Below are 71,760 nucleotides of genomic sequence, written 5' to 3'. Positions count from 1 at the left end.
CTGTGGTTCCTCACCTTGTCTTTTCAGACAAAATCCTTCACAGAACACAGTACTGGAAAGTGACTAGATGGGCTGCTTGTTTCTGCCCTCCATCCCTAGGGTTACACGTGAATGTGACCATATGTGGCTTTTCTGCAGCTGCTGGGGATCAGAATTCAAGTCTGTATACTCACATGACGACAGGCATTTATTTTACCAACCAGAATTCAAGTCTGCATACTCATATGACAGGCATTTTACCAATGGAGCCCTCCTTCCAGACCCTCAGCTGAATGCTTGTGTAAAAGAAAGAAAATCACATCTCTAAAAATGAAAGTGCTCTGGCAGGAGAGAAGGCGTCAGGGGAGCTGGGTTCAGTTCCGAGTACCCACAGGGTAGCTCACAACTGTCTGTGCCTACTGTTTCAGAGGTGTCTGATGCCCTCTTCTGGCATCTGCAGGAACCGGGTATACACGTGGTGCATAAACATACAGAAAGACAGAAAAAAATACACAAAATGTAAATTTTTTTAAAAAAATAATAAAGTGCCGAAAGAATCAAAGCTAAACAGTCTGGCGTGGGAAATTAAGCCTTGAGCGCCCTCTACTGACTCAAAGAAAAAAATCCCAGAAAAAAATAAAACTCAAACCTCAAATTTGTAACACTTGTCCAACATAGATCTTAAAGTTATCTGAGTTGGCATAGTGGTTCAGCACTGAGGAAGCTGAGGCAGAAGGATTGCCTTAAGTGTAAGGACAGTTAGAAAGGGAAAAAAGCTCAACCTCTCTGTAGCCATGCCCTGTATCTCTAGGTGAGAATCGTCTGGATTACAGCTCACTGCAGCTGGAGCACCCGTGGCCACGGAAGGTGACATATACCCACATGTTGTAGGAACACCACACCTGCATTATCCGTGAGACATTGCCCTTCCCTCCAGTGTATGTTTAAAATATAGAATGTTTTCTTTGTAGACCAGGCAGGCCTCGAACTCAAGATTTGCCTGCTTCTCCCTCCCCAGTGCTGGGATTAAAAGTGTGTGCCACCACACCCGCTATAAAATGTTTTCAGTCTACGGTTAGGCATAGAATTCATATAGCCAAGAATAAGGTTTAGTTCGCTCTGTAGTTTTGGATTTGAAGAAAAGAAAAAACAAAGCAATATTACTCATGACAAGTTGAACATGTACTTTTAATCGGTGTGAATTGACATTTAGAGTTAAACATTTTTGTTTCCAAATTAGAGTGCTTATCTAGCCTGCATGTATTTTCTCAATATGTTAATGAAGTCTTTCTTTTAACGTACTTTCAAAGGTGTGTGATTGTTGACATACACCATAATTTCATTCATTCTAAGTCAACAATATTCATGGGGCAGGCCGACTTGGCGCTACGGCAATAAATAATAGCAGCAACCAAAAGGGTCTGTCTGTGCCGTCTAGTCTCTGACAGAGTGACACACTTTATTTATTTAAAAATTTTGTGAAAAGCAATGGGGTAACTGAAGATTGTATTTCATTGCCTGGGCGGGCGCCAGTGCTGCTTTTTTTTTTTTTTTAATTTTTCTTATCAATGACTTGCTTACACAAAAATACATTGCCAAAGCCAAGTGTTGATTTTGAAGATTCGGTTAATGTCTGATGAGTCAGGAGCCTCTCACACTCTGAGGACACCGCCACTCTTACCGCTCTCTGAAGCAGGTGTTATTTTTACAACCGCTCCAGAGACTGCTCAGTGTATAATGTAGGCAGAATGCTCGAATCAGTGCCTGGGGAGGTACGTACGCAATAGAAAGCAGCTGCCGCTACGATGTCTTTGTGATTCGAGTGTTCACGTGACCGTGTTAGCTCACCAGATCTTTACTGGTGACTGAAATGAGAGCAGGAAAACAAGAACTAGGTATTAAAGCCTGTTTGTAAAGGGGGCTGTGCTGGGGTCCTACATCCCAGGGGCAGAAAACTGTCCCCTTGTCCTCATCACAGGGAAAGATGGAGCAAACTGGACTTTAAAAACTTCTCCTAGACTAGAGAACAGAGTAGTCACTTTTTAGGATCCCTGGCTACCCCAAAAGTGGCAGAAAGAAAAGAATGCAGAGAATCCTGGTCCAAAAAAACAATGCCTCAACTGGAGAGCTGGGGCTGGTGGGAAACTAAGCTGCGCTCGTGAACTGCTGGCAGTCCAGAGGGGAAAATTTGGGGGGTTGTAAACTTTACCTCTGGCAGGGGAAGCATTTCCTCAAGTTATGAATCATGAATTAATCCAGCCATAAGATCAGATCTCTCATGAGTCCTGTCAATGCACCATCTCTGAATACCGGGTACCAAGCTTTCTATACATGGGTCTTTCAGGAGGAAACTTCAAATCTAATTCATAAGACTTACCTAGTAAGAAATGTTTCATAGATAGGTAGATGATAGGTAGATAGATATAATTAACTAACAGTGATTTACATACAATGGAGTACTATAAATGGAATGAATGAAAATGTTTTATTTTTCCACTCTTGGTTTAAGGATGATAAATGCTAGCAGAAATGTACTTGCCGATCATGTCTTGTGGATGAGGAAGTAAATGGCAGCAGGGTTGTGAGCAGTGGGAAGGAGGAACTGTTGACTCTCCAGTATCAAGACTGATATTATCTGCAAAGGGGTATGATACCAGATGACAGTGTTTTTGGGTTAGTAATAGCTCTTCATTGCTAACTCTAGGTCAATCACTAAAATTGTTTTATGTAAGGGTATAATTGGTATGTCAAGAGGTGGGAGAGATGGAACCAAATATATGTTCAGCTAAAATCACAAAAGAAAACAGTGGAAGACAATAAGTAAGCAAAAACTGAGACTGCATGAAGCTAGACCAGAGCCAGGACAGGTTTCTAATGACCCCAGCCAGGGACCAGGCCTCAATTTCAGTTTACTGGAACAAGCAATCAGTTCTTGGGAGAGCTGCAACCCAGGGGAAACCAATCAGAAGGTGCCCTTCAGCCTTATTCAAGCTTAAGAGAACTAAAGTTAGTTTCTCTCACCCTGCAGGTGAAAAGCTCCTAACCACTAAGCCACCAACCAATCCTATAGTAACCTGTAAACTTTTTTTTAAAGCCACCGATCAGCACCCAGACTAACCTCCCCTCCCTGTAATTCCCCTGAACTTGCTTAAAAGGAGTCTCTGACTTCTCTCATTGTTGCCGTGCGCCACCCCAACATGTTGGATTAATAAAGTGCTCTTGCTTGTTGCATACATGACTGGTGGTCTTTTATGGGACTTCGAATTAGTGTTTAAAGGCATCATGAAATTTGTCCTAGAATACAGTGAATCTACTGATAAATGCATGTGTTCTGACTATTTCACCAGCTGGTCATTCCACCTTATTCTCCAGCCCTTATGTTCATAGAAACATTGAACTTATGTCTTTTAGTGGCAGCAGCATCTAAGTGTTCAGGTATTTAATTACAAAGATAGAAATGATTAAACTTTGCCCACTGGGCCTCCCACATTAAACAGCCAATTATGCAAAGGGAAAGTTCTGGATGGAAATCAGTTATTACAGTAAGCACAAATGAAACAGCCTCGTTGCTAATTTGAAGAAAGCTTTATAGTCTGGATAGAACAAACTGGCTACAGTAGTCTGTGGGCATGGGGAGTCCTGACTGAATGTGTGTTGTTGACATGAGCCCCAATGCCTCTGATGTATGACAAGACAGTTCCTGAAGAGATGCAATACATCTATTCACTCCTGTAGGAAGCTCACAACAGAACAAAGTGTGGACACCATCAAGGTCCAACTTGGTGAATCAGTAAGTCCTATAGCGGTTACTTACAAGAATATAGGTGAGGGGTGGCTTCCAGAAGCAGAAATGGCTCAAAGATAGCTGCATCACCAAAGCCCACCACAGCTTGGATGACAGCTCACAAAAGCTGGCGGCCTGGAGCCCAGTACACAGTCTAAAGGCTGCTCTAGCTGGCGAATGCCATTTCCAAGTGACTCATCTGCCTCTCGAAGGCAGCTCTGCTGGTTTCTGTTTCTCCCAGGCAGTTGGTCTGGTTTCAGAGTCTTCTTGATAGCTTGGCTTATCTGACAGTGACTCTCCACAGTTTGGCTTGTTTATGCTTGAGAAAAACAAACAAAAACAAACAGTAAGAGTCAAGTGAATCTGATCAGTTTTAGGAACTTCCTGAAGTTGTTCATCTTCCGCCTAACAGAGCTTCCCTGCAGGATGGAGTGTTTCAATGTTGGGGGAACAGATATATAACAGCCTCAAACGCATGACAATGGCAAAGGCTTCCTCAGGCCCAAGAAGGAATGTTTACTAATGATTAAGGAAGGTGTTGCAAAAACTTTGTTAGGATTTCTATTACAGTGATAAAAACACTGTGGCAAAAAGCAGCTTGGGGAAGAAACAGTTTATTCACTCACAGTTCCACAGAACAGTTCACCATCAAAAGCAGTGAGCATCAGAACTCAAGTAGGGCAGGGACCAGGAGGCAGGAGCTGATGCAGAGGGGTGTGGCTCTGCTTGCTCAGCCTGCTTACTTACAAAACCCAGGACAGCTAGCCTAGGAATGACACCACCCACAATGACCAATCACTAATTAAGAAAATGTCCTATAGTCCCATCTTATGGAGGCATTTTCTTAATCAAGGTTCCCTTTCCTCCCATAACTTTTGCTTGTGTCACATTGACATAAAATTATCCAACACACTCCAGTTTGTGAGGCTCTGTAAGAAAGAAGTATCAGGCTGTAAACAGCTGGGAGAAAGAGGATAAAAGCAATCCACAATCTTACTCAGGTATGTTTAAGTGGCAAGAATGCTATAGGAGTGAAAAACTAGTTGCCTATTGTATTTAGGACATTCAACCAGAACTCACTCCTGACACTATTATCAGGGACAGTAACTGTTGAGGAGTATTGTTTTATAAAGTGTGTTGCATTTTTTTCCTACTGCTTTTGTTAGCAATTTAAAGATGTGCTTAATTAAATAAAATCAACCGGCTCCCTGGAGGCTGAGTCAGCAAGTAGAAACAGGTGGAAACACGGGTAGTGCAGGGTTTTTAACTGGGGGCAGAGAGAAGGATGCTGCTGGCTTGTTTGGTTGAAGCCAGCAAAGGGAGGTTAGCTACTTGCTATTCAGCCTAGCTGTGTGAGCAGAATTCCACGTCAAACCTTGACTTGTGAGTTCTCTAGCTTTAGATAAAGTTTCCCTTAGTAGCTTTGACAAAGTCAGTGCCTGAGGGAACAGAATCCCCTCAGGCTGTGGTTTTTGCTCTGAAGCCCTTGCTTAAGGCAGTCACTGTAGATAATAAAAAGCTTATAACCACAAATAACCTATGGATAGGTAGGTCATGGACCCCATTTGACTTTTCCTCTGATAAATATATCCAAACTAACTCCTAATGACTTATGTCCACAGATTAGTGTGTCTCTTACCCTTTATTAGAGAAGCGTCATTTTGCAATACATGGTGACTGTTTTGAAACATAGACCCATAACTGGTCAAGGTGTAGAGAATAAGAGACTGCAGACTGCTCAGCCCTAAATGGGGCATCTGTATCACAGTCCCCCTGCAAGTGCTCATGAATCACCCCAAACAAGAGGCAGAAAGATTATAAGATCCGGAGGTGGAAGACGGCTACAATGGAATGGGAGTTTTAGGACAAAACAAAGCAGTTGTTCATAGGAAGCCACAGCAATTATGAGCTGCAGGAGAACCGCACATGTGTAAGCCAGACAAAGATCTCAACACGGGGTTGGGAGGTGGTAATGAAGTCCCACCCTCAGCCGAGGAGCTATTGGAAATGGACGATTGATGGAATAGAAAGAGGGAGAGCAAGTTTTCTTCAGTGAGGCTGCTCCTGAGAGGCCATCGATGATACACAAACAGGCAGCTCCGAGAGGACTCAGTGGTAATAAAAGGAAATGTGAAGTGAGAAGAGAATAATCTGAAGGATGGGAGAGGAACAGAGTGGAGGGAACGGAAGCTGGACTAGATCAAAACAGATTGTGAGCATGAACTGAAGTCTCAGACAATAGCACAATGATTTAAAGGAGAGAGTACAGAGCAGAGCGGTAAGTGACAAAAATAGCATAAAATATCACATGTGGTAGAAGAGCATAGGATGCTCCTTCAGATCTTAGTGTCCTGGCGCTAGACTAGAAAGCATATTCAAAGCCTGTGCTTCTGTGACATCTAGGAACTTTTTTTCTTTTTGGCTTTTCGAGACAGGGTTTCAGGGTTTCTCTGTAGCTTTGGAGCCTGTCCTGGAACTAGCTCTTGTAGACCAGACTGGCCTCAAACTCACAGAGATCCGCCTGCCTCTGCCTCTGCCTCTACGACCCTAGTGCTGGGATTACAGGTGTGTGCCACCACCGCCCAGCGACATCTAGGAACTCTCTAGGGGACGTAGATGTTCCAATAGACAGTCCCTCACTCTCTGTACTTCGTCTTCATCAGGAAACAGCCAGTAATGAGAATGATTTAAAAATCAAAACGGAGGTTGGCACCAGCTCCCCAGATTTGGCTCTCTTAGACTAGGAATTGTTCAACCCCTTCTACTTCGGGAGAGACTCGTCTACCTGAAATAGATATCAACATAGAACTCAAACAGGACTCCGAGGAGAGATTCTTCACAGACAGAGCAGGGGAAACACCTGGAGTCCCCATGCGGGGCTCTGTTCATATCACCATGGCCACCTGGAAGGAATTTGAAGAAATGGCAGAGAACTAGAGCCCCACGTGGGTGAGCCAAAATAGATGGGAGATACTCTCGGCTGAACTGCAGACTTCCGGCCGGATTGCTCATGAAGAGGGTGGAGGTGTACAACAGTGGCGTGAGGAGCAAGATGAACTACCAGGTTGTAGCAAACCAAGAAAACCAGATTTTAGCAAATCAGGGTGACTCCATGCGTTTAGTCAGTGTTGCTGTTGAGAATTTAGAGGCTGCTTCTATGTCCATGACACGGACACGAGCATCTCAATTTGCTGTAACCCCAATGAGGACAGGAGCTGCGAAGCACAAGATTTCATACCAAAAGCTTCATTAGATCAGTATTTGTCGATGACTGATCCCTTTGGAGTACAGTTTACACGGAGATCACCAAGTGCTGGGCATACAGCCTGCCAGGTGTGGCTCTGACATTCAGCAGGCAGAACTGGCACTGGTTTGTGAATCTCTGGCATCAGACATGCAGTAGTGAGTGCCAAGAACTTTAGCATTCTCCAGCCACAAGCTTTCGGTTATCTTTTGAGACCAGCTGACAGCTGCAGGCTTGGTTCCAGTTTTTAATGGGTTTTAAAAAGACCTCAGTGACATTAGGCAAGGTATTCTTAAACCCGTGTGTGCTTTTCTGAAGAGTCTTCATATTGACAAAAGGAGAGAGTGTCTGTGTTAACTTCAGGAGGTTTGAGTGACAGATTATGGTAGAGCTTAGTGCTTTTGTGTGGAATTAGCTAAATATCTAGATATTTTACTTTGGGAATTGTATAGTTCCAAAGGCATTTATCTTTACATCTCACTGTTTTGAACCTGTGTGCAAAGTTTCTTCTGTTCGTTGGATTTCCTATAAGTAGGACAACAAAGTGTCTCAGAAGCTCTGCATGATGACACCCCCAATCTTCAGAGTAGATCTTGTCAATGAGCTGGTAGAAAGTTTGGGCAAGTGTCTGAAATGGTCTGATCTGCAAGCCTTTGTCTTTGTCTTCCAGGTGAGAAAGGCCTGGGCATACCTACTCATGGAGCTTCTTGTAATCCCATTTCTCCCAAAGCCTCTTATTATGAGGAACAGAAGTAACTATTCATCTGTCCATGAGATCATGTGCTCCTCAAGGCGAGGCATCTGTCTGGCTCACCATCTCAGCCGGCTGAGCATGTATGTCAAGCTGACATACTCAAGACATATGCACACACCTGCGTGTGCCACGCCAAGTACCCACTATACGCAGACACCACGGTGCCCACCAGGATACGGGTTGGAAATGAAGGTATAGATTGGCTGCCGTGGGCTTCTGCGCAGAAGTTTAAAACTGCGCTGGAAGCCAAGCACGGTGGTACACACCTATAATCTCAGCAAGTATGAGGAGGCTCGTGAGTTCAAGACCAGTTCTAATTAGCTTAAATGACCTAAACAGAATGGGGGCAAGTAGTCAACTAGCAAGCTAAGCCCTACATAACACAAAGAAGATTACGGCTGTTTTTTCCAACATTGCCAAACTATAAAAACAAATAAACAAAAACCTACAAACATTTTGAGTAGACATAAAACCTATTTACCTTGATTGGAGCATTATATATGTCTACCTGTTATACTGAAGCATCACGTGGTACTTTAAGTAACATATACAATATACAAGTGCTTTTGGTTTGGTTTGGTTTGGGTATTATTTTTGCTTGTGTTTCCACATACCTGCAATTCTGGTTTAAATGTATAAAATCCCATGCCTCCTAAGTTGTTGCTCAGATTCTATCCTCTGTATGATAACTTGGGCATTGGCCTGACAGAGCCGCAGCGCTTGTTTCTTTCCTCCCGGACTGTCACTGTCACTGAAGATGCTGCTGCTCCATGGACCAGTGTGTTTCGCACCTGACACCACATTTGCTTAACTTGGCAAACGACGGGGTTCCAAATGTCAGAGCGCTCCTCACAAAACCACTAGGACAGATGCTGCAGAGAGAGGCTAAATCCTGGCCTCCAGATGGATTGACAGTGACGTCAAGTTCTTGGCAAGCATCCACCCTTCCAGCACCAAAGCCTCTGAAGATGCAATGAGTCCTACTTCCTTAACCTACTAGAAACCATAAACCATGGCATCCTTCCTGCTGCCACAAGAGCATGGTTCAACTGCCCTGAACCAGTCTGGGACAGGTGGGGGGGGGTCCTTCCTCCTGCTGGCTTAGTTGCAAGTGCTAGTTGATACCCCAGGTTCAAGGGTTTGAAGAGTTGGGAGAAAGTCCAGTAACCACTATTACTTTATCTTGGCATAAGAGAAAGTCATTTTTCAGAGGACTGTAATTGTCACCAGAGCCTTAACTCTTTACTTCCTCTTCCTGACTAAAAGAAGCCGGAGTTGGCAGAGCATTTCCCTTTGGAAAGAATGAGGTTCCCAGAGACCTGCCTTGCTTCCTCCTGGTTTTTTCCAATGATTGATACATGGCGTTTTTATGGCTGGAAGGCACATTAGATGGGAAAGACCTTCAGTATGAGCCTCAGCGTTCCTTCCCTCCACCATAGCTGCCCATCCCAGCGCCATGTGTAAATAGTTCTTGGTGTGCAAATAAATGGCAGAAGAGGTTTCGTTTTACTTTTAATTTCTTTTACGGGCTGGATGTTAACAATAAAATAGATTATGATTTTGAATCCTAATACAGTGCTTTGTTGCACACAATTACACAGTATTTGCTGACTCTCTCTTTACTAATTTTTTTTCATGTTGGCCGTAACCTGAAGCAAATTTCTTATCATCAATAAGTGCATTTTAACTTGATCACGGTCATCTCTGAGTAGTAACTTTGTCTCCCTGTGCTTCTCAGGTGCCATTCTGGACTGGGCAGTCTTCACGGTGCTGTTAGAACTGTCATGGTCCACACACCTGAAGATAGAACTCAGTTGCTGAAGCTGAGGAAAAACGTTCAGCGTTCGAAGAGATGAGTCTCACTGATGAACAAAGAAAGTAGACACTTGAAATATGCTCTTCGAGGAGATGCTGTGAGCATTATTCAAATGGCAACAAAGGCCGTAGACAACTGCATAAGCTTAGTTGATAAAGGAGCGGCAGGGGTGAGAGGATGGGCTCCAGTTTTACAGACGCTCAACTGTGAGTGAAGTGATACTAAGAAGCTTGGAGTTACAGAGACATCTGTTATAAAAAGGAGAATCAACTAACGAAGCAAACGTCATTGTGCTTGTCCATTGTTTTGAATACAGTTCTATCGCGTGTTGTATGCATCACTTTTATGTGTGATGGGAAACAGAGAAATTCATATTGTTTGCTCTATTGTGGCATTCAATTTTTTAAAGTGTTCCGCAAATGACCCTCCAATATCTTTAAGGTACGCCTGTAACAGGGTGAAGAAATATACAGCATGCTAACATAATCACAAGATATTGGGAGTACCTATATTAATGTCATACAAAGGAAAATTAGGACCTAGGGAAGTTATCAGTTTGGGATATTACAAAATCGTACAGGAATTGTGTATGCAAAATGATACAGCAGCCCCGAATGTGTATGAGCCAACAGCCCATCATCAAAGCACATGAGCCTGAATCAAATAGTACTTCAGAGAGAAAGAAATGAACCCATCGTTCTAATGAGAGAGTTCACTGTTCCTCTCTCTAGACAAGTGAGAATCATTAACGACACAGTTGAACTGAAGAAGCAGCATCAGTCAACCGAATCTAATTGACATTTAAAGAATGTTTCAATGAGCAGAACAGAGAACAGTTGCCAAAATAAAGCATATTGTGGGCCATACACAGCACCTTAGCAAACTTTCAGAAAAGGAAATCTTACAAAGCAAACTGTTGGGACTAGAGAGATGTCTGGCTCAGCGGTTAAGAGCACTTGTCCAGGTCTCGGTACTCACGTGTGTGTGTGGGGGGGGGGGGAGATCACAGCTGTTTGTGTCTAGGAGATCTGATGCCCTCTTTGGCCTCTACCTGCATACACACAGCTCACACACACTCTCCCTTACACACAGACACATAAATAAATATAAATGTCTTTAAAAAGTATCATCTTGCCGGGCGGTGGTGGCGCACGCCTTTAATCCCAGCACTTGGGAGGCAGAGGCAGGTGGATCTCTGTGAGTTCGAGACCAGCCTGGTCTACAAGAGCTAGTTCCAGGACAGGCTCCAAAACCACAGAGAAACCCTGTCTCGAAAAACCAAAAAATAAATAAATAAATAAATAAATAAATAAAATAAAAAGTATCATCTTATACCATAATGGAATTGAGCTGGATACCAATAGCAAAAAAATACCAAGAAAATTTAAAAATGTTTGTCATGAAATAGCACACTTCTAAGTAATGGAAAGACCATAGAAGTTCAAGGGATATAAAATATCTTAACGAAATGAAAGTAATTGGGAAATAAAACTTGTCAAAACATGTGGGCATTGGCAAAGGCTTTGATTCAGGAGAAATTTATAGCTTTGTATATGTATATGGGAAGGCTGCTCCAAAAAAAATCAATAGCCTAAGTTTCTATTTTAAGAAAATAGAAAAAGAAGAGCAAATTAATTTAAAGTAGAAAGAGAAATACTGAAAACCAAAAGCCAGTGAAATTTAAAATAGCAATAAAGAAAATCAGTACATCTGAACATCAGTTCTTTGAGAATATCAATAGTGATAAATATCTGCTTAAGATACTAAGAATGAAAGGTACCAGCTAATAACATCACAAATGGGGGGAGAGCATCACTCCTTGTTTCATGGTTACTAACAAGTGACCAAAGGAACCTTGGAAACAATTCTGCACTCACAAGTCTCCTATCTTAGACGATAAGAGACAACACATGGAAAGCCATGGAGTCCTATCAGAGCAAGAGGGATCGGAGAGCATCACTTTCAACGCAACACAGAAGTCCCTATGTATCCTTTTTAACCCTTAACATCTATTAACAGCCTCCACTCTTGCTGTGACTCTCAGGATGGTTTTGCTTTTGTTTGCATACTGGTCCATTAGGGTCTAGATTGTGGTGCAGGTTCATTCTCCCCGTCTACAGCCCCCACCCCAAGCATTCTCTTTTAGACTCTTCAGCCACATCTCATCCACTTCCTACATCTTTTCTTCTTCATTGTACGTTATCCCCTCTTCTTTTTTACTTCTTAAATATAATTTTCCATAGCGTCAACACTAGAATCTGTGGATCCTAACACTATCTCACCTTTCCCCTCCTACCTCCCTAGTTACATCCTCATTTTGATTTTGTTTTGTTTTCAAATTCAGTCCGATATTCCTTATCCTTAGCCATCTTACTTCTTCTCCGCCCCACCCACTGAGACTGGGTCTCACTGTGTCTCACAGGGGGCTTGCCTGGGGTTCACAAAGATCTCCCTGCCTCCCCAGTTCTAAGATTAAAGGTTCTTGAAACATGCCACCCCACCCCTAATCTTATTGACTGTAACTTATCCTCCAACCGTCCTTGAAGTCAAAGTAGACACCATATCAATACATCTTCTGCCCGTCCCCAGGCTCAGGAAACATCAAGAAGATGAGATGGAAAGAATAGACGAGATAGAGGGTGGGAAAGAGTGCTATGTTGTGCTGTGCCTTCTCACACCCTGTCCACTGCATACATGAACTCACTGCCACTGTTGGTTACCTGCTGCCAGAGAAGATATACAGGTGGCATATATACCTATTATATGATGTCCAACACCAAATGTTATTAGAGATTTGAAAATTAAAACACTATGTTAGTCAAGCCCACAATAGCGAAACACCAGATGCTGATGAGGGTGGAGAAGAATAGAGGTCTTTGGACAAAGCCAGAGGGAAGGCGAGATGTCTCGGCCACTTCGGTCAATACTTGACGAGGAGGTCTTTTTTTAAATAAAACTAAATGTGCTTTTACCTTCCTCTGTGAGTTGTTAAAAGAAATTTCTTTGTTGAGGGGTGAGAGCTATTCTTATCTTTAAGTATAAAGATTATACTTTAGTTAGGTATTGAGCTGGTTTAGTAAAGTGACTTTCAGGTTAGGTTCAGCTCAAATCCTATGAGTCCTGTGTCTTAAGTGGGTGGTGTCTTCAGCAATTGAAAAGGGAAAGGAATTATTTTGTGCTATTGCTGGCCTTGCCTCTAGCATAGAGCTTTACTCAATAAAGATTGGTTGTGTGAATATTTTGAAATATTTCCAGTAACTGTGGCATCTAAAACTTAACCCGTGCACAAGCTGCTCATCTATGAGGGCAAATTATGTAAGGAATCTTAACTTACATCACAGATCACATTCCTGAGACCAACTTTAACAGCTTCACACTAAGTGTCAAGAATTGTATGTATATGAAGAAAATGAGGCGCTACACTATCTTTGAGATCATGGTTTTGATTAATCACAGTTGTGAGCCTTTGGAAAGAATGAGAAGAGCCCCCGGCACCAGCAGCTGCAGGATTGATGCAGTTTCCTAACCCCTGAGGTGCTCAGGCTCACTCCTTAAACAAAGACTGTGTGTTACAGGGGACTAACTTTAGGAACAAAATGGCGGGGGGGGGGGAGAGGGGGGGGACAAAACAAAGAAAGGTGCTCATGAAGTTTGTTTTCATAATGTAAAAGACAGCAAACAAATAGTTCTGTTGTCGTATCAGGAGGAGCTGGGTATTCAGAGAAAGTTACTCTAGGACAGGAGGAGACAGTCAGCATCCAGAAGAGGGGCAAAGGGCCTTACTAGAGTTAGATTTTTACTTCAGTGTGTACTCTGGACAGCTTCCAGGGGCACTGACTGCAGTAGGAGTCTAAACACAATTCCTAAATGAGTAGGGACTACAGGCATGTAGACCCAATGGTAAGACAATGTGAAAAGGTTGGAATGGTGGAAGAAAACTCTGAGCTGTGCCTTGAAAGTTTAGAGTTTCCTGTTAGCAGAAGACAGAAAGGGACAGGCACATTTTGGATGAAGGGACTCAGAGTAGGTCAGACACGTGGCTTCAGGCTCAGGTGGAACGGGTTCTTGGAGCTGTTTCCTGAGATGAGGAAGATGGGGCAGGCTACAGCACAAGAGAAAGGTCTGGGAAGCAAGGTGAGACTGGGTCTTTACATTTTTTCCACATGGAAAAAAAGGGTCTTTTAGGGTTTGGATCCATAATGTCTGTCAATGGTTGTGTGCCAAAGGTGAGTATGGTTTTCAGCTGTTGTATTACTGGGAGGTGGGACAATTTGTTAGAGAGGAGAGGCTTTGGAAGAATTAAGACAGGGCAAGGGACCTCTGGATGGGATATTAAAGCCTACCTACCACCACCACCCCACTCCCCTACTGCTCTTTTTGCTATTCTGAGTTGAGAATCTTTATTCGCCCCCGTCCCAGGCCCAGGAGCAAGGGAATGATGTGACCATTAATTGCCCTCTCTGAAACCATGCACCCAAATAAATCTTTTCCTCTTTATGTTTGTTTTCTTGGTTATTTTCTGACAGCCACAGCGAACGTAGGATCACAGAGTTTTTATAAATATGCTTTCTATAAAGAAAAATGATTTTGTCTCCTGAGGCAATAGAATGAAACCGTGATGATGATGGCCCTTTGTGCAGGGGAACAGACAGGTGTTGACACTTTCTCAGCATAGCTCAACTGCGCAGAACACAGAACATTTTACAGCTAAAATAATACAACTTACTGGTGAGGCTGGGGCATAACTCAGTCTGTAAAATGCTTGCCTTGCAACCACAAATACATAGTTTGATCTCTAAAACCCATGTTAAAAAAAAAAAACCAACCAAACAAACAAATAAAAAAAACGCCAGGCAGTGGTGGGGCACACTTTTAATCCCAGCACTCAGGAGGCAGAGGCAGGCAGATCTTTGTGAGTTTGAGGCCAACCTGTTCTACAAGAGCGAGTTCTAGGACAACATCAAAGCTACAGAGGGAAAAAACAACAAAAACAAAAAACAAAAGCAAAAACAAAAACATCCTGGTATAGTAAGATACAGCAGTCATCCTGATGCTGAGGGGGAGGAGCTAGTGGATACCCAGGCTTGCAGCTGGGCCCTAACAACCTCCTGGGGGAGGGGGTGAAAAGACACAACATCAGTGGACACAGACACTGGGAAAATTCGGTGAAAGGGATGCAGCAGACTTGTTTATTTAACAAAGGGGGGAAACTTATATTCTCTCCCAATACCCAGGCATCCTGATCTGTTGACATAGCATGGTTGCCCCTCATTGGCTAGGCACGATCAGGACCTTTGGCAGCACCATGCAGACTCCAGGTTGTCTCCTCTTGTCCTGGTAGGCCTTAATTTCCTACCTATCCACCCTTTTTCATTTATTATATGGGTGATCAGCGGGAGCCAGCGTTCTCTGCTCAGGCCCTGTTGACCCTGCCTCAGGAGGACTCAGCAACTGGACTGTGCCTCTCCTAGATTGGCCTGCTGGCTGAACAAGCTCTTTCCTGTCATTGACTACCAGCCCTCAAAGTGCATTCACTTCTGGAGAGCTGCCAGGGTTGGGGGACTAGGCAGCCTTCTGAATTACAGAAAACCAGTCATGTATAACCTCCTATGGAGAGCTGAGAGAAGGGTGCTTAAGAGCCGCTAACCCCTGAAGAGTTGCCTTAGCTGCTGCCTGCTGGTGTCAGATCTGCTGTAGGAGACATTTAAAAAGAATATGGATTAACAATTCCACCCCACCAATTAATGCATATGTGAGCATCCAGGAAGGATCAAACAACCCTTTCAAAAATGAAGTCAAAGGCTATATAACTTCTGCCCTTAATAAATTAATTTGTTTGGGGGTGGGGGAAATGAAAGCAAGAAAGGGGAGTATATACATTGCCTATGTCTTTGTGCAGAGAGAAAGGAAGATTCTACTATGGAATGATGGTGCTTATAGCTCACACACTCCAATAGTATTAGAGATTTCTGAGAGAAACTGTGGAGTTATCCTTAACTTCAAAAGGATGTCATTAACTTAAAACAAACCTTGAGTCTTCCTCGTATGCTTCACTTCTGATGGGATAAAGTGCTGACCAAGAGCAATGTGGAGAGGAAAGGGTTTATTTCAACCTCCAGGCTATTGCTCATTTTATTCTTTTATTTCCATTGAGGAAAACAAGGCTAAAACACAAGGCTGGAACCCGGAGGTGGGAACCAGAGCAGAGACCACTGAAGAATTCTGCTTCCGGACTTGTTCAGTTTGCCTTCTTGTATTTTGGTTGTGATCCTAGCCTTTAAGAGCTGAGCCTTCTCTCCAGGCCCAGTTTGCTTTCCTAGACAACACAGGACTACCAGCCCAGGGGTGACCCTATCTATAATGGGCTAGCCCTACTGCATCAATGGTTAGCCAATAAAATGTCCCACAGACATGACCACAGGCCAGTCTGATGGAGGCAATTCTTAACTGAGGTTTCCTCTTCTCAGCTGACCCTAGACTGTGTGGTTGACAAAGACTAACCTGCAGATCGGTATTTTGTTTTGTCCTTAAGTTGCAACTGTCTACGGATCATCCTCATTGTCTGCACATCTAAGAACTCATTTTATGTCCTCACTACAAAAAAAAAAAAAGTAAGCAAGCAGTTGGGATATCATCTATGAAAGCTGGGTTTCAATTCCAGTTCTACTCGCGATCCTGAAAGCCTTCGTTTTTATATTTATAATTCTAGAATAATGATATCTGCCATACAAACTTCTCAAGAAGCTCGAATATGAAGTGGTAAGAAAAGCATACCGTATGCTGTGGTTGGGATGTGAAATGCCCCTCATAGGTTTATAAGTGTGGACACAGGCTTCTAGCTAGGAACAGAGCTCGAGGTGGTGCCCAGCTAGAGGAAGCAGGTCACTGGGGAGGACCTAGAGGTTTCTTAGCATAGTCCCACTGCCTGTCTTTTCTTAGATTCCTGGTTGGGGCATATTCTCCCATGACATGCACTGTCTGATGAGATGGTCTACACACTTAAACTACAAAACAAAATGAATCCTTTTTCCCTTAAATGGATTCTTGTCAGTGATTTATGGTCATAGTCACCAAAAAAGTAATGGATACATATGTTATAAATGTTGTGAATGACAAGTTCAAAATCTATCTTATAATTATAGGTTTTTCATTCATTCCTGTATCTTTGTCTATACAGCCAGTTGAATAGTGAGCCCACCCCAAAAGATATGTATATCTGTGACCTTATTTGTAAGTTCTCTGTAAGACTTCCAAGTTTCTTCAGACTTAGACCCTCAATGCAATGACAGATATACTTAGGGAGAAGTAAAGAGAAATTGAGCCACAGTGCATGGGAAGAGGGGCGGCCAGATACACACAGGGACAAAGACTGGAGATAGTTGGGACAAGTTAAGAAACACGTGGTGCCACCAAAGTTGGAAGGGACATAAAGGATTCTCCCCTAAGTTTTAGAGAGTGGCCCTGTTGATCCGTTCTTCTTGGACTGCTGCTGGCCTCTGCAAATGTGACAGAATAAAATCTGTTGTTTTGAGCCACCGGCCATGGCTATAAACAATGAAGAAGGCCTAAAGCTAAGCCATCAGTTAACTAAAACAGCTCACCTTGTAAGACATGTCTAGCCTCCACACCTTCACCCATCAGTCTAAGCCATGGCGGTCCCTCTGATGGTCATCTTTTCACCCTTCCATGTGCTACAGGCACACTGTGATATGGTATGATTCAAAGCTGAAATATAACCTCGTCAGTTCTCGGCTCCTTCCCATCCACGTGGCATCCATTTCATTCTGATTTGATCCACACCATAGACTTTGCCGTGGCCTGTCGGCTGTGTTTGACCTCACTTTCTGCTTTCGCTGCCCCCATTTCTTACTGGTCTCTGGCTTCCTTTGTGACAAAGCACACACACACACACACACACACAGCCCGGCCCACCACTCCCTATATGCTCTTCTTTTTGCCTAGAAAACCACAGCCTGCTTTGGGCTATGTTTCTGCTCAAATCTCATTTCTTACACAAAGCCTTTTCATCCCACACCCCTAAGTGGTGAGCCTAAATTATGGTCCAAGTCATGTTACCCTTGTGTTGTCTTGTTGATTTTCTAGCTCATGGACTTTTTTCCTATTCAAAGGAAAGGTGGTGCACTGAGACCTTGCCTGTCTTGATCATGGCAGCACTGCAGCCATCAATTAATCTCTGCTAAATGAATGAAGAAATCAGCACACCTTATAACTATCGAGGGTGTGAGCCAAAGGGATGGAGATGGTATCTGCTTTGAGCACCGCCCTAAACAAAGCTGTTTAAAGAGTAACCCAGTCAGCCACCTACACACATTCTGAGTGGATAAGGTAAGGAAGGGAACAACCCACGGTAGCTGCGGAGTCGAATATACAGTCGGGGAGCTGCTAAATAGTACTGGTTTTCAGCAAAGCATTGTAGAGTATTTAAAGCTGCCGAGTTCAAGAGCTGCATCGACGTCATACGTATGACTCAGTCCCTGACGGAAATTCCCAACTAAAACGAAAGCTGTAATTCTTCGTATATTGACCACTAGGCAGCTTGAAAGGCCCTTTCACTCATCTTGTTTTATTTGACTTTGTTACCAACCTGAATGAGTGCTGGAAAATATTATTCCCATTTTATAGATGGAAAGAAGAATAGTAGTTCATACAAGGGGATGCTGCAGAGCAAAGGGTCTTTAGATCCAAATTAGGATGTCTGACTGCGAAATTCTTTCTTTTCTTTTCCTTTCTTTTTCTTCTTTTTTTCTTTCTTCCTTTTACACTTTTTTCATTCATTGGTTTCTTTAACATACGTCGTGGGAACTGTTTCAGGTGCCTATAAAATAAGGAAGTGGCTCCCAGATCTAGTTTTTTTTTTTTTTAATAATAATATGCATTACTTAAAAAGAAAATCGGCAAGTAACTTGCCACCAGTACCTCTCTCGGGAGGGCAACCTCTGCGACGTGGAAAGCTTCGCTCCCTGCCTTGCCGGGAGGTGGGGCCGAACGCGGGCGGCCGTGCACCCGGGCCGGTTCTGGGTGGGTGTGCGGCGGCGCGGCGGAGGCCGGCCGAGGGGCGTGGCGGGGCGTGGCGGCGACGTGGCAGCGGGGCGGCGCGGAGGCCATCTTGGCGCGGGACGCGCGCTCCCCTGGTCGTCCTCGTCCTCGCTGAGCCGGATCCCCGCGCCGGACACCCGGATCCCGACCCCGATCCGCGTGTGCAGCTTCCGCATAGGCGCTCGCTCGGAGCCAGGTGAGCGCGGGCCTGGCGGTGACCCGCGCGGAGCGGAGCGGCGGCCACAGACCGCGGGCGAGTCCCAGGTGGGCGGGCCGGCCGGCGGCGGAGTGCGGGGGGCTCCGGGCGGCGGGGACAGGCATCGGGCGAGCCGGGTCCATCCCCCCCGTGTTGCTCCGGCCCCCGATCCCGGTTCCCGGGCCTGCACCTTCGCCCTCGTGCATGGGTGGCCAGGCCCGCGGACCTTCGCCCGGCCAGCCCGGCCTGCAGACGTGGCACAGGCTGCCCACACTGCCCAGGCCACTGGCCCCGGTGGGATGCAGCGTCTGCTCCTGGGATCCCCGCGAGTGTCCAGCGCCGTCCTGCAGGGCCCCTCATCCCGGACCCGCTTCAGCTAGCTTTGCAGGATTGCTTACTTCCTAAATGGCAGGATCTCCCGTCCAAGAGTTGTTGTCACAGTAGTTTATTTGGGAGGCAGCTTTGACGCGATCCTGACACTTTTTGGCACTCCAGTGCTGTGTGAGCACTGCTTGAATCAGTGAGTGTTTAGGGAAGTTTATTTTTGGGCTCCACACAGAGTGACAGACTGCTGACCTCCGGCTGGTGGTATTCGAGGCAAACCCAGGGCATCAATAAGATCAATAGGAATAGCTTCGAATGCTCTGAATCTATCAAAAGTCCACACTCTCTTATATCCTAGCAGTAATCGTGTATTTTCTAAAAGCAGACCTGAGTAGGTGCAAGCAGATTCGAAGAGCAGTTTGATCGATTATAGCCTGAGGACAAATCTTCTAAGCTCTTTCTTTCCATCTCTTTTCCCATAACGTTGATGCATTTGGACTACTTTTGTTCCTCAAAAGCTCTGTCGACTTTTGATGTTTCTGTGTTTTTTATCCTAGCAGGCTTCTTCTTTTTTTTTCTTTATTTAAGAGGATATGTTCATGTTTATGAAGTTTATTTTAGTATCGCATTCAATCATTTCTCTAACAGTAAAGCTTTTAAGGGCCGAAAGAAATTGATCATGTATCTCAGGTGAACTCTTTTGCCCATGCAATTGCTGAGAGATCGGGGTCATCTTTAAATAGGACCTGACTGTGGTAGGGGGTAGATAGCTCCTGCCACAAGAATATGAGTGACAAATTAAGGGATGAAGGAATGGTGGTAGAAAGTGATGCAGTTGGTGAAGGAGCCTTTCTCTCAGGTTATCTGACTTTGTCCAGGTAGGGAATATGTCTAGAGTTAGCCTCTTGGATGCCTTGTTCTTCCTCTCAGCCAGACTTTGCTGGGCAGGTTCTTGTTTGTTCCCACTCCTCCTCAGTTTGATCCTAGCCATCCCCTAGTCTCCCACCTTTGGGGAAAGCTCTGAGAACATCCGCAGTTTAAGCAAACCCAGGGAATCGTCCACAGCATCCCTCCTGGCTCCTCTGCAGTAGTTAGTGCTGTCATCCTGTCCTGCTTCGAAATGCTGGCCCCTGGGTGCCATGGTGTCCTCCCTTCTCCCTGTCATTCTGCTGGTTTTATTTTCTGCACGTTGGCCACATGACTGGAAGAAGGTTTGGTGGTAAGTAGTCGTCGTCCCTTTATCTTGGTATGCCCTTCTTGGGAAAGATAGAGCAGAGCACCGTCTCAGAAACTGTTGGTACATTGATAACACTTGTGGTTTGTGAACTCCAGACCTAGTTGGTGTCTCTACTCAGGTGTTTCAAGGAACTTGACCCTGCTGAGTTAGAGGGGAAGGAAGCACTTTATGATTCCACCCCAAGACACCGTAAATGTCCTTAGCCTCTTGCAGAGCTCTCTGTCCTACCTGTTGACCCCGCCATCTGTCTGATGGATTGTGTAACCCATGCCTCTCCACGCTTCCTTTATGGGTACTCACTGAGTCTTACCCCCTAAGTGTTTCTCAAGTCTGGCTCCTTTCTTATCCCCATCATCACCTTAGTTTAGGCTACAGAGTCTCAGCCTGGCACTATGGATGTCTGGGGACATACGATTCTTATGGGTTGCGAGATGTGCGTTATGGGAATTTGAGCCACCACTTAATATGAGCAGTACCCTGTGACAACCAGAAGTTGTCATGAAAACCCTAGGGAATATGAGATTATGATTATCTGTAGTATAGGATATTGACAGACTTATTTGAACTTTTCTGTACCTCTGAGTGCTCTCTCTGCCCAGTGGTCCAGTATACATATTTCAGCCAAAGGAATCCTTTTTTTAAATTTTTTATCCCCCCCCCCCATGGTATTGGAGGTTGAATTCAGGGCCCTTGCGTTTGCTAGGCAAGCATTTCACCACTGAGCTGTGACCCCGGCCCAAAGGACTGTTCAGGACACAAATAGGGATTGTCAGTGACTGGGATCAGCCTGAGTTTTCCAGTGGGTGGTAGATGGGCTGACATCTGTGAGGTGGAAATGTCATTCATCAAGAATGGAAGTGGACCAGCGTCAACGAATCTCAGGCACTTTTTCTGTGTGCAGAGTGTAAAAAAGGCAAATATTAGGAGTTGCTTGGGGGGTATAATTTTGTTATTTTACCTTTATGAAGGGAGGAAAATGAGAGAACAAGGGAGTGTTTTGTTGCTGGCTCTATGTTTTGAGGAAGGATGTGACGTTTGCAGTGATGATGTGGTTCTGTGTCCTAACTGTGGCGATGACGGGTGTCTGCACATGATTCAGTTTCACAGAACTGTGCACACTTCGTACACACACAGGTAACTAACAGTAGCTGGAGTCCAGGGAAGATGTGCAGAGTGGTTCCTGTGGATTTCTGCACATGGTTGTGACTGAATGCATAGAATACTCTACTATGTTTTTGTCTTTTGGATTCAAAATCTCAGAAGAGTTGGAATAAAAAGACAGATACTTCCTCCAGCTCAAGTGCCTTTCTGTTCATCGGAGGGCCAGCTCCTTACCTCTGTCAGGAAGGCCAGGCGTCTGGGCCCCTGGCTGCCCCTCAGTCTTGTTCTGCCATTTGGGTTTTTGTGACCGTCTTACTCCCTTTTGCCGCACGTAGCGTTTATACCTGCAGTGTGCTCACTCTTCTTCTGGAAGCTTCCCCTTCCTTGTTTAAGTTCTCTCTTTTCTTGGCGTATGGAAGTTTGGTTTATCCTTCAGAACTGAGCTCATCTCTGAGTTGGGATCCTTCTCTAGACTTGCACTAGGAGTCTTTTTTCTGCCCAACACGACTGTGTTCTTGGCGTCAGAGAATCCAGCTTTGGATATAAAATCCAGCCTCGGGGTGTATTGCTGTTGCTGTATTGAATTCATCGTTGGATATTGGTGCTTTTATTTGGTTGTGGCTTGTACGAGTCTCTAAGTTGACCGGATTTCGCTTAACACTATCTTCCCAGAGGCTGCTTCAGCGCTTGGGAAACAACAAACTTTTGCTGAACATCTGTAAAATGAGGAAAAGCATCAAGAGCTGATTTGGCGTTGGTTGTGTACTGTCTGGGTTTCTTTTCCTGTTGTATAAAACACTCTAACAGACAGTGAAAGCCACTTCAGAGAGAAGAGGGCTCATCCGCTTCATAGTTCAAGGGCATAGCCCACCATGGTGAAGACTTCCAGGCGGGAGCTCAAAGGTCACATGACATCCAGAATCAGGATGCCAGGGAGATTGATGAATGAATGCTTACAGCTGCTTGGTAGCATGGTCACACCAGTTGAGAAAAGTTTCTGTTTTGGTTAAGTGATGGCATTCTCCTCCAACTACAGTGACCAGCATTTTAGACTTGTTTTCCTCCTGTGTTCCCTCCCCCGCTTCAGGCCCTTGACAATGGCTGGTCAGAGTGATAGTTAGGACCAGCCTTAGTCCAGTCTCTCACTCACCAGTCTTGGACCATCCCTGGCAGCGGATGCTTTTGATCCCTGCTCTCAGTGAACAGTGAGCGGTCTGTTTTCCTAATCCAGAGACCTCCCTTCCGTGGATTTTCTCAGATTAAATCTGTTCTGCTCTAGATGGTGCCCCCCTGTCCCCCACCCCTAGCAATTCCAACAGGGACCTTATCCATTGACTTCTCATCGGCCAGTGGCTGATTTATCTTTGGGTGAGTTGTGTAGAATTTTCCCATTGGAGACTCCTCCTTTCTGATCCTCAGCCAGATGGACTCTCAGAAATTCCAGCTCAGTGGAGTTTTCCCTCAGATCATATTGTTGGTTCTTCTCCAGAGGATCTGAAGAGATGCCCCAGTCCTCTTGAAGGCGCTCCATTATTAAGTAGGACCCCCCAGGGAAAGGGGTGGTCCTCCTTTTGAAGCCTGCTGATTGTTTGGGAAGATGTCTTGATTCATCTCTCCTTATGACCATGGGCCGGCACTGTTCTAAACCGCCTAGAGGCCTAGAACACTGGTTCTCAACCTGGGGGCCAAACAACCCTCCCTTCTGCAAAGGTCTCCTAAGACCATTGGGTGTATGAGATATTTACACTACTATTCCTAACAGTAGCAAAATTACAGTTACATAGCAACAAAATTTTATGGTTGGGGGTCACCACAGCAAGAGGAACTGTATTAAAGGATTGCAGCATTAGGAAGGTTGAAAACTACTGGCCTAGAGGGTCTGCTATCTCCTAAAAATGTGTGCCTTTTGTTTAGAAAGATGACTCAGTGGTTAAGAGTTCTCACTGCTCTTCCAGAAGATCTAGGTTCGATTCCCAATACCCCTCTGGTGGCTAACAACTGACTGTAATTCCAATTCCAGGGGATCTGATACCCTCTTTCTGGCTTATGTGGGTACCAGCCACCCACATGGTACACAGATATGCAGGCAAACCATTTATAAACATAAAATTAGAGCACAGTGATCTGCCCTGGGACTAAACACTTCTGCTAAACCTACACGTCTTAGCATTTTCTGCAGCATGGCCTGACTGCACTGCCCTTTGACAGCGGCTGCTCCTGGACTGAGTACAACACATTGCACTACCAGATCCAGAGAGACTTAAACCGATGGATTATAGTCCAAAGTTTCCTACATTCCAGCCCTTTATCTTCTTGGCCTCTGCCCTGCTCCCTGCTTATTCCACTCTGCCTCTCAGGTTCTCCTGCATAGACATCATCTGTGGGGCTCACCAAATGAACGCTGAGCGAGAAGGAAAGACAGGCCAGGGGATGAGACTTAGGAAAGTGCAGCCCGTCCTTATTCAGGGAGAAAAGCCTGCAGAGGGGTCTCTGCACGAATCAGAGACCACCACCAGCTTACTCGCTGGGGTAGTTAGAAGGAAGGAGATGGGGTAGGGAGTTGCAAAGCTTCTGACTAAGAATGGTGAGCAGTGATGGAAAGAATGTCAGGTGATCAGTAAATGTCTTTCCTGGGGTCAGCAGGGCAGAGTAGCCAATATTCTATAGAGCAAGTTAATTTACTTCTAGAAATCAAATTACTGTGGTTGCTGGAATTGTTTCCAATCAACCAAGATGAAGTTCACAAATGAGATGACCCTGGGGTTGCTAAACCTCCATTTTCCATTTTTACAGTAGAAGCCCGACCAGCAATGCCACTTACCTGGGCATCTTCCCACTTCAGCAGACACAATCAAGATAATGCCCACAGCCGTACTTAGTGGCTGTAACCCAGGTGATTCAGTGTCTGTCAGGTTGACTAAGGTTTACACTATCATACACTTAAGATGAATCTTAAGATTAGTAACTTTTTTATAGAATCATATCCACCCCAGCCACACACACCTCCTCCAGATAGTGCTGTTCCCCCCCCCCTCCCCTCGTGTGTGTAGGTATGAGATCTACTGCAGGACATAGCCCTGCAGAAAACAAACTCTTCCCCTCACCGCCATCAACTCTCTCAGCCCCTGAGCTCCTCTTCCATCAGTGCTGGGAATTTGACTGGCTTGATTTTGTGCAGGTCTTATGGCCCTGTCCTGTCTATAAGACACCGCTTCATAGCAGCTCAAGCGCTGGCACTTACAATCTTCCCGAGCCTCGGTGGGAGGGGTGTTACTTACCTGGTCCTTTTGGGGCAGAGCACTCCCTTAACTTATTGTGATTTCAGTACTTCTGAGTCTCTCTGTTAACTGCCATCCATTGCAAAAAGACCTTCTCTGATGAGGGCTGAGAGCCGCACAGATTATAGGTATATAACTGAGTGCTTAGGAAGCAATTTGATTTGTGAGATGTTTTCTTATAGTTGGTGTGCATCATCATCTTTTAAGGCATTGCTTTCTTGTGGCTTGTTTTCTACAGTCAGCTTCTAACCCCTGAGCCACACCATCGCATTTCATAAAGCTGCTGTGGACCAGGAGTCTGGAAGCTAACATGTTTATAAAGCTGAACACTTCCTGATTTTTAAAAACATGTTAATAGGCATAGACAACATGGAATGTATTGAGGGAAGAGAGTGCATTTGTAAAGTCAAGCAAATTTAACATTTAAAAAGAAATGTCAGTAGAGTAGGCCGGCCACGTAGAATGTTTGGTGAGGGAAGATGTGGAGTTTCAAAGTTAAATTAGATGTTTGCATTTTAAGCAATTTGATTGAAACTGGCATGTGACTCTTAATGGGACTCAAGTGGCCACACCAGCTTGGCACTTTAGTATTTGAAATATATAGCTTCATTAATGAAATGGCTACCGTAAAATTATTTCCAAGCTGTAAAATATGTGTATGGACTTGTCACAGGATATTTGTGCATTAGTTTCATGCAGTGTTTTTTTAAATTTATTTAAACTTTGTTATAAAAATGGTTGCAAAATAAATTACACACAAAAATGAACAAGACCCAAAGACTATACTAAAGCCTTAATTAATTATTCTTTTATTTTTGATTTTCGAGACGGGGTTTCTCTATAGCTTTTTTGGTTCCTGTCCTGAAACTAGCTCTTCCAGACCAGGCTGGCCTCGAACTCACAGAGATCCGCCTGCCTCTGCCTCCTGAGTGCTGGGGTTAAAGGCGTGCGCCACCACCACCCGGCTTAATTAATTATTCTTTATCAGTAAAAAAATCGGGAGTCAGATATTGGGGTAAGAACTTGAAAGATCTGAGAAGCAGGGGAACAGCCACTAGTCACCTATCTCTTCCCTTCCTTCCTCCAGAAGGGGCCAGAGATCCTCTCTTAGCTCCACTTTACTATGTCCTATCTCCTTATTTGTCTAGTCCTCCAAATCTCAATGGTTAATTTTGGTCACCTAGTGGCTGGCTCCTCCCTCTAACTACAAGCAAGCTTTATTTGTTAGAACACAATCAAAATATCACACAGCACTAAAGAGTCTTTTTTCAGATACCAAAGAACCTATTTTTAAATATTGTATGTACGCACATGTGTGTGTGTGATATGTGTATGGGTACCTTTGGAAGCTAGAAGAGAGGGTCAGATACCCTGAAACTGCCGCACAGGTAGTTGTGAGCTGGCTGATTGGGCACTGGGATCTGAACTCGGGTCCCCTGCAGGAGCACAAGTGTTGTCACCTGATGGGTCCTCTCTCCAGCTCTGAGGAGCTGTGACAAACCCTTCGTCTAGATATTGCTGTATTATAAGGATTACAGACAGATTGCTTCTTTCTGATCATCCTTAATTGTTCTCTAACTACGTGAGCTGCCACCCCTGTGCAAGCTTATCATGTTTTTCTGTCTTTGCAGGCCACAGTAACTGAGGGAAGATGATGGAAGAAAGTGGAATAGAGACCACTCCACCTGGAACCCCTCCCCTGAACCCTGCAGTCCTGGCTGCCACCATGCCCTCCACTGAGGTTCACTTAGGTGGGTGTTGTGCCTAACCTCTGCTGGGTTGGAGAAGCTGGGAAAGACTCTGGTCTCTCTGAATCAGTTAGAAGACTGTTTGTTCCTGCTTCGCTAGTCTTGTCTGTGTTCAAAGAAGTAGCTCTTTAAACTTAAGCACAGCACAGCAATTGTCTTGAACAAGCAAGGAGGCTGACGCTTGCTGCTAGCAGGCTTGCTCTCTGCTCAGTCACTGCAGACCTAGCGGCCTTCAGAGTTCTCGTCTCTGATGTCCTAGGACTTTGTGGGGATTAATCTTTTCGAGGTGTTAATGTCTAGGTTTTTATGTTCAAATCGGGGCTGAAAACTGACCTTCTTGTCTAAGAAACAAAAATGAAAAGGAAGGTCTGCTCTTGGACAGTGCCATCCTTGAGTTACGCTGTTTATCCAGTGGATAAGTGCGGGGCCTGCACTCAGGTACAAGCGTTATGCATTGGAAATTACACCTTTAAAATTAATTATTAAGATTTGGCTTACCACATTAGGAATTTCCCAAGCAGTGAAAGTTTGAAAATGAGATGAAAAGCTTTTTCAGCCTTGTGTGTTTATCCTCTCTGTCTGCTTTTTTTTTTTTTTTTCTAGCTACAACCAGTTCCTTCTCATCTCCCAATGTGTCTGGGATGGAGTCCCTGACACCACATGCCTATTCCACGCCTCAGCCATCCCTGCCCCCTGTGCAGCCATCAGCACCCCCTCCTTTTGTGCCGCTGTCTACAGCTCCGTCGGCTCCCCTGAGTGGCACTTCGGTGCTGCCCTCCGTGTCTCCGTCCCCTGCCATGGCCTTCAGCAGCCCGCCTTTATCCTCCTTCCCACCTGCGACTTCTGCCTCCGGTGTGCTTTTATCTGCTCCACCTTCGGGTCCTCCTATATCAGGATTTTCTGTCGGTACCGCTTACGACATCACAAGGGGCCATGCCGGGAGAGCGCCCCAGACACCGCTGATGCCATCCTTCTCCGCGCCCCCAGTCACAGGTGATCTCTTACTTTCCTCAGTACACAGCTGCCTTTGGTGCTTTATTGTCGTGTGCCAGCTTTGAGTTGTACTGTGCTGTGCTTTGTTTACTAGACAGTGATTGAGGTGCATGGTATAGTACTATTTTAGTTTCTGGGTAGATTTGGGCACCTGCTGCTCTTGGGGCTTTGCTTTCTCGACATTCATGATCTAGGCTCACTCTGACTTCCAGAGTTTCCCAAGCTCATCTTTTTGCCACTTAAATTATTAACAGTAAAAATAGTATAACTTACTGTGTGATTTTTGTGTGGTATAAAAATTGATATATGATTGACATTTGAGGTGTGAGAAAGACTTCTCATATTCCATGCTAATATTTGTTACTTACTGATAGGCTGCAGGTTGTAATCCAAGAGAACCAACTTCCCTAGGGAGTACATTTTATGTAGCCAGTCCCATGTGCCAGAAGTGGTGATACTAGGCCATTTCTTTTCCTAGGCCAACTACATTCCCTCAGTCCCCTTCTTTAGTATGGTTATGGAAACAAATTATCAAGACCTGAAGTAATAAGGGCAGCGGGGCTGCATTCTCAGCACCCCCGGCCGCCTGCCCGGCTAGCTTATGCCCAAAATAATTACACGGACACTGTATTCTTTTAATCACTGCTTGGCCCTTTAGCCCTAGCCCTTACTGGCTAATTCTCACATCCCGATCAACCCATCTCTAATAATCTGTGAGAACCGGTCTTACCGGGAAGATTCTAGCCTAGTCCATCCTGGGTCGGAGCTTCATCCCGGGAGCAGGGCATGGCATCTCTCTCTGAGGCGTCTGCTCCCGAGCGGAGAGCAGTTGAGTCTCTGACCTCACTTCCTCTTCCTCCCAGCATTTTGTTCTGTTTACTCCACCCACAGGGCCAAGCAGTTTCTTTATTGGCCAATGACCTTCCTCCATCATTTCCCCTTTTTCGGTTTAAACAAAAAAAAGGCTTTAACTTTAACATAGCAAAATTACATATAACAAAACAGTTATCAAGTAAAAGTTACAATAATCTTTATCATAACTAAGGAAAACTATAACTATAACTAACTATTCTTAACTCCATCAAAGACTCCAGAAAGATATAATATTACCTAAGTAAACAAGAACTAAGAAACTTCAAACTCTAGAAATGACAGAGACATCTCGCTGCCTGGACAGTCACCCAAAGTTCCTCTGTACTGTTGGGGCATCCATCTTCAGCCTTCAGGCCCATGGTATCCAGCAGACATTTCCATAAAGCAGGAAAATTTAAAGTCAGTTCAGTCACTATCTGTTTTGTCCTGCAGAATGTCTCGCAGACTCTTTCAAAATGAATCAGGAACCCCGAAAGATCATCTCACCTTAGGCAAGTTCAGTAGTCCTCTCTCTGCAGGTTCTCTGTGTCCAGTTTATGCAATAGTCCAGGCAAGAGCAGTTTCTTGCCCAAATGGCTATCAAACTCCATAAGGTGCCTCTTCGATGCCCATCTTCCTCTTGAAGTACATTGGTGCTGCCAGGAGCAGAGTGTCTCATTGTCATGAAAAGTCCTCAGTTATTAAAACATTAAATGTCCTATTCTGTAATCTTTGAAAGACATGAAGAATGTCTATCTAAAATATATCTCTATATATCTAGAAAATCTAACTAACATGACTACAAGCTTTACTATTATCAATGATTATCCATTAACAACCTATATTTCTTAATTATACAGTACATATTTAAATGAACTACACAATCACAATACCTTAATCAAAATCAGAAACACTTATACATATAACAAAATTGACCTTAAATCTCTATCAATAAAGCAAAATCTATACTAATGCAAATTATTCATACCTATATCATATCCCCCTTTAAATGTAAAAGAACATTTATAAACATTTTTTGGGAATATGGGCGCAGTTATTTCTCTCCAAACTGCTTCCTGCTGAATGGGGGCGTCGTTAATTAGGTCTTTCATGGTATAACCTGTGTGCTAGTTCCATCTCAGTTGGCAGTTGAGCGAAGCAATTTTTTGAAGGCGTTCACACCAACCCTTCAGGAGGGCGTGGTCCATCATACCAAATCGGAATAGAAGAAATGAACAGTGTCTCATCCTCTGTGAAAACAAAATAAGAAACTCCTTTCCAAAGTATCATATCCTTAGATCCAAATTGAAAATATCTATGTTGGATTAGTTCAGCAGTATTTATAAATAAATATCTTTTAGCAGCTGTTGCTCCTTCCTCAGCATTCAAATAATTCAAAGAGAGCATAATAGCATACAGTATCAAGATTCTCTGTGTATTTTCCATCTTTGTTCGTTTTATTTTAACCTCTATTTTATTTTTACTTTTAACTCTTTGCTTTTTGAGACAGGTTCTCTGTATCTTTGACCTGAAGTAACTCTGTAGACCAGGCTGTCTTTGAACTCTCAGAGATCCGCCTGTCTCTGCCTCCCAGGCATTTGGGATTAAAGGTGTACACTACTACACCTTGAACTCACAGAGATCTGTTTGTCTCTGCCTTCTAGGCAGTGGGATTAAAGGCGTGTGCTATCACACACAACAACTCTCTTCCTTTTTTTTTTTTTTGTTACTATAAGAACTTTAAATTTTAGTCTGCATATATTTTTAACACACTTCAAACCATTCAGAAATTTTCTCTGTCTTTGAATCTCTCTATACTGTATATCTCTCTTTTTTTGACCACATGAGTCTTTAATTTACCAAGCAATGTCAGTAGGATTAAAGGCGTGGCTTTGCCAGCTAGATCCAGTCCATTCCTTAGCTTTCCAGCCTCATGGCTGAGGTACTGGCTGTAGCCATGTTTACTGGATGGCATTTCAAGGTCCCTGCCAGCAAGTGAGCTACAACAGACAACACTCAAGTCCTCTCTCGGTAGCCGGCCCTCCTGCCTCAAACAGTCAGAGTTTGCCCTGGCAGGATGGCCCAGAAAGCCGGCATTTTTAAACGGCGCAGCTTTTTTCCTGCTACGGCTGAAAACCGAAAAGCATGTGTTCAGCTTTTCGTCAACACCGTTTAAGTGTTTCGTGGCAGGACCTCTTAATGAGCTGCAGGCTTTGCAGCTAAAGCTGAGTCAGGAAGCCTCTCTTAGATGAAAGCGCATGCTTGCCTCTAACAAGCAGAGCAGGCCCGAGAACACAGCGAGTCTAGTTGCCATCAAACAAATCTTAGCACTTTACTCCAAATGCTCTATTCAAAAGCTCTGTCTCCTGCAGGAGCCAGACAGAGATCACAATGGCGGCACAGCCCCAGGAAGTCGCGCTTTAAAATGACACAGCCTTTTTTCTGCTACTGTTGCTGAATCAGGAAATCTCTCTACAGCATGCCACCAACAAACAGCAAAAATCTGTGTTAAACTCTCCTTCCCTTATTTTTAAGCCTTCTCAGGTTTTTTAAGTGGGTTTAGTTGTTCACACATCTGGACGCCAAATGTAGCACGTTGGGCGCCATATGAAGTAATAAGGGCAGCGGGGCTGCATTCTCAGCACCCCCGGCCGCCTGCCCGGCTAGCTTATGCCCAAAATAATTACACGGACACTGTATTCTTTTAATCACTGCTTGGCCCTTTAGCCCTAGCCCTTACTGGCTAATTCTCACATCCCGATCAACCCATCTCTAATAATCTGTGAGAACCGGTCTTACCGGGAAGATTCTAGCCTAGTCCATCCTGGGTCGGAGCTTCATCCCGGGAGCAGGGCATGGCATCTCTCTCTGAGGCGTCTGCTCCCGAGCGGAGAGCAGTTGAGTCTCTGACCTCACTTCCTCTTCCTCCCAGCATTTTGTTCTGTTTACTCCACCCACAGGGCCAAGCAGTTTCTTTATTGGCCAATGACCTTCCTCCATCAAAGACCCAATCTTTGTTGTCTCCTGTTCATGATTTTAGGGTAAGGAGCACTTTAGCTTTGATTATTTAGTATCCTAATTGACCTATCTATCTTTCCAAATAAAAATTTATTACGGAGCATAGACATTACATGTTTACCTGTGTTTACATGTGTTTTAAAAAGATTTATTTATTGTGTGTGTGTGTGTGTGTGTGTGTGAGAGAGTGTATGTATGACCATCATATGCGCACATGCATGCAGACAGTCTAGGAGGCCAGGAAGTTGTTTTATCGGCTACCACTGGAGTTACAGATTGTTGTGAAGTCATCTAATATGGCTGTTGAACCTGGGTCCTCTGCAGGAGCAGCCAGTGCTATCAGCTGCTGGACTTTCTCTCCAGCCCCAATGGGTCCAAGTTTTCCTTTGGAAGTATATGGAGTATGTATGGTGATTGTTGATGTTTTTTTTTTAAATGATGGGCTGAGTACTCAATTATTTTTATGGATTAAGGAGATTAGAAGTCCACCTGTCATCCAGATGCTGAATAGGACAAACAGGAACATGCACACACAGACACTGAGTGTGTGTATGTGTGCTTGTATTTGTTGTTTTTCAGGACACTTGGTATAAACCTGTGTGAAGGAGAAAATACCTCTTGAGGGATTTTTTGCATCTTGTTTATAGAGGTCTGAGTTAATAACTTCATCTTTAGGTGCTTCAGTAGTTCTGTGGGTGGATTTGTCTTGAGCTTCTCATATGATACATCTTTTTATAGGAAAACATTTGTGGAATAAATGACCCAACTAAATGTTTTGCCATTGACTAGGTATTCTGCCAGCCCCCATTACTCAGCAAGCCAGTATGACATCTCTGGCACCAGGACCTGGAACCACATCAGCCATTACTTTCCCCGAGGAGCAGGAAGATCCTAGAATTATTAGAGGCCAGGATGAGGCACCTGCCGGTGGGATCTGGGGCTTTATCAAGGTAAGGGTGTTTGTCTTTCAAATCACGGTTCAGTTGTGAAGCTGACAGGGTATCCAGTAGAGAAAGGCAGTGTAGGGTAGGAAGGCAGTGCTCTGAGAACACAGTATGGTGTAAGGGAAAACAAGCCCCTTATGGCCAGATTTTTGTAGTTGATGCTTATCTTTTGTCTATGTGTGTCTACCCATGTACTCATTCTCTTAATAGAATCCAGATGGATTAGTGGTGTGGGCTTTGTGTTCTTTGTCTTTTCTAGAAGACTTCATTAATGTCCTCCTAGCTGTAAAGTTGCCTGTCTGTCTTTGTTTCTTGTGTATTTGGGGTCTGCATATGTTTGTATGTATGGACAGATGTGCACAGGTGTGTGTGTGTGTGTGTGTGTGTGTGTGTGTGTGTGTCACTGAATTTGGAATTTTTCCATGCACCTTGCCAGTGATCCTGTCGTCTGTGCTCCGTCCAGAGCGAGGGCTCTCAGACATGTGCTGTAGCGCTCTGCTTCTTACACGGTGCTGGGTTCTGCAAAATCATGTTTTATTTTATAAATCTGTTATCACTGTTATCTGGTTGTAAGTTTTTAAGTCATTTTACTCTCTTTAATTGAGAAAAATGTGTAAACATGTACATTTTTTGTTGTTTTGGGGGTAGTGTAGACTGAACCTGGGGCCTTACACACACTGGTAAGCACTTCATTACTAACCTGATCCCCCGCTCTCTTTTTTACTCTCAGTCTTAGAAAGGCTCACTTAGTATCCCAGGCTGGCCTAAAGCTTGCAGTCCTCCTGCCTCATTCTGGCTTGTAACAGGATCACAGGCCTGCACCCTTAGGCCTGATTAACATGATGCAGCTGCTGAGCCATACGGTGGTCCCTTCTGATTCTAATTCTTAGAAATAAAACGACTTAGCACTCTTGTATGTACATCTTGCTGGGCATCTCTGACATCATTAGTTCCTGATGAAAGCCCTGTGATGCCCTAGAACTTCCTGCATGTTGGCTTGCAGCAGCCACACCAGCACATGTTGTTCCGTCATTGCTCACACACCGCAAAGGATGTTAATTTGAAATATTGTTTTTTTTTCTGATTCAATAGACAAAAACATTTGAAACCTTTTTTTTTGTGCCTGAGTACGTGTGCGTTAGAGAGAGAGAGAGAGAGAAAGAGAGAGAGAGAGAGAGAGAGAGAGAGAGAGAGGAGTCCTTGGGTTGAAACACAGTGGCTTATGAGTGATGTCTACCATATATATTGAGGTCCACTTTCTTGCTGTATCCAGAGCCTGTGGTTTGAACTGGCCTGGCTTGCCAGCTTGCTCCAACTCTCCATCCTGAGCATTGGGATTACGTATGGCCACCACACCCATTTGTGTGGGTTCTGGGGATCCCAACTCTGGTCCTTACGCTATGCAACTGTGTTACTTTATAAGCCAAACTTCCAACCTTGAAACCATGTTTTAATTTTTCATTTCTTTGCTATTAATTTTGGCCTTTTTTTTTCTCCATGAAATTTTGTTGTCTGTATTCTCTGTTCATCTTTACCCACTTTGAAGTTGGGAGGCTTGCATCTCTAAGTGAGTTTGTTAAGAACTCTGGTTAAAGCAATGCTATTTTAAGATGTACACGTTATGGCCTTTTCCATTTTAATCTGCATTTTAATTTTATTATGCTTTTTTCTCACAAAAGTGCTTGTGTTGAGAAGTCATTTCTGTGCATCTCTTTCAGTTCTGTGTGTGGAAAGAATACCTTTGCATTCCATCTAGGTTTTTTAACCACTTCAGTTCTAATCCTGAGCAGCTCCATGTAGCTGATATGTGTCAGTACACCGTGTACAGCAGAGATGAAATTTAAGTGTTTTCCAGCCTCTTAATGGAGTATTATGATGTCATTCCCTCAGCGACCTGATATCCCCCTTATTTTGTTTACTAAATTACACATTAATGTCAGTCTTTGTCTTTTATCCCGTTGAACCTGGCTCTGTAATAGTAGCACACCATTTAAACTGTACCTAGGCTTGGTCATTCCACTGATGCGTGCTGAATGCTTGCTGTGTGCTCCGGTTCCGGCTCTGTGAGCCTCTAATAATGTTTTCTCTTGACATTCACTTTGCTGGTCCTTCCACTTTTTTCTTAAGAAAAGAGAGTTTTGAACTCATTCTGTCAACTTCGTCCCAGGGTTCTGCCGAGAAGCCGTTCAGTTTCATTACATACATTAATCATAGTTTTAAACTAAGTGGTTAATAATGGTCATGTTTCAGGAATCTGTTCTTTCTACACTTTTATGTTTCGCTATGCTGTGAAATATTTTCTTATATAGAAACTACAGCCTTCTTCCTGCTTTGTAAAGAGACTGTCGGTTGCTAGTTTTAATACTTGTCACAGTAGGAGAAAACATGATTTTATCCTGAGGTTGCCTGACAGCTCATGGTGCTGTTGGGCTGAAGAATCTGGAAGGAAAAGCCACCTAAGGAAGAGGGTTTGGGAATGGGGACAACAAGAAAAGGAGCTTGTGTAGAACATGTGAACAACAAAGTTATCCATTAAGGCAGTCAGGAGCTATTCTGAGGGATAAAGGTGAGAAATATATTTTTACTGCCTTCATTTTTTTAGGAACAAAGTGTGGCCTTATATAGACACATGGCTGCAGTCCTCATTTGGAACCCTGAGAGAAAAATCTTCCTATAAATGTATTTATAACTGAAGCACACTTTTCAGACTAACACTGAGCAGTGTTGCTCCAGAGCCCTGCACAGGTTGCCTGGCCTGCTTTCTGTGTGAAGGGAAGAAGCCAAGAGCACTACTTAGAATTGTAGTAAGAGTTTGACACTGATTGACCTCATTTTACTCAGAGATTCCAAAAGTACCATTTACATTTTTTTAAAAAAATTGGTAGCTGGGCGGTGGTGGCGCACGCCTTTAACCCCAGCACTCGGGAGGCAGAGGCAGGCCGATCTCTGTGAGTTCGAGGCCAGCCTGGTCTACAAGAGCTAGTTCCAGGACAGGAACCAAAAGCTACGGAGAAACCCTATCTCGAAAAATCAAAAAAAAAAAAAATTGGTGTACCGATGCCTGGGAAACTTAAAAAGAAAAGTTTCCTGTGTTGGTCTCGCCGGTAACCACAGCTGTTGTGAGCACAGTTTGCAGTAGCTGGCCATGTTTGGGAGACACCATTTCATAACACTCTTTCTCAACCTTAGCCCGTCACGATTTTCCCACCTCCTTTTCTGTGATGTTCCCTGCTCCTGGGTAGTAGTGTGGTTAATACAGGTGTCCCATTGAGGGCCGAGTGCTCATCTCTTATTCCCAGCACTGAGAGCAGTTGTGCAACTCTTGAGTAACAAACATTTAAGTGTAGATGTGGTAGAGGGTCTCCAGGCTCTACCTGGAGGAGTCATTGGCAGTGAACAGTAGCTGAGGGAGGGAAGATCATTCTTCTTCAGGAGGTGACCACTGGCAAGTTGCCTGTGCTCCAGGGGATGTCCCCACATCCGTACCCATATGTACAGTACTAACTGACATGACGTTGAGAGTAGTGTGTTGAGACGTGGGGGAATTTGGAGAGGGAAAGGGGGTAGAATGATCACACTTAATTGTTTTCATGGATGAAATTCTCAAAAATAAAGTTTTAAAAAAGTTTTGTCATGTTTATGAAAGTCAAGGTATTCTGGTATTCTTTGCTTGAACTGAACATTTGAATCTTGCTTTGTCCAGGGCGTTGCTGGGAATCCTATGGTGAGATCTGTGCTTGATAAGACCAAGCATTCGGTAGAGAGCATGATCACGACGCTGGACCCCGGCATGGCTCCCTATATCAGTATGTATAGAACTGAGCCCAGTGTCGGCCACGCTTCTAAAGTGTTCGTCAGTTTCACTCACAATTATAGTTTCAGTTCATCTCTGTCATGTAAGTGATAGAAATTCCTCCTGTGCTCTTAATTCAAATTCATTCTCAGCCTGAGTTTTGCCTAACTAATTTATCTTTTGCTTAATCATCATCACATAAGTTTTAGAACTTCATAGTATGAACTTTGGAAAAGGGAAGGAGTAATTTGATTGTGGGTGAACTTTTCTGTGTGTCCCAGCAGCTGCTCCCAAATAACCGTATAAATGCTCAGCTGAGAGCTTAAGCTTGTTACTAACTAGTGTAGCATGAATAATAAAAACCCAGAGACAGTATTGGGATTCAAGCTGAAGATCAGAAAAGCAAAGCGGCTAACCACTGGCTCTTACCTCTACCTCACACTGAAATGGGTGATCCTGCCTCCACAAATCTTCAGACTGAGACTGAGCATGAGACCTGTTTCCTCCCTTCTTATATTCTCTAGTGCTGGGATTAAAGGCATGCACCACCACCACCTGGCTTCTCTGGCTAACTCGTGTGGCTACAGGGATGGAAGGTGTGTGCCACTACTGTCTGGCCTGTATGGCTGACTAATGTGGCTGCTTTGCACTCTGATCTTCAGGCAAGCTTTATTTATTAAAACACAAATGAGGTACCACTATAAACTAGCTCTTACATTTTAAGTTAAACCATATTTCTTAGGGTTAGCTCTTACACTTATAAATTAACCCATATTTTTTATCTACACTCTGCCACGTGGCTTGGTACCTTTGCTCAGCTTCTTCTCTTTGTGTTCTTTTTGTCTGCAAGTTCTGCCTAACCTCTACCTCATGCAGCTATTGGCCAGTCAGCTTCTTTATTAAGCCAGTCATAGTGACATAAATTCACACAGTATAAAGGCATCTTCCACGTTTCCTCCTTTCTGTCTAATTAGAAAGGATGGTTTTAACTTTAACTTAGTAAAATTATATACAACAAAACCAGTTATCAAGTAAGAACTATAATTATAATAGCTAGTTCGTTTGTATTTGGCAAATTTAGAGAAAAATACTGTCTATCTTTCCTTTGTGAGTCTAAGATTTATACCTAATTTACCTTTTTACCATGACTAAGGAAATCTTTTAATTATTTAATCTTTAATTCCTTCAAAGAACCCAGAAGGGTATAATATTACTTAAGGACAGGGACATCTGACTACCTGGACAGTCACCCAAGTTCTTTGTAATATTGGGGCATCGTACATGCCTAGTATATCTGACCGACATTTTTGAGAAACAGGGAGTTTTGAAGGACTGTCCTACCTTGTCTTGCTAAGTTTGGCAGTTGCCCTTTTTGTCCTGCTGGTTCATACTCTCAGAAATTAAGGCAAGGGCAGTTTCTTTTCTCCAAATGATAGCTGTTACCATAAAGAAAACAAACTCCATATGGGTTTTCTTCATTGCCCATCATCCTCTTTTGAAGAAAATTGTTGCTGTCAGGAGCAGATATATTTCACTGTCATGAAAAGCCTTAGGTTATTAAATATATTGAATGCCACATTCTGTAGATCTTTGAAGTGTTTGAAGACCGTTTATATGTCTAAATATATCTGCATATGACCTTGAAAACATACCTACTATGGCTACAAGTGTGATTATTATAGATAACTAACTACTAACTTGTACTTTAATTATACATTACATTTTTTAATGAGTGATATAACCACAATTCCCCAAACAAGAGTAGAAACCACATATACAGTATAACAAAATTAACCTTAAATGTGTGTCATTAAACCAAAATCCATACCAATGTAAACTATTTTGAGATTAATAGTTGTCTTTTGAATTAAAGTAGATTCAATAATCTACCTTTTTAATTTCATCATTTTTATATCATATTGGCCTTTTTTTCCTTTAGAAAGAGATCTTTGAATTTAACTCTTTTTGTCTAGCTTTTTTTTTCCCCCTCTGGGATTAAAGGTGTGAGCCACCACCTCCCATCCAGAAAAATACATGAACTTTTAAAGGTAACATGATGGAGGAAGGTCATTGGTTAAATAAAAAGAAACTGCTTGGCCCTTATTGGTTAGAAGATAGGTGGGAGGAGTAAACAGAACAGAACGCTGGGAGGAAGAGGAAGTGAGCTCAGACTCCACAGCTCTCCTCTCGGGAGCAGACGCCTCAGAGATGCCATGCTCCCAGCTCCCAGGCAGACGCACGCAATGAAGCTCCGACCCAGGATGGACATAGGCTAGAATCTTCCCGGTAAGCGCACCTAGGGGCGCTACACAGATGATTAGAAATGGGCTAAATTCATATGTGAGAATTAGCCTAGAAGAGGCTAGATAGAAATGGGCCAAGCAGTGATTAAATGAATACAGTTTGTGTGTTGTTATTTCAGGCATAAGCTAGCCAGGCAGCCGGGGTGCTGGGGACGCAGCCCCGCCGCCCTTATTACTACAGTAACATACATATCTGTATTAATACAAATATAGATTGTGTTGTACACAAGTTAGTCAAAGATGATTTTTTGTTTTAGTTTGAGCGGATAAAATATAGTTTATGTGTTTTGTAGGTTTTTTTTAAGGTTTACTTTATGTTTGTAGCCAGGATTTTCAGGGGATCTTCCCAGATCAAACCTGATCCGTATCAACTTGGAACGAGTTCACAGCCTCTACCCCAAAGCAACACACTTTTTACTTCCATTTTGAAGTCAAGATATTTTTAAAATATATAGGTTGGTTTAATCCAGCAGTTTCCATAATGCGGTGTGTCTTAGCAGTTGTCATTCATTCATCAGCAGTCAGAAAATTCAAAGACAACAATAACATACAGGATCCAGACTCCCCATGTATTTTCCATCTTTGCCTGCATTTTTACCATTATGTTACTTTATTCCTTCTTTGAATATTTTATTATTTTTAAACTATTTTTTCTATGACTATCTATATCATTTCTCTTTGTCTCATGAGCTTATGTATATATTGACACATTGTAGCCCATTTAGGTTTTTTTTTCCATCTGTATCTGTCTTCACTTCCTGTCTGTAATCTTTTGTTTGCATGATAAAACTTAAACATGCTATGTGGTTTGTTCATGGCGTGCTGGCAGGGCTCACTCTGTCAGTGCTCTCGGCTAGTATGAAAGACTTGAGAGTAGGAGGCCACATGTGGCTTCATTTTTGTGTGTTTAGAATCTTTGTGAAGCTTTCTCAGGTCTTAGGTGGATGTAGGTATCAGATGTTTGGGCACCATTCGTAGGTGGACTTTTCTGTGTGTTCCAGCAGCTGCTCCCAACAGAGACTTAATATTAATTATATATGCTCAGCTGATACCGTAAGCTTTTTACTAACTGGCTCTTACATTATAAATTAATCCACATTTCTTATCTGTGCTCTGCCATGTGGCTTGGTACCTTTTCTTAGTATGGCAAGTTCATGGTCTCAAAAATCAGCAAAATACAAACAAATGTAAAAACCCAAAGAATTCTTTATGTTTGTAACCATCCAAAGGACTCATAAATTTGACTTTACTCCATGTATTTATTTTCATATTTACATATCCATACCAATCTAGTTGGAGATAATAATTATATATTTCTTTACTTCTTGTGTATATCTTTGACATTATGAAATGAGCATTTTTGGAGCTCTTGCTGTTCCATTGGGCATACTATATTAGAAGTCAGTTCTTAGAGCAAGACCACGGAGATGGCAGGTGTTTTCCTACAAAGAAACCAGCCCTGTCTTCCTCAGGTAATAAAGCTGGTTAATGAGAAAGCATAGAATTCAGCTGTTGAACTCCCCTACTGGTACCCTCTCCTAAGGTTGTTTGACTGTAGAGGACTGTGCTTCAGACAGAGTTAATGAGTTCTGGAGTGTTCATAGAATACTGAAGAACTGTGCTCCGGTTACCACAGGTGACTTGGAGCCAGTAGGAGGTGTGTGCCAGCTTCGGCTTGTGAGAGAGACTGCAGAGAATGTGCTGAATTCCCATCCTTAAAATGCAAGGGAAGTTGGTAGTTTGATCAGAAGATGTGATAAAAAGAGGATTTGTGTCTGACCTGGGTTTTAGTCCTGACAATAGTGCTTAGCTGTGTTATGGTAGGTAAGGTTCTGTCAGCCTAGCTCACATGTGTGAGGCTGGTAACAGTAAATACAGTGTAAGCTTATGATATGGTAGTAATTACCAGAAAGTTACTGTTAAATTTGGAATTGAAGTTCCTTTTGGTTCCTGTAGAATCTGGAGGTGAATTGGATATTGTTGTAACCTCAAATAAAGAAGTGAAAGTGGCTGCTGTCCGAGATGCCTTCCAGGAAGTCTTTGGCTTAGCTGTGGTTGTGGGGGAAGCTGGACAGTCCAATATCGCCCCACAGCCAGTAGGCTATGCAGCTGGATTAAAGGTGAGTGTGACAGCTTTTCCAGAGTTTGCCCATAATTGTGATAAGGATCCTGTGGTCTGTGGGGAACTACTGCAGATTTATATTCTGAAGTGCTAGCTTTATCCTTAGTTAGTCAACACTGTAAATGCTATGAGGGATATAAAGGAGTTTTAATTAAATAAGTCTCAATTAGGTTTTGATTATTGGAGGAGGATGGCAGTTTCATTAAGAAAGAACAAAAAGAATAGATCTTGAAAGGAATCTTTGTAACTTAGTATTGCCTTTCAAGTCAGTTAATGAAATTATAATATCTGTTTGGTCCCAGTAGACACACACACATACACACACTACTCTCTGTCACATTGTTACAAAGACACAATCATTCAAGAACAAATGAAGTTGATGGCATCCAAACATTTTCCTATCCTAAAGCAGGGGAAGGGAAATCCCAACAGATTCTTTGGCCTCACTTCCCCTGTATTGTTCTGTGACCTCATTTCCCCTGTATTGATCTGTGACCTCACTTCCCCTGTGTGGTTCTGTGACCTCACTTCCCCTGTATTGATCTGTGACCTCACTTCCCCTGTGTGGTTCTGTGACCTCACTTCCCCTGTATTGTTCTGTGACCTCACTTCCTGTGTGGTTCTGTGACCTCACTTCCCCTGTATTGATCTGTGACCTCACTTCCCCTGTGTGGTTCTGTGACCTCATTTCCCCTGTGTGGTTCTGTGACCTCACTTCCCCTGTGTGGTTCTGTGACCTCATTTCCCCTGTATTGTTCTGTGACCTCACTTCCCCTGTATTGTTCTGTGACCTCACTTCCCCTGTATTGTTCTGTGACCTCATTTCCCCTGTATTGATCTGTGACCTCACTTCCCCTGTATTGTTCTGTGACCTCACTTTCCCTGTGTGGTTCTGTGACCTCACTTCCTCTCTGTGGTTCTGTGACCTCACTTCCCCTGTATCAGTTTATCATGCTTGCTTCCTTCTGCAGTAAAAATTCCTGTAAGAATTTTGAATATTTTTCTCCAATTCTCTGTTGGGTTTCCAGTTGGCTAGCCCCACTTCTTCACTTCCTGTCATAATCAGAGTGCACTTAAAGCCCACCAATAATAGGCTCGCTGTGTATTTGGTTGGTCAGGAACTGTTGAGCCAGGTGGTCATCTTCTCTGTTGTTTCAATAGAGTTTTGGATAGCCAGGCTGGCCTCAGACTTGCTTTGAGGCCAACACTGGCCTTGAACTCCTGATTCTACTTCTACCTCCTGAGTTCTGGAATTATAGGCCTGCAGCACCATGCCTGACTTTTACTTCAGTCTGTTTGTCTCCCTGTGGCTTTTGGGTGCACATCTTGCTTTTCTCTCTAGCTTCCTCTTGGACTCTGTCTCCATACAGTTCCTTTGCTGACCTCATGTCGTCCCTGGCCTTAGCCAGCATCTTATGCTGTCGCTTGCAGCATCATATAACTGCTAAGACTGCTTGTGAATTTTGAATTTATGTAAAAGTTGCCTCTTTGACAACTCTACTTGAATATCCCAAGCTCAGTACGTCTAAAACAAAACTTTTCCTTTTTCTTATATGTAGTCTCAGTCTTTGGCAGTTCTGCCCTTCCATTTTCTTATATGAGAAAGCTTGACACCAGTTGTAGAGTCTCCTCTTGTTTCTATTCCATCATTCTATCTTGTTTGCAAGACAGACTATAGTTTGCTGTAGTTTTTCTCTATGAGGTTGCTGTACATCATACTAGTCATTATGGTACTCTTGCTGTGAAGGGAAAAGGGATTAGGTCACTGTGGGCCTCTGGCCACAGTGTTTTTGGCCAGGCTGTCAACATAGAAGTTTTGTTGTTGTTGTTGTTTGTTTGTTTAATGTTTGATTCTGTTTAGATACAGCTCTATATGTGCAAATAGATGCTGGTATGTATATACATTATAATAAAGTCATAGCCAGCAGTCCTGTAACCCCTGTTGGGATGCAGTTTATTTAGCACACACGTTTTCCTCCTAAAGTATTTCAGAGCCCTCCTAAGCTGAGCCTCAGATAGCACTTCATTATTACACATGGGACCATTTGGAATGGTAGTAACTTTTTATTAGGATTTTTTTTAATATTACAATCTTTTCTCATTTTACATAGCTTACCACTTACTCCCCTTCTCCCACACCCCACCTCCCTATCCACTCCTCTAAAAGGATATGACTTGCCTTGGGGAGTCAACAAAGTCTAATACTTCACTTCGAGGTAAGACCAAGGCTCTCCCCCTATATCTAGGCTGAGCAAGGTATTCCTCCAAAAACAATGTGCTCCTAGATGTCAGTTCAAGCACTAGGGATAAGTCCTGGTCCCACTGCCAGTGGCCCCACAGACTGCCCAAGCCTCACAACTGTCCCCCACATTCAGTGGGCCTAATTTGGTCTTATACAGGTTTGCCCACTATCAGTCCAGAGTCAGTGAGTGTTGACTAAGGTTTCTGTTCTGCCCAGTTCCACAGCCATCAGTCCCAAAGAAATACACAGAGGTCTACATTAATTATAAACTGGTTGGCCTAGTAACTCAGGCTTCTTATTAATTAATTCTTACATCTTACATTAACCCATTATTCTTGTGGGTGTTAGCCATGTGGCTTGGTACCTTTGTCAGAGAGGGATTCTCATCTTGCTTCCTCTGCGACTGGTAACAACTGCAGACTGAATCTTTCCTCTTCCCAGAATTCTCCTGTTTTCCTCACCCCACCTATACTTCCTGCCTGGTTGCCCCGCCTATACTTCCTGCCTGGCTACTGGCCAATCAGTGTTTATCAAAAATAATACAAGTGACAGGATAAAAGACCATTGTCCCACAGTACTCCCCCCTTTAAAAAAACAAACAAACAAACAAGAACTCTGAACCTAATATCCTTTGTTTACCTTTTCTCCTGACCATTATCCATAACAACTTGTAACCAACATTCTAAACAAAGGCAAACATCCATAATTCAGAGTTTTTGGGGGAGGGGGGATGTGGGCATAGTTTTCCAGGCTACTTCATGCTGACTGAGGGCACTGGTAATCTTATGGGGACCTAAAGAAAATTTAGAATTATGATCAAGTCCTGACTGGAGTATACTGTGGGGCTTGATCATCTCAGCTAGCAGTCTTGAAACTGTTCTGGATGTAGAACTCAGACATCTAGGCCTCTATTCCTACCAGAGATTTCTCAGGGGATCTTCCTTGGTCAAACCTTTTTGAGACTAGGTTTCTCTGTGTATCTTTGGCTGTTCTGGCAATCACTCTGTAGACCCGGCTGTCCTTGAACTCAGAGAGATATGCCTGCCTTCCAAGTGTTGGGATTAAAGGTGAGTGTATTGTATTCAATACCTGCATGTACTGTATAGCTAAGAATAGTATATTTAAGATTAATACTGTATTAAAAACTGGTTGACAACCTGCGCTGCTTTTGCTCTAGGGCGCCCAGGAACGCATAGACAGCCTGCGGAGGACTGGCGCAATCCACGAGAAGCAGACTGCTGTGTCAGTGGAAAACTTCATCGCTGAGCTGCTGCCCGACAAGTAAGAGGCGCAGGGCACCCTGGGAATCAACACAGCCGTGTCTGGAGTCTCTAGGTCCTCACATGGAACACCTAGAGAAGGTGCCTCCTGTTTTGAGCCAGAGTGGGAAGTCTGCTCCAATAGTGGGACTGTCCCGTGCTTAGCTGGCTCTCTGTCCTTACTTCTCTCTTGTAACTGAGCAGTGCAGAGCGATGCCTGCCTCTCAAGCTGTGCTGACAACCACTTGATACGTTAGGACTGAATGTAGGAAACACGCTACGCGTCAGCCTGGCCAGGTCTAATAGAGCCCTGGGAGTAAGCACACTGCTCCCATGTGACTCACAGTGGTGGAAGATGGGCAGGAAGACGTGATGGTACACACAGGCTGGAGATGCATAGTATTGTGTGCGTAGCTTTACAACGCCTCTGGAAGCACAGTTCAGCATTGTTCTTGAGGGCTCTATGTCTCTATGTTTTTAATAGATTTTTTTTTTCCCATGGGAAAGCCTGTTTGGATATGCTGAGTTACTTTTTAATAAACAGCCGTGCTTTGGTGAATTCTAATTTCATTTATTATCTCATGGTGTTGTGTTAATTTTTTGTTTACTTGTTGCCTAGTATTTTGTAACCATAATTTGCAAAATGTGGCCTCTACTGAGCTGGAAACATCTGCCAGGGAGAGCAGTCAGCTAAAGGGGAAATCATCTCGAAATGTGCTTGCCAGGTAAAAGAAGTAGAACCATATAGACCTGGTTAGCGCTCTTCAGATACTGTTGTTCGTTCATGCAGAGTTGGAAAAATTAGCCTGTTGTCTTCTTCCACGTTAGAATAATGCCAGTGTAAGTATTCTGAGATGAACAGGTCTAGACTTTGGTGTTAGTTTTAGACATGTTAAGTGCACAAAAATGTTATTACAATGTGTTAAGCATCAACTTCATTGTGGCTTGACTGGTGATGGTAGGCGGTCTCTTTGTGGCTTCTGAATCTAGTGTGAACCATTCTCTGCGCTGGGAAATATTTGGGACCACAGTCCATCACGTTCTTCTCACCTTGTCTTATACACGGGAAGAAAAGATGGAGATCCCTAGTAACCAAAAGTGATCAGCTGAGATTCTCCCCACCCCTGGCCCCAGTTGTGATCCTGTTAAAGGACTTTATGAAGAAGAGGGAAATCTGAAAGTTCCCTTAGCCGGCAGGGCGAGGGACCGAAATGGAAGGGCGCTGGGCACGTGGCAGGGATTGCAGGTTCACAGAGGGGATGGGAAAGCAGGTTCCCAGTTGCAGTGTCTGGTGGAGGTGGTGCTTTTTAGAGGTTGACTGGACTTCTGATGTGTGTGGCTTAGAGACTGCTGGGCTTGTAGGGCAGCTTCTCAGGACACAAAGGTGCAGTCTCCACTTGGGTCAGTGCAGTATCCGGATGGACACTGCCCACAGCAGGCAGAACGAGGCAAAACAAGGTATAGCTGAGCTTGGCTGCACTTTCTTGAATGAGACTTTGTTAAAACAAAATATGAGATTTTGATTAGTAGTCAAGTGGAATAAATATTATTTAGTACTCATGAGTTGAAATGTTTTTAAGATGTGAATATTGAGACATTTCAAAGTATCACTTTAATATTCTGTGGAGTTGCCTATGCTGCCTTGCGTCTTATTTCGTGTTTTTTTTAAACGTGTTATTTCCTTATTCATTTTGTGGTTCTTTGTGCTTTTAAAAATCTACTTATTTTTTAAAAGATGGAGTCATTGAACAAACATAACCTTGTCCATGCGCCCTTGGTGCTTATAGTCAGGGTTGTTTCAGATTTCTGGGAGCTAGAATTCTGATGCTATCCCAGTTATCATAAGTGTGTTCCTGGTGCCTTGGGTTTTATAATCTATGGTTAAGTATCTGTCATGAGTGTGCTTTCAAAGGCTGGCTCCTGGCTACAGCTGGGACTGGAAGGTTTCACGTTCATGAGGCTCAAGCACACAGTTGTTTCCTCTGAACGAGTTTATTTCCTGATTTAGTAACATTGTTAGATGGTTGCATGCTGGTGAGAGTTGGTATTACAAATTTCCCCATATTTTAGCAAGTATCATTTAAAAATATTACCCGCAAGAGGCTCTTTGCATATTCTGGTAAGTCAGCTGTGTATTTGAGAACCCCCATTCCCGTCATCCCCCACCTTAGTTCTGTTTCCTTTTTTGTTACTCTCTTTCTACCTTCTTGAAATTAAGACAATAAAGTAATTTTAGTTTTACATTTATGGCTTGTCCATGTGCAAACTAATTAGACATTTTCTTTCTGGGAACTGTGGTACTTTAGTCTGAACAGTGAGAGGGAACTTGCTTTGCCATTTTGTATCTCCACTCTCATTTTATCTAGCGTGTGAACAGGGTGCTGCCCCCGTCCACTCTCATTTTATCTAGCGTGTGAACAGGGGGCGGCTTCCGTTTCTCTTCCAGGTGGTTTGACATCGGCTGCTTGGTGGTTGAAGACCCGGTGCATGGCATCCGCCTGGAAGCCTTTACTCAAGCCACACCGGTGCCTTTGGAGTTTGTGCAGCAGGTTAGTTTCTTTGCCTTTTCATGACACTCCATATTTATTGTGAGGGTTATGCCCTTGATTCTTTGTCTTTCCATGACACTCCACATTTATTGTGAGGGTTATGCCCTTGATTCTTTGTCTTTTGCTGTGCTTGTCGGTTTTCTATTGTACCATGTTGTTATTCTCCATTTTTTATGTTCATGGCCCCGGAATCAGAAGAAAACTGGCCTTCATCCATACCAGACAGCTACAATGAGTTAGTTGTTGCCCCCCTTTTACACTTATTTGGAATGTATGGACATTTGATGGTATGGGAAGACATTTGATGTTCTCTGAGAAAATATCTGTGCAGTTACATTTCAGTTTAATGTGTAGCCATAAAATTGCTAAAGTTGCTTAGTGGTCCTTCCTATGTTTGCAGTGTGGAAAGATGCTTAAAGTTTTGATGTTCTTTGAAGCTTATTTGCTCCTAAGTTCTCTTCAGAAGGTCGCGCACTCACGTGAGGACAGTTAGAGGCTTTAAGCTGATGCTGTGCATATTAGTATTATATTAATTATATATTAATATAATATATGATATTAATATTAGCATATTGTTATGCTAATGAAACTTAAAATGGCCATAACATGACAGGTTTTCTAGGAAGATGGAAGTTTTACCACTGTTGATTCAAAAGTATTAGATTGAGCCTTGTAGAATTGCTGTCTTTAATAGTCTAGGAGTCACTGCCATAATTCATGTGACTTAGCCTAACCACTTCCATTAGCCCGACAGGGAAAGGGCACCACCCAGCAATAAAACACTGATTAATGCCTTGAGCGAGATCTGCACACGGTTCTTGATGCTCACAGTGGGACTTGTGTGGTGTGTGAGCAGCAGGCTCCCATGGATTCCATGGTGTGTGAGCAGCAGGCTCCCATGAATTCCATGGTGTGTGAGGAGCAGGCTCCCATGGATTCTGTGGTGTGTGAGGAGCAGGCTCTCAGGATCTTTGAAGACCTGCTGTCTCTCTTTGGAGCACACTGCAGTGCTGGTAGTGCAGAGCATGGCACTGTCTCTTTCAGGGTTGGTGGGAAGCTATTTGATGTAACTCTTGACTATTTGTCTTGTAATCATCTGTAGTGTTTCCAAATTGAGCCTAAGAAATTGTTTTTGTTTTTGTTGTTGGTTTCATTTCGTTTTGTTTTTGAGGTAAAGGGAAGCCCGTGGGGTGATTATGAAGCAGGTAGTGAGGCATGCGTGCCGAGCGCAGGTCCATGCTGCCTGCAGATATTCTCTGGACTCTAAACCAGCCCCGGCTGTTAAACCCTTGAATCTGTTTGCCGTTCACTTCTGTGTGAGAAGTGGTGTTCATACAGGCTGGGTAAAGGTGGGGAGCGACAGTGCTGGTGGCTGCTGACCTGGCCTGCGTGCCTTTTGCGAGCTGCTGACTCGTATTATCCGTATCTGCAGACACTGTCTAGGAACTACTAAATCCTTTCTTAAATGCGCTAAAGACTCAACATGTAGTCTCTCTCTGCTTGGAATTCTGTGGCTCTAAGAACATGATTTTAGCAGAAACCTGTTAATAATGTGAAGTGACCCTGAACGTCGAACTAGAGCTTAAGCCCTCAGCATGAGCTGTGAGAAGCTGGGGTTCTCACTGGATGTGCACTCAGCCCTCTGAAAATGTAAATTGTGAGGAGATTAGATTCTGTGTGACCCGTGAGTGTGCTGGGCTCATTAACACAGTAGGCGTGTGCAGTCACCCTTGTAACCATACTCTTGAGGGTTTGTCATAATCTGTATTAAAATAAGCAGAGTCGAGGCACCAAGGAGTCTTCTGTAACATAGCGAGTTCCAATGCTGTTTCAGTGTGTGACAAGTAACTCACCTTCCTTTTTCCGTAGGCGCAAAGCCTGACTCCCCAGGACTACAATCTGAGGTGGTCAGGCCTTTTGGTGACAGTGGGGGAAGTCCTGGAAAAGAGCTTGGTAAACGTCAGCCGGACTGATTGGCACCTTGCTTTCACTGGCATGTCTCGCCGACAGATGATCTACAGCGCAGCCAAGGCTCTGGCGGGCATGTATAAGCAGCGCCTGCCACCCAGGCCCATGTGAGACCAGCTGCTGGGAAATGGAGACCTGCCGTCACCCTTGGCTCTGTGCTAGAGGAGACTGGATAGTTCCAGAGAATCCAACAGTTTTTACAATTGTCCTTTTAAAAGAATAAACAATTAAATAAAGGCACAGTGTCATTCCAGTAAAACAGAAGAAGTAGATCCTCTTTCCACTGTCATGATTTCATACGTCCTAGTTCCCCCAAAATATACACACATATTTACAGCACAATTCAGTATACCAAATTTATAACGCGGAAATCCATGCTCACAAATGGATGATTGTTCTTGGCTCTTCTGGTTTCTTAAGAACATGTCTGTGTTACCTGCCCTGTTAACCCTGTTGTCATCTGTGTGTGCACATGCTCAACAACCAACCTGACATGCTTGCTGGGGCATGGGGTTGTGCACAGTTCCTTGTGTTTTATAGAATATGGGCCACATTAACAGAATGGATAGTTTTTGTCATGTATGTATAGTTTAGAAGTTAGACTTGTTTCCTTTTTGTTTTAAACTTTGGCATTTTGCAGATCCATAACTATGAACATCAGAAAATAACGTTTTATTTTTCTTCATTTCTATGTGAGAACTAAAGGGCAGATCATTCAAATCTATTTTAGATAAGATATGTATTTGTGGTTTTATTGTTGTTGTTATTGAGATTTTTTTTTAAAAAAAAATTTGTGTATTGATGTTTTACTTGTATGTCTATATACCATGTGCACAGTGACCAGGGAGGCCAGAAGAGGTCATCAGACCCTGAAACTGGAGTCACAGATGGTTGTGAGCAACCATATCGGTGCTGGGAATCGAACCTGGTTCTTCTAGAAGAGCAATCAATGTCCTTAACCCCTGAACCATCTCTCCAGCCCTTGTGTCATTTGTGGAAGTTGGCTGTCATGACAGCTGTTCCTCCTGCATCTACTCACCGTCTCCAGACTCTAAGAGGGGATCCCCTTCTCTTGGGATGGTATGTGTTTTCTTTAGTGAAAGTTCCTCTTTTTATTATTTGAGAAGTTCATGAAGTGTGTTCTGATAACACTTGTCTCCCACCCCTTCCCCTCCATGTTCCCCTTCTTGTCCTCTTTACCGAGTCCAGTTTGTATTGCCCAAATAGGTGTTAGGCTGTCAACCAGTTGACCTATGAGGGACTACACCCTTGAAAACTGACTATCCCTCAGAACTCATCAACTGTCAATAGCTCCCCAGTTTGGGGGCGGGATTCATGGGCTCACCCATGCTGGATGTTGATCAACTGGACCTTGTGGATGTCTAAGGTTGTTTCTTGGTTTGCCTTAAGCACAGCTTGACTTTTCTGACTGTGCCCATCTGCCTTTATTTCTTATGGATGTTTTCAAGGGAATGATTTTATATTCGATGTAGTTTATTTAATCCATTGCATTTAACGAATGCTTTTTTCTCCCTGAAATAATATATTTTACCATTTGGGGATTTACTTAAGTCAAAATTAAGTAAAAAATTTTCTTACATAGTTAAACTCTATATATGCAATTCAGATATTTTCGTGAAGATAATTTGGTACTGAAATGTAATTTTACTTTCTTTTCCTTGTTGATACAGTTCTGTAGATGCCAGAGTTAGTCGATTCTACACTCATCCTCTGTCCTTCCATGTACAGTGTGCTGTGCCATAGTGCTTTCCAGTAATGACATCATACTTTTCCAGAAGGAGAATTATTACTTTTGAGGTGGGTGTTTGTTAATCCCCAAGCACTGTGTGTGGTGCTTAGTTAGACAGGAAGGAATTCTGTGGCTGTGGTGATGGGCCTGGCCAGAGTAAATTGGCCACAGTGCCTCTCAATGCTTCTTCGTGCACAAGAAACTGGGGTCTTTCTTTACCACTTGCTGCTGTGCTGTTTTTAAGAACTGTCCTTTGGGTCGGGGGATGTAGGCCATGATGGAACACTAGCTGATGTCAGGCCCTAGGGTCAATCCCTGGAAAAAACACATACACACACACACACACACACACACACACACACACCAGGGGGAACTGTCTTGTCTAGCAGCATTTGATGGGGCATTGCCTGGGTAATAGTATTTTATTATTCTCCAAAGGCAAGTTTTACAGACCCTAAAGGTACCCTGTTTTTCTCTTGTCTGGTTGAGTCTGCATTACCTTAGTTACTGTTTCAGAGGATCGTTCCAGTAGAATCACTGGAGTCACTGACATCTCATTGGGTGATGGTTTCCTTGAGTCCTAATTAACAGTGGCAGACTTATGCCATGGTTTGGCTGAAACTGGATAATTGTCGTTACCTAGTCTGCCTACTGTGAGGAAGGGAGGAGGAGGAGTGACGGGCTGATGGAAGAGAGAACTATTTGATCCAGTCTGATCTCTCTGTAGACAGGTTCTCTGGCCTAGAATTCTCTTTGGAGGATGTCAGAGCAGGCTGACTCTACCGGCTTGTTTCCCTGACCCTTGTTTTCTGAGGATTCTTCTGCTCAATCTGCCTGGTGACATTTAGACCTGAGCGGTCCAAAACCCTGGTTTCCTTCCCGGCCCTTCTGTTCCTGTGCCCTTTTCTCCTGCCTGTTTTTGTGTCCCTTCCACACTGGCATTTTTAGCGAGTTTGTGGTGGTGGTTGTATTTATCAGTAGGAAAATAAAATTTAAGATCAGCCTTACAAGACTGTTCAACTATTTAGTTCCAAGGATTCAGTTTTTGTTGCTTTCCTTGTTTTCCCCTAGCGTGGTTTATTTATAACAATGCCAGGCAGAGCCTCATTTACTCTGGGCAAGCGTTCTCCTGAAGGGCCACAGCCCCAGGTCCCTCCTCAGATTTGAGGCAACTCTGGACAGAAACTGTATCAAGGACTCTGAAGTTGGAAACATTTTAGAAGCTGGAAGTTTTTTCTACTGATTTTTGTGTTGTTTTTCATTCTTCCTTCCTCAATCTTTAGAGATAAGATGCTGCCATCTTAAGTGTAGGCAGGTAAGAAAACAAATGAAAGCACACACTACACCTGTTCTGAATTATGCAAATTAGCAGTTACTCAGGGTCAACTCAATACTTCAGCCTGCCCTTTAGTTTACTCTTGTTATTTGGCAAAAAGAAGAAAAAAAATCAAAACTACACCAAAACTAAGGACAGTGATTTGTGAAGCCAAATTGATAATCTGTTGTAAAAGTTGTTGAGTTAAACATAAATTATTATGAAATGTAGATTTTTTTTCCTAGGATATTGTATTCATTTTGTGATATTATGTAGAGTGATATATTGGATAAAATCAATTTTGTAAGTATGTAAATATGTCAAAAATAAATACTTTGACTTCTCAAAGGTGTGCAGTGATTTAAATGCTAATTTGCATTAGTATATTAGAAGGTGTGCAGTGATTTAAATGCTAATTTGCATTAGTATATTAGAAGGCCGCACACTCCTTTTTGACTCTAAATTGGTTACCAGCTTCCACACATGACCAGATCTTAAGCTCCTTTTTTTCTGGAGAATTTTAACATTCAGATGCGCCAACCTCCAACTTGGAGGCTGGAGAACTCAGTATAGAGAGAAGACCTGTGGGAGAGACAGGAAGTGATGGGAAGCCAGGGGTTCATGAAAAGCCCCAGTGCCTCAGCAGAACTTCTCCTTTCTCTCCATACCTGTCCTTTTTATTTTATTTTATTTTATTTCTATTTTTTGTAATTGTTTTAGGATCAGCAATATTAATTGGGGAGAAAGGTACAGGGTTTTGAATTTCACCCATCTCCACAAGTCTTTTATCCATTAAGTTCATTTTCTGTTGGCCGTCTCCTGCTGGGTTGGCCCGTAAGTGTGGTTTGTGTACCCAGTGGGACTCCATTGGAGAAAACCAATTTTCCCTTTGCGAGCAGTTTCTGGGGCAGTAGAAGGGTCTTAAAAGTTTTTACATATGTCTAAGAAATCTAAATGGACTCACCAAATAACTGGGGAGACCAAGCCCCAATTAGACATCTCTCATCACCAAATGAAGTATCCATTGTCAGGAATGGATTACATCTGATCGAGTTGTTGACTAAAGAGGTCCCATGGGAACCTGCAAGCGACCCAGACAATTGTCAAGGCGGTGGCTCTACACAAATTGGTGGTAAGGCTCTATTCCTAATGACATCTGTGTAGCTGAACGCATGGAAGGTGGTCCGGCGCTTTCCTAGAGCCTTCACCCCTACTGATTAATATTGACAACTAATCTCACCTTCTTGGCTCCTCTGTGCCCCTTTCAACCTCAAGACAGTGAATTGTCCAGCCAGGCATTGCACCCTGAATCTGACGCTGTGGAAGAGGGTAGTGTGTGTGTTGTGGATAGATAAGTGTGTTGGAATCAGGTGCTTCGGAAGCACGATGAGAAAGTAGCCCTTCACTTATACACTTTTTTCCCCAACTGACTTGGCTCTGGTGCATGTATAGGAGGTAAGAGGAAAAAAATGATGAAATGACCTATTAATAAAAACCACACTTTGCCCATGCTTTTTATATGAAACCGAGGCATGGTAGACATGTTTCTTTGAAGTAATACTTGACCATCGAATAACCTTCCATTAGTTAGAAAGAAGGCATTAGTTAATGTCAAATGCAGATGGAAATGTATGTGTGTATAAGGGCTGTGGAGAAAAGAGGAGATCTGTTCAATGTGAGCTCAGAGCTAGACTTTCTGGCCCTTATTTTTGCAGGAAGATTAAATCCTCTTTGCCATGTACGTGTGTATATTGTATATGAGATGGACGGACAGATAGGTGGATAGGTATAGGTATACAATAGCTAGCTAAATGGCCCTGCCTCCTCTCACCAGCTGCAGCACTGGGCAGAGTGGCCCCAACACCTTGCCTAGGCAACACAGCAGAGCTTGCCCTGGTGATGTAGGTGTGGGCAATCAGAGGCTAGGAGAGCAGGAGAAACAGCTCTGCCCCTTGCTGCTCACTAGCGTGAGCTAGCCTAGCCAGGGTAGTGCTGGGGGCTCATCTTGGTGTTGAAGATGAGGGAAAACTGGGGGACTGACCAACCCATCAACCACCAGACCCAGAACTAACCAACCTATAAACCACCCAGACCCAGAGCTAGGTCTACGAGTTGACCTATCCCATCTATGATCTGCTGGAGCACATGAAGGGACCAGCCCTGCAGACCCAAAGCTGCAGGATCTCTATGACACAGGACAACAACAGGATATCCAAGAGGAGCCCTAGTGCGGGCCCAGTATTGATGATGCAGCAAAAACCAGAGACTGCAAAACCAGACCAACTCATTGCAATGAACATTCGCAAGTAGTGATATATGAACTAAGGGACTGTGTGTCTCACTCTGCTACGCTACAGCTTCCACAGTGAGAGTTTTCTTCTTTTTTCTTTTAAATTTTATGTTTTATCCTGGTGGGGGATGGTTTGCAAGGGTAGAGAGTGGTTGGTTGAGATGCATGATGTGAAATTCAGAATCAAGAAAAAGTTAAATTTGGGGCTGGAGAGATGGCTCAGAGGTTAGGAGCGCTGACTACTCTTCCAGAGGTCCTGAGTTCAATTCCCAGCAACCACATGGTGGCTCACAGCCATCTATAATGAGATCTGGTGCCCTCTTCTGGCATGCAAGCATACATGGAAGAAATGTTGTATACATGATAAATAAATAAATCTTTAAAAAAAAAAGTTAAATTTGGAAACAACAACCAGCTAGCTAGAACTGTATCCAGCGGCATTCGGCACTGTTTGAGGACTCTTCTTTCATACCATATTGCAGATACTCAAGAGCTTTACATCCGGTGTCTTCTTTAGTTCACCTTCTGTGGATGTTAACTACTACCTCATTTTGTAAGCCAAACACACCAAGACTGCATTACTGTGTCGCCTAAAGCCACAAAACTGGGAAGAGGTAGAACAAAGATTCAAGCCATGTCCTGTTGGTTGCTGAACCATATGTTCTTTCCAACATGTGTTTTGTGTGGTGAGCTATAGATGAAATAAACCTTAAAGGTTAGATCCATGTATCTCAACCACATATATGCATTTTGATACATTATTCTCTTTACACACATGTGGGGAACTCTGGGATGTGTACACAAAAATAAGTCCGGTGTTTTGCTCTGAAGCAGACTGCAGTGCTCCCTTATGGTGCTGTCAAAGCGCTCTGGAGGCTGACGTGGTACCCACCAGGCTGGGGGGTGCTTCCTGAAGATGACACTGTATGTCATAAAGGAGGGCCAGGGGTCTCGACCTAGAGATAAATTGTCACTGTAGGACAGGGTGGACAGTGTACTGAAGGAGGGGAGGGAAAGTGGAAAGAAACCCACTGGATCACGTCTTTCTTAAGGTGGTCAGACAGTCCAGCAGGGGGCTACCTTGTAGAAGATTGCTAGTAGCGGTTTAACAAATGAATGGCCGGGGAGAGGGACTCTGGTTTGGGAGAGGAAGAAAAGCCATCCTGTGGGAAGTAGCTAAGATGGTTTGCAGCAATGGTGTCAAGACTGCCACATGGAAGCCAGCTTGGTAGTGATGCCACAGGGAGAGAAGGAATGGGGAAGACAGCATGGCCTTTGCCTGAGGATGGTGGCGGCAATCAGCACAGGTGCAGGCTCAGACCAAAGAAGGGGTACTGGGAGGGGAGAGTGTTCCCTGTGGAGAAAACAGCTGTGTTGATACCCTTTGGTCCTCTGCTGACCTGAAAGGAGCTGGGCTCACAAAGGGCACATACTCTGTTCCAGCTGATATTGTGGGATGTTTATAACTGCTCTCTAATGCCTGGTATACAGGAGCTGAGAGGATTGGGTGATTTGCGGAGCATTTCTGAGTTGCTTGAGGGAAACCCTCAACTCCAAGTCAGGGAGTTCCCCAGAGACACAGGTGGAAAAGTCCCCTTTCCTTTTTAAGAACAGTGAAACTTCAAAATCATGGGGGATTCCTAACCTGTAAAGCCCAGGATGCAGCCTGACATCCAGCCAGCTGAGTTAGAAAGGCGCTCCAACACAGGCCTCTCTATCCCTCTCCACTACCAGAAATATTGGTTGCCTCAACTTTAATGCTACTGAAGAGCTGGCATGCTGTCACTAGAGGGCGCCAAGTGCCCATAAAATATCTAGGCACCCGCGCAGGAACCATCTTTAATATCCAATAGCAAGGACTCTTAAATGGTGACTCCCCCACTTCTATCCATAGTCGCCCCCCCTCTGCTACGGAAGGAAAGGAGCACCCCAGTTGTCCTCTGGATCTAGTAAGTAGGAGACTAGAAGACCCTATGCTTTTCACAAGATCACAAGACTACATATTAATTTTGCAGTTGTTTTCCTGACTCTTCTTATGGACTCATCTAATGTGTGTGTTGATTTTATTATTGATATTGTTATTATTATTATTATTCAACAGGAAGAAGGAACTTCAGTTGAGAAAATGTCTTCATAAGATTGATTTGTAGGCAAGCCTGCGAAGCATTTTCTTAATTAATGGTTGGCAGGAGAGGGCCCAGCTGCGTGTGGGCAGTGCTACACCTAAGCTGGTGTCCTGGGTGGTGCAAGAAAGGAGGCCGAGCAAGCCATGTCGAGCACGTCAGTAAGCAGCGCTCCTCCGTGGTCTCTGCTTCCGTTCCTGGCTTGAGTTTCTGCTCTGGCTTCCCTTCATGAAGAGCTGTATGAAGCTACAGGCTGGAATAAACCCCGCCCTCCCACATCGCTATTTGGTTATAGTACTTATCAGTGATAGAAAGCAAACTAGGACCGTGTCTAAAGCCGCCACGGGTTGTTTTTCAAATTTGTTTCCTGTCCTGCAACAATAGCTGGAATCTATAGTTATCCTCTATATGACAAAACTGTAAAATATAGCATGTGGAGTGTCCCTAGGCCTCTGTGGAGCCTGTGGATTACACTGTTCTATGGTGGGGAGAGAATAGGTGCTCAGACAGCAGCTTAGGGGACGCTGTGTGGAGCTGTGCAGACACAGATACCCCGAGGAAGCGGCGTGTGCTCCGGCTCCCATGGCTTTGCCAGAGAGAATGGAACTCTGTACTAGCTGTGCTTGCGTTTACGCACACAGAAACTGGACTCACCATTGCCTGTCTGTGATAATTTCTAGTCCCTATTCTTTATCCAATAAAAAATAAATAAATAAATAGGGAAAGAATGGGAAGTTAAAAAAAGAAAAGAAAGTGAACATTCACAGCAGAAGAGATCGAGGCAGGTAGACCATGAGTTCAAGATGAGCAAGGGCAAGTCAGCTAGAGTCCAGCTCAAAAGGGAAGCAGAGTTACAAATTCCACCTGCCTTTGGAATCAGTGCTCTTCTTCTAGGGCTAAGGAAATGAGTTGAAGAGGGGAGGGGTCCCTGTGTGGAAGAGGACTGGCTAAAGACAACTGGATATTGCATTGTTTGAAGCTACCGTGTGCCTGTACTGGACCAAGGTTTGTGGATAAAGCAGAACTCTATTCCTGATTTTATAAGGAAAAAAATGGGGCTACACTTAACTTCAAGGTTTAGTCAAGGCCATGATACTCACTGTAAGCAGCAATGGGATAAAGAATGACAGTCACCAGCGGCAGTGGCATGGCCCTAATTATAACCAACATCACCTTTTCTGACACGGCCCTGCTAGCCCTGTATAGGACGTAGTGCCATACCCAGATTACAGGCTAGAAGCCTGAGCTTGGAAAAGGTTACCCTTCCCTGAGAGCAAGCTCCCCTTCTCCTCCCTTCTTTCAGCCTTATTCCCAGAATCCCTGGTTCTTTCTAGAACAGGGGAGCAAAATCTGACAGATAGTTCACTTGCATAGCATGGAAAAATGTACTAAATTGATTTACCAACCAGAGCTCTCCCAGAGGGCGCCTGGCAAAACAATGGTCCTACGCTTCTCTTTTACTTCTTTCCTTCATATTTAGGAAGTTTAAAATGTTCTATCTTCCCTGGAGAAGATCTCTCTCTCTCTCTCTCTCTCTCTCTCTCTCTCTCTCTCTCTCTCATTTGTTGCATCCTGACGACAGTTTCTTCTCTCTCCTCTCCTCAAGGCCCTCACCTCACCCCCCTCCCTCAGAGTCACTTCTCCTTCCCTTCAGAAAAGTGCAGGCCTCCCAGGAATATTAACCAAACTTGGCATATCAACTTATAATAAGATTAGGCATGTCCCATCATATTAAGGCAACCCACTAAGAAGAAAAGGGTCTCAAAAGTCAGAGACAGAGCCGGGCGATGGGGGCACACACCTTTAATCCCAGCACTCGGGAGGCAGAGGCAGGTGGATTTCTGTGAGTTCGAGACCAGCCTGGTCTACAGAGCTAGTTCCAGGACAGGCTCCAAAGCCACAGAGAAACCCTGTCTCGAAAAACCAAAAAAAAAAAAAAAAAAAAGTCAGAGACAGATCCCACTTCCACTGTTAGGGGTCCTACAAGAACACCAAGATGCACAACCACTATATATATGCAGAGGTCCTAGGTCAGTCTCATAATGCTCCCTGGCTGTGGGTTCAGTCTCTGTGAGCCCTGTGACCCCAGGTTAGTTGATTCTGTGAGTCATTTTCTTGTGGGGGTCTATGATCCCTACGGCTCCTACGATCCTTCCTCACCCTCTTCTTCAGGATTCCCTGAGCTATGTCTCATGTTTGTCTGTGGGCTCCCAGAGAGGTTCTCAACAAACATTATCATATCAAAAGAGCCAAGAAAGCCTGGATTAGTGACTCTAGACCGCCCTTCTCATTTTCATCAACACCTGTGCCCTAGTTCAGTCTGTAAAATAGATATACGTGTAAAGCATCTAGGTTACCTTTGGTAGTTAGTAGATTCTATGTAGACAGACACTCAGTGTCACGACCTCCAGAACATTATGGGTTGTGGGGCCCTTATGTATGTAGACTTTCAACAGAGCGTCCTGATGGGTGCATTTAATTGTAGGCAAACCATAGGATTCAGGGAAAGAAAGACAGGGACTCCCTATTACCTGGGTGTCCATACCCCAGCTCCACAGTTTACTAGTTGTGTGTCCTGGAGATGTTCCAAAAGCTATCTGTGCCCCAGCTAGCTCACCATAAATTGAGCATCCCCTCCTGATGTGGGAGTGTCATATATCAATCTGTTGATTTCATTGGTTAAGCAATAAAGAAACTGCTTGGTCCTGATAGGTTAAAACATAGGTGGGAGGAGTAAACAGAACAGAATGCTGGGAGGAAGAGGAAGCTCAGAGATGCCATGCTCCCTGCTCCCGGGTAGACACACGCGATGAAGCTCTGACCCAGGATGGTCGTAGGCTAGAATCTTCCCGGTAAGCGCACCTAGTGGTGCTATGCAGATGATTAGAAATGGGTTAAACTAATATGTGAGAATTAGCCTAGAAGAGGCTAGATAGAAATGGGCCAAGCAGTATTTAAAAGAATACAATTTGTATGTTGTTATTTCGGGGCATAAGCTAGCCAGGCGGCTGGGGTGCTGGGGACGCAGCCCCACCGCTCCTTATTACAACACCCTCCCTCTTATGTACAGAGCCAGGAGTCGTGGTTCACATAAGCCAGTAGCTATGGGGTGGTAGACCTAGGCGATAAGGACTGCAGACTGAGGGAGAACTTTGGCTTGGGCCTGCTGAGCAGAAACTCAGCTTTCCTACATGCAAGTCTACAGGCAACATCAGATTCCCTCTGCAGGAAGCCATTGGGTGCCCCTACGTGAAGGACAATTGAGGACTGGGCCTATGGGTATGGAAATGGGTCCCGTGAGGGACACCTCCTTTTCCACATGTCCTAGCTTGCTTTCCATTGCTATGAGAAACACCATGATGGAAACAACTTGGGAAGAAAAGGATTTATTTCATTTATAGGTTTTAGTCCATCGTTGAGGAAAGCCAAGACAGGAGCTTAAAGCAAAAATCACAGATGAACACTGCATGCTGGTTCCCTCGCAGGTTCTTGTTCTCATACAGCACAAGTCTGACTGTCTGGGGGATAGTGAAACCCACAGTGGTCTGGTCCCTTCTACATCAACTACAATCGAGAGGATGTCCCCGAGGCATCTTCTAAGTTAGTCTGACCTGCTTCCACTGGAGTAGCCGTCTCATTCTGCATAGGTCATAGTTTTACAGTATGCTTCAGGGATCCTTAGTACTGGTCACAAGAACAGGGTCTGAGTGGTGTCTTTGGCCTCGGGTGGAGATAGGGCATACCAAACTGTCCCTCAAAGAGGGGCAAAGGACTACTATCTAGTTGATAAAGACTTTTATGTCCCTCACGTAAAGTTTGTTCAAATGGGCCTATCTACCACCTAGACAGGAAAACACTAGCCAGGAAAGCTGTCTGTTCCAGGAACTCTGAGAGAGGGGAAGACGCCTACAGGAGCATGTGAGTTGGCACAATAGTCTCTTTGCCCATTGTCCATTCGTACCTCTTGAGACCGTGCCTGGTACAAGGCTTTCTCTGGCCATGGTCAAGTCTTGCCCGGTCAGAATGCTTCCCTCTGCAATGGTCCCCTTAGTCATTGCCACAGTCACCCCTCCAGGAGCCCCCCCCCTACTCTGTAATATACCATACTCCATCTGTCTTTTACACTATTCTGCCAGAGTGCTGTCTGGATTTGTTCTGTGGAGTTTAAAAGGACCAAGGGACTGAGGGGAGATCACAGTAGATCTTGGTAACAGTGCCCCATGCAAGCCCAGAGTCGGGAAGAACTGAGCGAGGCAGAGGAAGGGTGGGAAGGAGCTGACAGAGGTCACAGAGGAGCCTTGAGTAAGGGAAGGCTGGAATTCGGAATGTCATTTGGAAGGGTGCAGGAAGTCTCTTCTCCAGCTCCAGCTATCGCTGTACCTGTCAGGCACTGAGGCAGTCACGGTTGTGGAGGTGGGGGGGGGGTGATAGGCCAGCCCATGAGACCTATTATCCAAATCATAGGTTGAAAAGAAAGGATGTGTCTCTGAGATATGTGTGTGTGTGTTAAAGACAGAGACTGTATGCCCTACAGAGCATGCAGGGAGGGCAAGGATTTTAATATATTGGACATATTGAGGACTTTGATGTCCTAAAATAGAGTACTTAATAAATTGCCTTTGCTACTTAAAAAAGTTTATTAAAAATGCTTCCATTGGGAGCATGCCAAGATTCTTTTTCAGATTAAGTCAATGGAAGGAATGAGTAAATAACACTTGAAACCCCTTGTCTCAGAAGTGGGTGCTTAATAAATGCTCCTTTCCTTTCCCTCACTTTTCCTTTATTTAAGAACAAGAGTTGAAATAAAACAAAGGCAGGCAAAAGCAGCACCAAATGGGGGAAGTGGGAGAAAAAAATAGAAAGTAAAGAAGTGTGAGAAGAAAACTCCCCCAGGAGTCTTTATGCCAGGGATGGGGAGGGGCCTCTGGGCATCTACATAGTGGCTGCTTCTGTGGACTTTCCTAGTCCTCCACAGTATCTTTTCCAGGGAGTGTGGTCCAGCAGTGTGGGAGGTAATCTGTGTGAACCTTTTAGCTAATTCTCTAGATAGCACAAATCACATATCTTAAAGAGATATATGCACCAATCACATTTGACAGTTCCTTTTGTGTTGGTTTCTTATCTCTCAGTGTTTGTTTAAAGGGACAAAAATGTGTCTTTAGCAGCAGTTGTGAAATGTACTTTTAAAAAGCAGACTGTGATCACGCAGTTGGACCATGGGCTTCTCTGGAAGCCCTAAGGAATAAATAAATAGGTCTCTTTGTAGGCTTGGTCTTAATCCTCAGCCAGCCTGGGCCGATTTGGTGTTGCTTCAATCACTTCCCATTGGGGGCATGAATTGTTCCTTTGCCTAGAAGTACTAACTCCTGGGTTATCTGACGTGTGTGTGTGTGTGTGTGTGTGTGTGTGTGTGTGTGTGTGTGTTTGTGTGTGTGTGTGTTTTATTTCTTGATAAGATTATATTATGAACGAGGTTGATTGGGTCCATTCCAGTTGGGGAGACATTTTCATTTTATCTCATAAGCAAAGCCTATACTTCACTATCTCATAGACTCAGTATCACAGAGCTGGCTTGGCAAAGGTTAGCAAGCCTGGCAGAGGTAAGGAGAAGTGCTTCATCTCTAGGTTCCCTCTGGGCTGTCTGGATGATGGTAGTGAGGAGCTCAAGGACACAGCATCCCTCAGCACAGCACAGGGAAATGGTGGCATGACAATGGGTTAGCATCCCTAGGACCAGGGACGTGTCAGCTGCTCAGGGACTTAGGAGAGCCCTGCACATTGTCCTTTGTTCCCGCACAGCCCCGAGACACAAAGAGAGCTCTGTTTTTTGTTAGTCAGCCTCTGTGGAGACTTCTGCTCTCCTCCTTTCCTGAAACCCTTCCTGTGACCGGAAGGTGCTGAAAGAAACACATTCCAAGTAGTAAAAACAAGTGTCCAGGAAGGAACTTTCGTCGGCTTATAACAAATGAGAGATTCATGTTTTTCCACCTGCATCTGGAATGGACTGGGGAGGAACAGCACTGAACTGGGAGCAGCTGCTAGCAGAAGCCCTGGGCCAGGTACCCTGCTCTGAGCCGCACTCCCTGGCTGCTGAGTGGCCACTATTGGGCTTTTCCCCTCTTTCTGCTCTGTTTCTTCCTCCCAGTCGTCCCTCTCTCAGTCCTGATCATCCCTCTCCTTTCTTCTTTTTCTTTTTATCTTTTCAGTCTTTGTTTGTCACACAGGATCTAGCTCATGTAGCCCAGGCTGGTGGTGAATGCACCATGTAGCTGAGGATGCCCATCAATTTCTGACCCTTCCCCCTGTATCTCCTGAGTGCTGAGGTTCCACCTGTGAGCCACCAAGCCCAGTCTATTCCATGCTGGGGATAGGGCCCAGAGCTTTTCCTTTGAAGGCAACACTCTCCCAACTGAGCTCTATCCCAAGTCTTCATTCTTTTCTTTTCTTAAAACTCTGTTTTAGATGGGGTCTTGCTATGGAGACCACATTGGCTCTCAATTCATGATCTTCCCAGCTCAGCCTCTGTAGTTCTGAGAGCACCAGTGTGTACCACAGCTCCTGGCTAGCTTCCTTTCTTTGCTGTTCTTCCCCAGTCTGCTGAGAATTTCTACTACTCCTACCGTTGTGATTCCTTCTATTATCTGCCTGCTCAGCACATCCCCTCTAGTTTTATCTATGTGTGTGCTCACGTCTTTGTAGCATGGCAACGATAGCAATATTGACTGCTGGTTACTCAGAAGGTCTCATGATCTCATTATGTCTCCAGTCAGCCTCTGAGGTTGAGATACATTAATCAGGAACAGCCTGATGGTTACAGAAAGCAGTTTCAGAGTTGCTATGAGGTTGTTTGTTTTGTGTTTTCAGCCAGGGATGCTTCCTGGGGCAGCTTGTCAATGCAGGCTTCTGAGAGCCCTTTCCAGCATGGCTGGGACATCTAAGTTGTAGTGGTTTGAATGACAATGGCCCTCAGAGCCTCCTGTAGTTGAATGTTTGGTCTCCAGATAGTGGAACTGTTTGAGAAAGATTCAGAGGTGTGGCCTTTTTGGAGGAGGTCTGTTCCTGGGGACTTTGAGGTTTCAAAAGTCCACACTAGGCCCAGTCTCTCTCTTTCTCTCTCTCTCTCTCTCATGGGTATGTGTATGTGATTGTGTGTGTGTGCACCATGCATGCCTGCTTGCCTTTCTATCTCTCTTCCATCACTCTTCCTACCATGATGATAATAGACTAATCAATTTTCCGAAGCTATAATCAAGCCCCCAGTGTTTTTTTTTTTTTTTTTTTTTTATAAAAGTTGCCTTGGCTATGGTGTCTCTTCATAACAATAGAACAGTGACTGAGACATCAGCCTTTTCATAGAGGGCACAAAACATGTAGCCAACTACCCGATGTTCAGGGGTGGAGCCTATGACTGGTATCCCTACATTTTACCCTCATTTTATGACCCATAGTGTGATGATATATGGTCCCTTCTGGCTGTAAGGGAACCGGGAAGTGTGTTCAAGATGAAAACACAACTGTGTGGTGTGGGTAGCGTGGTCTCTACTACACCACTTTGTCATCATTTAGAGATGTGTGAACATTCTGTAATTGGCTAGAACTCCAGCCCTATACCTATGACTAGCTAAGCTCTTAGCTTTGTATTCTTCCTTCTCTGCCTTCTAGGAGAATAGTGGCTCCCTCTCTTGTGTTAATACTCTACCACTTTTAGCAGACTTTGCCCCCAAGTTCATGATATCCTTTGCACCTGTTAGAACTGTTACACCTATCTGCCCCAGGGAAAGAGAAAATTCTCTTTCCTGTCTGCGTCATGAGCAGATAACAGAGTGCCCGGGACACAGTGAGACTCAATAAAAGTTTTATGAATGAAGATTACTCTGGTGGTTTGTTAAGGGGACCCTGAGGTGTTTTGTAATGGTTCAATCATTGAAAAAATGCTTCCCAGAGTAAAGAAAAGGAGTCGGGAATCATTTATAGCAATCACCCCCATGTAGCTCTTCAACCAAGCAACAAGCCAGATTTTATTACATGTTTCCATTTCAAGATCAGGAATTTTACTTATACTTGAAATTTCCTAACTTTTTATTGAACTTTTAATTTTGTTAATTTACTTTGTGGTATCCTTAAGTTGCCTATATTCCCTTGTAGCATTGGACATCCTTAAAAACAACCATTCTAAATTCTTGGTTAGGCAAGTCACACTAATTCCTTAGGATTAGTTACTGGAATATTTTTATTTCTTCAGTGATAACCCTTTCTATTTATGCTTCTCTTCTTAGAAAGTCTTTTACTTGCTGCCTTTGTGACCGAAGAAGCAGCTGCCTCTTCTAGCTTCTGCTGATTTCAAGAGAGACGAGCTCACTGAATAACCCAGTGGGCTACTTCAGGAGATGTGCGCTCACTGAACCCAGTGGGCTACTCTGGAACTCGTTAGCACACATTTTCTTCTGGGTAAGCCTGTCCCACGCCTCTTCTCCCCTTAGAAATAGTTCCCAACACCATACGTTCTCTCTTGATTTTACAAAGTCAAGCTGGGTGCCAGGAGCCTCTCTTTTGTTTTCCCAAGGCTGCTGCCCTGAAGAGTTTGTTCAAGCAAAGCCAGCTGTGCACACTACATGTTTACATTGATAGTGACATCTGCAGGTGTGTGCTCAGGGAACTATTAGTCCGTGGGTGGGGCTGAGGCATGAAGATCAGGACTCACACCCACAGGCTGGCTGGTAATATACAGGGTTGCTATCAGGGCCTTCCAGTGGAGTCCGTGGATCCTCTTCCCTGCTCCAGCCTCTGGCAGCCATTCATCCATTCAAGTCATTACACGAGACCCTGATTTTAAAAACTAAAATAACAGTCACCCAAAGAACACCCCCCAAACAAACTCTTTACAGAAAACAAAGGGGCCAGTTTTCTGACTAGACCTTTTCAGTAGTGGAGTGGAGCAGGGATGGGTGGGTAGGATTCTCGGGAAGGTATCCTAGGGAGGCAGGATCATGGATCTGTGGATCTGTGCTGCTCTGTGTGTGCAAGACTTGGAGGAGTGTGATATTCTCATGGCCTTAAAGCATGCGTTCTCATCCTATGGCTTGCTGCCCACTTGGTGGTTGAAGGACCGTTTCACAGGGGTCCACTAAGACCATCAGAAAACATGGATATTTACATTATGATTCAAAACGGTAACAAAATTAGAATTATGAAGAAGCAATTTAAATAATTTTATGGCTGCAGGTCACTCCAACATGAGGAACTGTATTAAAGTAAAGGGTTGCAGCGGTAGGAAGGCTGAGAACCACTGCACTAAAGAATGACCTCTAGAGTTCTTGCCCATTGTACTAGTGTTTGCAACCTATGTACATACATTCTTTGGTACTTCGCACACCAACATATAGGCCTGATATCTCCTTCCCTTGAGTGTAGCCTGGATTTAAGTCTCACTTATCATGAAAAGAGTACAAGATGCTGTGGGGGAACTCTATAGATGAGAAAACTGTCAGGCCCCAGCTGATGTTAATACCTCTGGCACTAAGCTATCTGTGGTGATGACCCTGTGACATGGGTGTGACCAGAGAGACTTTTCAACTGTGCCATTCTCTTCCCAAGGTCATCACTGAGTAACTGTAAGACCACTTTGGCAAACCACATTGTGGAACATCCTATATAAGCCTCCTAAAAGGTGCCAAGGTCATGGAAAACAAGCAGAGCAGATTCAGCTGCAGACCCTTACAGCAGGGAATCCTGGATGGGATCCAAGACCAATAGAGGAAGGTAGCCGAAAACCCAGTGATGTCTGCAGAGGGCCTGCATGGTTCTGGACCAGTGCCAGCTAGCACTGATGGTTGTGTTCTGTTTACAGACACCGTGGACAGACAGTGAAGTTGGCATGCATGGGAACTCCCTGGAGTATATAAACTTAAAATAGTCTTCTGAAATCATCTTTAAAGAAAAAAAAAACACTTCTGAAAATGTTGAACAAAACTCCTCTATGCTCAATGAAATGCAAAGCCCTGGCTGGTAACCTGTGATTGTCACCTGAGGCTCAGCATCCTCTTTGTTTTCCTCTCCTCTCTTGGTCCCCTTCTTGGTGACTTCAGCTCCAGCTCCTCCCTGCTCCTCCAACACTCCAAGCAGGCCTGCTCCTTAGGCCTTGACACTCAGCATCACCTTGCCTGGAAAGCTTCCTTCATAGATGGCACCACAGAGATTCTCTTACCTCTTAGAGCTTGTTGTTGGGTTTGCTTGTTTGTTCTAATTTTGAGAAAGGATCTCTATTGCCAAGGCTGGCCTGGAGCTCCTGCTGTAGTCCAAGGGAGCTTTGAACTTTCTTGGCAATCCTCCTGCCTCAGACTCCCAAGTTCTGGGATTGCAGGAATGAGCCACATTGCCTGACATCTTAGGGGAATTTATTTGCTTGTCCTTCAGCCTTGAAGACGCATGTCAACTGTGCCCTATTTCCTGCGTCCATATGTCCCCATATGGCCTCATTGACCTGTCATTCAGTAAATTTTATCTGTCCTTGTTTTCTTTCTTTGTAGGATAATGTCCACAAAGAGGCTTGTGCCCTGATCCCTGGAATCTGGAGATCCCTGTGACAAAGGAATATCAAGCTTGCCAATGGAATTACGCTTGTCAGACAACTGACCTTGAGAGCAAAAGATTATCCTGAATTATCCGGATGAGTCCAGTAGAATCCAAAGGCACTTGAAAAATGAAAGAGTGACAGGGAAGAAGCCAGAGTTGGCCAGGTGACTTAAACCCTCAGTGAGACAGAAGGACCCATGGACCAAAGGCTGAGCATCCTCTGGATGCCGGAAAAGATGCAGCATTCTTCTCCAGTGCTCCCAGAAGATGACAGCTCTGCTGGACCTTGAGCCTACTAGTTCAGTGAGGGCCGAGTCAGATTTTTTTACTGAATGGTGAGATGTGAAATTACACAGCGTTAGGTGATGACATTTTCAGCAATGGGAAACTAAGTCATAGCTTAAACCAACCGCCACTGCTAATGGCCAAGTTAAGACTTCCGGTCAGCAATGATATGCAGTGCTAGGGGTACTTTTTATCTGACTTTCCAGCAGGGATCACTCACCATCTAGCCCTAGGGTCCATGTCACATGATCCTTAGCAACCCAACATTCTTTTCCATATTCTTCCTCAATAATCAAAATATGATTCTGTTATCCTAACACACATTGGCTTTATTTCCCACCACACATCAGTTGCATATAGCTCAAGTCTTAAAGTCAATACACAGAATTTGTCTGATTTGGTCTGAATTGATCGGATTTGGTCTGCAGGGAGTCTTGTTCTTCCGTCCTGGTAATACAGCATGATGATTCTGGAAGCTCTCCAAAGAGGTCCTTCACATCTGCAATACTTCCCTCTATATTCACAGTTACCACAGTTATTACGGACGTTGGGGGTACAGCTATCTCCTCTCATGGCCCCCTCCAAAACTTCCAACGATAATGCAATGTTGATGGCTATAGATGATGGCCACTAAAGATGTGATACGGTGAGCTTCTGCCTGGCCAGGACCTTAAATATGACGAGGCTATTGGAGGGTCCTAGTGATGGCACTTCAAGCGTTGCCCCACCAAGGGAGGCAGTTTTTCATCAGTACCATATCCGGAGCCTGAACTGATGGCACATCATCTCCGGGAACTAATACCTTTCTCCCATCTCTCTTCAGTCTTCTCTGGATGCAGACTAACACACCCGGGGACAGATGCACAGGCATACCTCTTTCCCAGAATTCACATCGTAAAATTTTTACACCATGATTCATTCCGGCATTAGGGCTTCTTCTTGCCTAGCGGGAGTCCTGGTCATCCGTGGAATCTGAGCTATGACAGGCTCATATTGTCCTTTAGGCCTTCAAGTGCTTGCCTGAGACCAGCACCACTTTGTTTTCTACTGCCCACCTTCTGCACATCTACTATGTTCTCCTGCATGTGATTAGCGTGTGACCTGAAGGCTCTGAGCTTGGAATTTCTGAGAACTGAAGCTTTTGGATCAAAACTGAAGTCATTCCCTGGAGTTTAATGTGATGAAACAGGAAGCCAGCAGAGTCTTTCCTAAGAAGAAGGAGAAAGGTTTAAAACATAGCACGGTTATAAAATAGCTAATGCCATCCCGCATCCCCACAAAATAGCCCTCTGTGTACTTTTGTACATCCTCCCCTGCAAGGTAAATGGGCTAAATGACATACAGTCTGTGGGAAGAGACTCCTAGGAAACAAGCCACCTATTTAAAGATAGCCTCCTCCACCGGCCAAGAGATTTAGGGAACTGCAAGGGTCTAAAGGAAAAAACTTCAACTTTCTAAAATCCATGGACAAGAACCTGCCGGCTTTGCTCCTAAGGAGTGGATTAATTAAACTTAAGCCCTCACAAACACCTCCAAATGCCAGTTCCAAATTAAAGAGCATGAATGCTCATTTCTGTTTGACCTCCTTTTACCCATTTTAGCACCTGGCAGATTTGTGGGAAGTAGCAGTGTGCTGATGGAAGAGAAACGGGTATTAACCAGCAGGCAGGGAGGATGGAGCAGTCAAGGACAATCTCAGGCTGATACAGTTTCTAACTTCTCTTTTCATCTTTGACCCCCCCCCCCCCAGCTCCTCTTGCCACATGTTCGTCTTTTACTTTCTCATCCTTTTTAAAGAAATCTCTTACTGTTTATCCTTACCTTGAACAGCTTCAACACCTGCCGCAGGGGTGTGTTTGGGATAAGAAATTCCTTTGAAGTCCATCCAAGTTTCTCTGCTGAGGATACTTGCTCTTTCGAGAGACGTTACAACCATGCAGTGCAGTTCCATCTCAAAGCTCACAGTTTAGAACCAGGCACAGAGGAGGCACCAAGCAAGTGGCTAGTCAAAACGCTGGCTCGTCCGTCAGACACACACACTGCAACTGCTCAGCATGGCCCTTCACCCTATGCTTTCCTGAGAGGCTATCCAGGTGGAAAAGTCAGAGTCTGAGATTTCTCCAGTTCCTATCTACTAAACTCCTCATTAAAAGGTACTCATAGTCTATCATAGTCTACAAATTGATTTATTAAACCACCTTCTTAGGGAAGTGATGGAAATAGCACAGAACAGAAAGGTTTTTCAATGCTACTTCTTGGGCAGAGGTTTAGAAATAAAATACTTTAGGTGACCTGGAAAGATGGAAGTACAAGAATTTCAATTATAATATATTATAGTTATAATGTAGTTATAGTATAATATATTATTTATAATTATATTGTAAGTGTTAATTAAAACACCACAATAGGTATGTATTATTTAGGCTATTTTTTAACATGAAAAAAAATTGGTTAACAGTTTGTCTCACCACTGATTGGAGAGCCAAGAGTGAAAGCCAAGATGGCCAGGCCAGTAAGTCTGGATGCCTTCAGGAGTCCAGTCCACACTCACATCCTGTTTTCCCAGGACCACTACAGTGACCTACTCCTGTAGGACAAAGGCAAGAGCTCACTTCTGGGTTTGAAAACCCACCAGTCTCTGAGCTTGAAAACTCACCAATCTCTGGGTTTGTCCTAAACTCAAGACGTGAAATCCCACCAATCCTTACTCTGGAAATAACCTTGAAAAACTCCTCATCCAAGAAACCCTATATAAGTTGGTCTCCTGCTCAGATCCTGTTGCTTCTCACCCAAGCAGAGGCAGCCACCCTCTTGTGTCTTGTCTAATAAGTCTCTTCCGTGAGGTTTGTTGTACAGCGTCACTTTGTGTTACCTCTTGGCTCCTGACTGACAGGATACCTTTCCCCTCAGGAGTGCAACGCTTCCATTGGGGAAACCTTTCCCCTCAGAGCTGTAGCACGTATAGCCCCCTTCTAGTTTCAGCAACAGGGGTGATTTCACAGCTCCATCTGTGAGGCTGGAACTGGACTGTTCCACACAGGACCCAGGCAAAATGGGTGGGAGACAAGTCTCCACAGAGGCCATGGAACAACATGATCAGATGAGTTTGGAGATGCCGAACGTACAGAGATGTTGGGGAGGAGACTCCACTTAGAGGGCATGGAGGCTCTGGTTTCTCTGAGGACACATCGCTCCCCTTGCTGCTTCTCCGTCAGTTGTCCCTCAGTTGCGTCCTTCATAACAAGCCGGTACACAGAAGGGTTCCCCTGAAGTCTGTGAATCCTTCCAGCTAGTTATCATCCCTGAGCTGGGCAGGGGAGAGACATGTGAACCCCTAGTTAGAAACACCTGAGCCTCAGACTGACGAATGCCATTTGAAGAGAGGGCAGTTTGTGTGGCTGGGTGCTTCACCTGTGGGACCAGTGCTGACTCCAGTTGGTGCCAGAGCTGACTAAATTATAGGATCTCCAGCTGGTGTCTGGAGAGCTGGAGAAGGGTTTGATGGGGAAAACAGCACACATCTGGCGTCAGGTGCGCTGTGCGGCATGATCACCAGGTAGTTTGATGTGCCCATGCTATTTTAAAAGAAAGCAAACAAATCTTTCTAACTATGCCGTGCTTCAACAAAGGTCCCATGCAGTTTCTCAAGAAATCAATGTCTCTGGATGGTTAAACCAATGGCTGACATTGCTCCTTGGTAAGCCAGGCTTCTTTGGACCTAGATGGAATTGTTTCTGTCTTTTCCTATTCTTGTTTGTTTCGTTGGTTTTTATGGTTGTTGTTTGAGATAAGTCCTCACTCTATAGACCAAGCTGGCCTAGCGCTTACCACATAGCCCATGAAGGCTTTGAACTCATGACATCTTTTCTGCCTCTGTTTCCCAAGTGCTGAGATTACAAGTGTGAGCACCCAAGCCTGGCTCTCTTCCTTGTCCTTAATAAAAGGAAGGTCTCAGCTTCCTACCTTCCAACCTGAGGGACTAGATAGATGCCAGAAACCACACATATATTTTCGCAATATTCAGAAATCAACAATGTCTCCCTGTTATCAGTTGGATGGAAGCCACACGCCCAACAGTTTCCTTCTCTTTTTTTCCCCTCATTTTTAGTTTATGTTTTCATACCAAGTAATAGGTCTCCTTGTGGCATGTTTTTACACATACTTAGTTTAGGTTGACTTCCTCCAGTTCTTCCCCCCGATCTCCCTGCTCTCTGTCCCTGCTTGTCCATTTCTACAGACGTGTTCCCCCTTTCCATTGTGTTATTAAATGCACTCTGTTGTCCTCTTCAACCCCTTCCTTAAATCTTCCTTTTCCCTTCTCACAGTCCCCTTTCAGGTTTCCTGGACTGCACACACACACACACACACACACACACACACGTATGAAGCAAGATACACATATGAGAGAGAATGTGCACACTTGTCTTTCTGGGTTGTTATCTCACTCAAAATAATAGTTTCCAGTTACATTCGTCTTCTAGCAAATGACATAATGTTTTTCTCATATAGTTTTATCCCAGCTCTCTTCTTGGGATCCAGGCTAACACACCTTGACGCAGTCCACAGGGATCTGAACTCAGGTTCTCACGCTCACACAGCAGGTGTCTTATCCACTCAGACATCTCCCAACCTCCAAGACCTCAATGGTAGACCCTAAAAGTGATAAAGGCGGGTTCACAGCATGCAGCAGAAGGGCAGGCGATATCAGGGTCTCTGAGCATACAGCATGGATACGTCACACAACAGATACAGTCCTTCTCTCACACTCCCCATGTTCACAGCAGGGCTGGTTTGCTGGACCCTGCCTACCCATGCGCCCCTAGAGTGTTACTATGGCTCTGTGCCTCAAGAGTGTTGTAGGGCT

The 71,760-nt window shown here is 44.1% G+C and overlaps 1 protein-coding gene and 1 pseudogene across 2 annotated transcripts; both read left to right on the top strand.

Moving 5' to 3' along the window:
• Positions 1 to 8,556, top strand: part of LOC121443621 — a 10,222-nt pseudogene extending 1,666 nt beyond the window's left edge.
• A 10,127-nt stretch (positions 8,557 to 18,683) lies between these two features.
• Positions 18,684 to 48,797, top strand: LOC121443635 (protein PRRC1). 2 transcript variants are annotated; one of them, XM_041645460.1, is made up of 9 exons: positions 18,684 to 18,830; positions 26,402 to 26,521; positions 27,122 to 27,511; positions 32,171 to 32,331; positions 36,029 to 36,131; positions 40,378 to 40,541; positions 43,963 to 44,066; positions 46,491 to 46,593; positions 48,463 to 48,797. In XM_041645460.1, exons 2-9 carry the CDS (start codon positions 26,422 to 26,424, stop codon positions 48,670 to 48,672), a joined length of 1,335 nt encoding a protein of 444 aa, XP_041501394.1. In that variant the 5' UTR covers positions 18,684 to 18,830; positions 26,402 to 26,421; the 3' UTR covers positions 48,673 to 48,797. The 2 variants fall into 2 exon arrangements, with proteins under 2 accessions (XP_041501394.1, XP_041501395.1); XM_041645461.1 differs by having other exon boundaries at positions 18,686 to 18,898.
• The last annotated feature ends 22,963 nt before the right edge of the window (positions 48,798 to 71,760 follow it).

Source organism: Microtus oregoni, unplaced genomic scaffold (assembly GCF_018167655.1).
Source record: "Microtus oregoni isolate MIOR12 unplaced genomic scaffold, Mior012 000110F_ref0000174, whole genome shotgun sequence".
NCBI classification, from domain to species: Eukaryota; Metazoa; Chordata; class Mammalia; order Rodentia; family Cricetidae; genus Microtus; species Microtus oregoni.
This window is presented reverse-complemented; position numbering and strand designations above follow the sequence as displayed.

What these genes read in the sequence shown, in the direction of transcription:
- LOC121443635 (XM_041645460.1), top strand. Translation starts at nt 26,422, where the DNA reads ATGATGGAAGAAAGTGGAATAGAGACCACTCCACCTGGAACCCCTCCC. An exon ending in CTCCACTGAGGTTCACTTAG is followed by an intron (nt 26,522 to 27,121) that starts GTGGGTGTTGTG and finishes TTTTTTTTCTAG; the next exon opens with CTACAACCAGTTCCTTCTCA. An exon ending in CTCCGCGCCCCCAGTCACAG is followed by an intron (nt 27,512 to 32,170) that starts GTGATCTCTTAC and finishes GCCATTGACTAG; the next exon opens with GTATTCTGCCAGCCCCCATT.